Genomic DNA, 68216 nt, shown 5'->3' on the forward strand with positions numbered 1-68216 from the left:
GTGATGGAGAGGTCTGCTGTCTGCTGCTGCAGCTCATCCAGCACTGGCAAGGCGAGGCTTTCACGGGCAAAAAGCCCAACGCCTGTACTGCATCAGGGGCTCTGGTGCCACCAGCTGCTGCCTTGATTTATCCTCCAGTGCTGAAAGCCCCATGGCTCCATCCTCCACTACCTGCACTTGCTGGCAGGAAAGGTGTCCCTGCCCCAGAGCATCTGGGGATCTGCCTTGGCCCCAACAGCAGAAGAAAAAAAAAATAAAAAGCTTGCCGTTTCTTAGCTTTTAATCCAGATCTGGGGCATTTGTGGCTTCCAGCACCATGGCTTCCCCTCAGTGAGCCGACAGGAATATTTCTGATACGTGGAACTGGGATAAAACAGATCCCATGTGCTGCGAGCTCCTGTGGCTCAGACCTATGGCCGCATGGCTGCAGCGAGACCAAGGGGACTCAGGAGGCATAGCTCAGCAGAAGCAATGCATGGCCCAACTTGGCAGCTTCCTGATTTGCTGAGGCCAGAAAGCACTATCCAAAACAGCTTTCAAGAGCAGACAGGCCCATGGCCTCGCACGCACACACGGCCCTGCCTCGGTGGGCGGCTGGCTGCGTGCTGGAGGAGCCGCACTGTGCAGATCCCCATCGTCTCTGCATTGCTGCCCTCTGGCTGCCTCGGCACATCTATGGCGAGTCTCTCCTCCAGCTGGAGAGATGGAACCTGCCGCGACTGTCACGGGGCACTGGCTCTTGCAAGCTGCACCACAACTCAAGAACCTTCCTTTGGGAGCAGATCAACGCGTTTTAGTGCACCACCAGCCAGGCGTGGGTGCTGGCAGCCTCATGCCAAACTACAGGATCGAGGACTTGAATTTAGGGAATGTGTCTCATTTGCACCTGCAATGTACCTCACATGATCCTGGCTGCCCGGGTGCAGGTCCTGTCCGTAGGACATGCCCTGCTGTGCTAAGACAGGATTGTCTCGGTTAGGATTCAGGGTGAGGAGGCTGAATCTCTCCGTGCTGAAGGGGGATCTTGCAGGGTGCTGTATAATAGAGATACAGGAGCGGATTCACATTTGCAGGGAGTAGCAAAGCTTTTCTGTGGGTTCTCCCACCTTAAAAAGATACTTTAATAGAATGCAGAAAAAACAGCACGGAAAGCTCTGGAAAACACGGCTTTCATTAAAAGATCCAACAGGCCTCAGCTCTACAGTTTGCCCAAGAAAAGAGGAAGAGGCCATCGGGGTGAGTTATGCAAGTATCTGCATGGAGAAAAGATGCCTCCTGTCCAGCAGCAGCAGCTGACACGCCAGCAGCTGGGAACTGGAGGAGCCAAGCTCTTGGGTGGGCTTCACCCTGTACCACTGGGCTTTCAGACAACCCCAGATCATCCCCCCCTCCAAGGCTCCACGCAGAAGCTGCTGGCACATCCTCCCTGGCCTGTGCCATGCAGCAGCAAGGCCCTCTGGCCCCAGGTAGCTGCATCCACGGGTCCATCCTGTGCTGGGGCCAGATGGTACAGTCAGCATCACATGCATGGGCTGTTTTTAGCGAGGTTAAGAAACTTAGCCCCCGTGGAGTGACAAACTCAGCATCTGTTTGACTTGCTGCACCTATTTCTGCACCAGACGTTGGCTGAGAGTGGGCTATTTTTAACCATCTCTGGTTTACTATCTTCTTTCTAGCTGTTATCATGGGCTAGGAGAGGATCTGTGCACTCTTTGTGAAAAACTCACTGCCGATCCCAGACCAGATAAGCCTGCGAAAAGCCAGCACCGCTTCCCCTGAGCCCAGCAGCGTGTGGGCGCAGGCTCTCTCGCAGCAAAAATGGAAGTGACTACTTTCTAACCGCTTCCTTTCTTTCTGGGTCTCTCTCTCCCTCTTGCCCCTCCTGACAAGTTCATTTCCTGTTATTGATAACGGCCCCTGCACCCGGCGAGAGGTCACCACGCTCATTGCCCCCACGAGAAAACAGCCCAGGGGCTGGAGACAGCAGGGCTGTGCAAAGCAAACCCAACCGAGTTTTGCTGGGGCAGGGAACAAGGCTCAGCCCATGCCGCTGGTGCCAAGGTCCCTGCTGCTACAGGGTGCAGTGTGCCAAGGGACCCAGGATATGACTGACACAATGGGTCTTCAGGATTTTCAGGCCTTTTTGTGTCTTTTTCATAGGGAGCTGCTTTGTCCTGTATGATCTGGGGATGGAGAGTAGTTTCTTGTTCCTGGGAGCCTTCTTGCTGCCCACGCAGCTCGCAGTGCTTTGCAAGTAGGCGCTGTGGTCTAGAGCCTCCTGAGAAGACACGTGTGTGTCTCTTGGCCTGGGGCAAGCCACTGTTTGCTGCCACCCTGCCAGGCTTCCTGTGTGAGGCAGACAGATAGCTCCCCACGGGAAACTGAGGCACGCAAAGGTTTCCAGGCAGCCTTTCCAAAAGCACAGCGCTCTCAGAGGCAGCCAGGGAAGTGCAGAACAAGCCCAAGTGACACATGGATGAGCAAGACGCTGCCACCTGTGCTGGGGCTGTGTCCCCTTGTGGTGCAGCAGTGTGTCCTGGGTGACCAAGTAGCCCCATGGCTCTTGCTGTGCCTCTGTGGCTTCTCCTCTGGCGTTTGTTGGATAGAGAGTCCAAGTCTCAGCACCTTGGAGATCTGGCCCCATATGCTGGCTTAGATCGCCTCTACCCTCACCACTCGACTTAGGGGCAATCCTCCATGCATGAAGCGAAAATGAATGGGGAGAGCTTGTTCTCACATGGGGAGAGGAATAAACCATGCTGATATAAAGCACTTCCACGCTAGGAGAATACCTTTCCCAGGGGGGCTGTTCCTGTGTCCATGCACCCCTCTTTAGCCCACAGCGGCACCAACCCTGCATCATTGCTAGCCCCACACAGATGGGGCTGGTGGTTCACCTGCTTTCCTCTGCCTTTCTGTTTGCAGAGTTGGAGGAAAGCTCAGCTTGTTTGCAGGAGATGTGGGAGAATATTTAATTCCAGAAACCAAAAGTAGTTCTGCTCAGCAGTTATTTAAAGAAGAAGAAGAAAAAAAGTTAAGCAAGAAATTCAGGTAATAAACCATCGTTTTGGTTCTCCTTGAGGAGAAGGGCAGGAGTGCAGAGGCTGGCAAGATCAGTGGCAGATGCCTTGAAAAAATGAAACGGCAATTGCTTCATTGCTTCCAGCCAGAGCCAGGCAGCGGCAGGAGCAAACTCTGCACAGACCGTCCCTAGCAACGGGGGGAAGGTCACACGTCCGCTCCCTCCGGCTCTCCCTCTTCAGGATCAGCTCCATCCTAGCAGGATGCCCAAGGGTCCAGGCTCATGTGCAACGCTCCTCTGTGGGCTCTGTGCTCCCCGCAGCCCCGCCAACACGGGCTGCGCGTGGCAAACATTTGCACGCTGCAGCACAGAGTGCCGGGGCTGTCCTTGGGAATGCGCTCACGTGGAGGAAGCTGGAGTAGCGAAATGTTGTTCTCTGGGAAAAGCAATCTGCAGAGGTGCTTCGCTCAGCTCCCGGGTCCTGGCTGTCCCCAGGAGCACCCCGATGCCCTGCCGTAACTGTTTGCACCCCCCGCAGCCAGCTCTGCGGGATGCTCGGGCTAATTGCATCGTCCTTCTCACACCTGCCAGGAGCTGATCGGCTGGTTTTAACAGAGTCTGCTGAATCCCGGGGCAGCCGCTTCACCTTCAAGCCCATGAGCGATGTTTAGGCAGTGAAGGAGATGGGCTAATTTCCAAAACCCTGCAGGACGTCCTGAGCTCCCAGTCGTGTCAGCAGGAGCAATACCAGCCCTGTCTGAGTGCTGGACCCAAAGGTGACGGAGGCCCAGCGAGATGAGGCCATGGTGCGGTAGGCAATCCCAGGGGAGTGAGACCGTGGGGCACCATCTGCGTGTTGGGTGATAGTTCGGTGCTGCTCAGGTGACTTTGGGGCTACACTGCTGTTTGGAGAGGGTGAGGGGAGGTGCTGGGATCTGTGGATCAGGGCAGGGCAGCTGGGAGAGCAGGCTTGTACTCAGGAGGCTGGAGGGCAGAAATAGGAGTAAGGACTGGCTGGGCTTTAGTGGGGAGAACAACTCCCAGTCTGAAGCTGGGAGCTGCTCTTTGCACAAAGGGAACTGACTATGAGGATATGGCTGGAGGATGCTTGGGGTGCAAGATGACCCCCTGGAAGTGGAGTTGTAAAAAAGCGAGTGAACAACCCTCAAGTACCAGTCAGGGATAAATCCAGATCTCCCTCCCCGAAGCACCTGCTTTGTAGGGTCCCCATGTCCTGCTGGGCTTGCTGAAAATAAAACCACAACTCCATTGAAGACCCCTGAGGCTCTGCCACAAACCTCTCCAGTCCCCATATCCCAACTCATGACCCTAATGCAGAGGTGCCCACTGACAGGGGACACATGGGATCCCATGCCTGGCACATCTCTGCGCACCTCATGTTGGGCCAGGGTGGATGGCTGATGTGGTAACAGCTGGTGCCCTTCCCTCTGCATCTGCCCCTCCATCACCAGTCCTCTGCTGTCCCAGCACCTCTCTGGGCATCATCATCACCTCCCGAAACACAAACACCACACTCACGCGGATGAGTGTGCTCGCCGTGTTGGGCACTGGGGATGCTGCGAGGGTGGGATGCCTCTGGGGACAGGTCAAAGCTGGGGCTTCTGCAGCGAGGCAGGGGAGGGATCTGGCAGCGGGGAGGCTATTCTCCCTGCAGCAGTCCTGCTCTCCACATGGGCTGTGAGAGCATGAGGGTGAAGGCCACCCTTGAGGGATCAAGGCACTGACACCCCACTGCCACCATGGTCAGAGCAGAGAGGAGTGCTGGGGACAAGGGGTTTTCCTGTTCTGGGCCCTGACCCCTCCTGCCCCACCAGGGGAGGGAGGGGAGATGGTGGGGCACAGCTGTGGCCCTATGGGACCCACCCCAGAGCCGTTTCCTTCAGTGCTGCTTCCCCTCATCCCCTTCTGGGCTTTGCCCTCTGGGGTCTGCCCAGTTCCTCTTTGCCTGTGGCAGCTTGCAATGGAAGTGGCTGCCCTGGAGTCCTGGTCCTGCCCTGACAGCAAACCGTCCCTGGGTGGGGGTCTGCCCTCAGCCTGGACACCCTCTTCCCTCGAAGCCAGGCCCTACTGCAGATCCTCCATGGCCCCAGCAGCCCCTTCTTTCAGGACCTGGTGGCTGCCCCGTGCTCTGCACCCTGGGCCATCCTGATGTATCTGGTGCAGAGCTGGTGGTGCAACACGGGACGAGCATGGCTGAACAGCGATGCAGGGCCCCTTGCCTTGCACCACTGGCCAGAGCAGCTCCTGGCTTTTTGCTCACCGTTGCACCCTACTGCAGACCCAGCCTGTGTCCCTTAGGAGGAGCAGGGTGGCAGCATCATCTTCCAAGCTGGGGCGCAGAGGTGGCCAGAAGTAGTGTGCACAAAAGCGTGTGCGTGTGCACCTCTGGGACTTTGCTCTGCAGGGGCCAGTGAGGTATTTGCATGCCCTTTGCCTGCCTGGGTGGACACCGGTGTGTAAACAGGGACGTTCACTCTGCACGTGTGAGTATGCATCCCGCCTGTGTGCTCCTGCGGGCGGGCAGGCGGAGGTGCACGTGCCATTCCCAGGCGGGCAGCAGCCACGTGGGTGGGTGCAACAAGGCGTGGATGGAAGGTTTGAAAAGTGCCCTGGGACAAGTGGTGTGTTCCTGTTCCATCTGCTCCTGGTATCCCTCACATCCAGTCTATCTCCACCAGCTGATGCCTCATTTTCCACCAGCACCTTGTCTTTCATGCTCTGGGTCTCCACTGCCCTGTGGCCTCCCGTGCTTTGTCTTCCCCCAAATGCACCCCTGTTGTCATGTCTCAGCCTGCTGGTGCTTCATCAGAGGGGAGGAACAGGAGCCATGCTGGCCAGGTCGAAGTACGCTGAGGTCCATTCGTGCACCCTCAGATGCATGTAGGGGTCAGGAGGTCTCAGCAGTGCAGATTTTTCTGCCTGTGGGAGCCTGGGCCACGGCACATCCCTGCACCACATCTCTGCTTCCCTCCTGCATTCCCTCCATCCTGGATGAGTCCCCATGGCCAGGACAGTCCCTTCAGTCTCCATTAGTGCTTTCTGGATAAGGAAAAGCCAAAGGGGTCAGGTGTTGTTCCCAGGGACTCTGTCCCAGGTGTCCTTCTTGGTCCCAGCCAGCACAGGTACACGCGTGGCTGGTAGAGCCAAGCCAGTGGCATGGGGACATCCATGAGTGGCAGAGGGAAAGTGTTTCAGGGTTTTTGGGGTACTTCCCTGAGCATGAGTACCTTGACGTTGTGTTGCTTCAGAGGCAGAGGATACACCGTGTCTCAGTATCTGTTTCCTCCTTTTACCCCTGTGCATGGTCTCTCTGAGGCACAGGAGTGACCCAGGTCCCAGGGCAACCAAACAAGGTCATTTTGCAAAGGGAGTGCATCTGCATCCTTCGCTGCAGCTTTCAGGAGGGTTTCATGACCAAGGCAGAACCTGGCAGGAGAAGGAAGGGTCTTACTGCTGAGGGGGTCCCAAATCCTTTGAAATAACCATTAAATCTCTTAAATCACACTGGGCCACAGATCACTAAAACTGACAGCACACAGGGAGCTCTTGGCCTCCATAAAAGTTTTTTCCACACCACTTTTGCAGCTTGACCTTGTTTCTTGGATAAGCCATGTTTTGGTGAAAGGTTCCTATTCCCTTTGGGGAAAAAGGGCCAAAATCCAGCTCCCAAAGGCCAGTGCTGCCCTCTGGTCTCCTGGTCACTGTGCTCCATGCAGAGGAGCAGGACGTGCCTGTGGTGCTTCTCGGGTACAGTGGGGGCCTCTGAAGGAGGCTCTGGGGATCGGAGTCCTGTTTCTCTGCACCTTTGGGTGCTGCTAGGTTTTGTGGATGTTCCCTGGGCCCTACAAGGTCTGCAGGGGTCCAGCCGTCTCTGTCCTCCCCATCACAGGCACCTGGCATTTGGGCAGGTTGGGGGTGAGTGTGGGCACACGGATGTCACCGACACATGCCCGATGACTCACGTGTGCTGATGGCTCTGTGGTATCTGCCCTGATGCCATGCTGAGCTTGTCCCTTGCTTGTCCCAGTGCCGGAGGAACAGGCCAGCGAGGAGGCAGCAGGTCTGTGCAAGGTTGGGCCAGCAAAAGGCAGGAAGGGCAGCCCCAGGGGTTTGCATCTTGGCTGCATCCTCGGGGACCCCTTGATCTCAAAGCCACCCAGATGGGAGGGGTGCCCACTACACTAAGAGAGCACATACAGTCCCAGCCTCAGCCTTGCTGAGGAAGAGAGCTTCTGCATTGTCTGACAGGCTGACACTTCATGAAAGAACCCTCTTTGTTTACTCTGGTCCCTATTGAGGGCAAGTTTATGCGGCCACCTTGTTAAGTACTGCACTGCTGGTCGTCTTAGGAAGAATTCTCAGTCAGAAGATGGAGGGTGGGAGTGAAGGGCAGTGCTGGGGCTTGTTTGTCTGTGGTGAGGCTGTCTCTAGGCCCCTACAGCCAAGTTCTTACACCCCACATAGGACAGGGAACAATTCCTCAGGCCATCCTCAGGCCTGATATAGAGGCCAGTGCACATCTACAGAGGCTGCTGGCACCCTGGGATCTGCTCATAAGACACAGATGCTGATGGCCCTTGTCTCCAGGATAAGGTTGCTCTACTGCTGGCCAAGCCCAGCACTTTGCTCTGGAGCTTGGTCCCTCTGATCTCCCAGCTCTTGGGTAAAAGGCGGCACTGACAGGGTCTCCCATGGGCCACCAGCGATGTTGTTTTCAGGATGAAACTCTGGCAGCCCCTTGCACACACATTCCTGCAAACACACAGGCATGCACAGACACGCACCTCTCCAGCACCGTGACCGGCAGTGCCGGCACCACACATCCCAGGGATGGCCCGGTCACTGGAATGAGCTGGGCTGGAGGTGGCCTGGGCCAGGGGGCTCCCCAGGGAGGAGCCATCAGAGCGGCCTGGGGGGAGAAGCCTTTTGAGATGCGGGGTCTGCGGTGGCTGGTGGGGACGCAGAGGGAGCCGCTGCAGCGCAGCGGGGTGGGGGCAGAAGAGGAAGGAAGCGTGCAGTGTCTCTGCGCAGAGCCTGGGCAATAACAAACAGGAAGAGCAGCAGGGCTGCGGCAGCGGGCATCGGCAGGAAGGATGTGCAGTGCCCCAAGGGCAGACCTGTCCTACCTGAGCCAGACCCTCCAGGGACCTTCCTCCCCAAATACACCCCCTTCCCTGCCCTGCTGGGGAGGGGGAGCCTGTGTGTCTTCCTCCGAGGTGCCCAGGGATGGTCCTGGGTGCAGAGGGGTGGCGGGTGGCACCCCCAGAGAGATGGGTTCGTGGGATGGTGGGGTGGCATGAGGACCACACTGTGCACGGCCGGGCATGGAGGGTTGGAGGCGCAGAGCCCTGGCTCACCCCACAGTGGGATGGGGAATGGCTGGTGCACAGCCCGGGCAAGGGAATACGGCTAGGGTGGCAGGGACAGGAGAACTCATCCTGGCTCCCACTGGGGCAGGTGGGGTCTGGTGTCCCCAGAGCAGCACCACTGCACCACATGAAGCATCCCACCTCGACTTTTCTGCCAGTGGCCCCAGTCCCATGGCTGGGTCTCATCCATCCCTCCATCCCCCATGTGGCCATGGCCAGTTGCAGAGGGCACCAAGCACACCCCACCAGCCCTGCTGGAGATGCCTGTGGAGGCACCCCAGGATTCTGGGGGAGGCAGGGCTGCGCCCACAGGCACCCGATGGGGGTTTGCTGATGGGGAGCAGGACTGGGGCTGCAGGCGGCCCGGCGGAGCCGAGCGGCGGAGATGTGGCCGGTATGTGTGTGGGCGGCAGGCAGGGTGGGGGAGAAGGAGGGAGAGGAAGCGGCAGAGGCAGCAGCTCCTTTGATAAGCAGCTTCCTGAACACTTTCAAACCGTGGTGTTAGACCGTCACGCACAGCGCCTGTGGGCCTCTGCCGGGACCGACGGAGCCCACGACACAGGGCAGCAGGTAGGCAGCCCCCCAGCCCGCCCATGCCACCCGCTGGAGAGGGAACCCCCGCCAGGCAGTGCTGGGCCCTGGCACCCACGGGCGGTGGGCATGTGCTCGCTGCTGGGCAGCCCTGGGCAGGGCTGGGATGCTGGACAGGGTGATGGGGACATTCTCCCTGCAGGTGCCAGCAGCTGGGGCTCTTCTCAGGGCCCTCCTGCCTGCCAGGGGCTCGGCTGGGGCATCTCCCAGGTGCTTCCTGGCCAGAGTGTGAGGGACGGCTGCTGGGGTAGGAGCCTGCTGCTGTCTCTGGCCAGGATCTCCCCTGGTGCTGCAGCTCTTGCCCTGCCTGGCCTAGGGACAGGCCGTCCAGGGGACCCTGCGTGGGGCACAGGGTTGGTGCGTGTGGCAGTGGTGGTATTGCCGTCCCCAGAAATGCTGCCTGGCAGCAGGGACTCATGGGGAACGGCTCCTGCGCCAGCCACGTTCCCAAACAGCATGGCCACAGCCTGGTCCCGGTTCTCTGCAGGACCTCCCTGAGCTGATGAGGTGCCTGGGATCCCCTCTTTGCCCACCAAGAGCTCCGACTCTGCAGCATCCCCTGTCCCTTTGGGTCCATCTCCTCCTCATGAAGGGAGCTGGGGATGAGAAGGAGCCTCATGATCCCAGGGTGCTGCCTGCACCATGAGGAGCTCTGCCCAGAGGTGAACCACCATCACCTGCACCTCCCTGTCCCTGCCAGGGGCTGTCCCAGGGCTGGTGGCAGTGGAGCCCTGGCACCCTCCTCCAGCTGGGCTACCCCATCGCCTCTTGTGCAGCCACCCAGATAAAGCAGTTTCCTCTTGATCATTGCTGAGACCTGTGGGATGGAAGAGACTGTCCCAGGGTCGCACTTGCCAGAGCTGCGAGACTGTTCAGGGTGCTTGGCCCTGTGTCTCCGAACAGCAGGAGCTGGCCAGGCTCCTTGTGGTGCCTACAGCCCACCTCGTCTCACCTGCCGATGCTGCTGTGTTCATGTGGGTCCCAGCTCTCCCTCCTTCCCATCATGTCCCCAGGCTGAAGCAGGCATGCCGGGGAAGGGCTGGAAACACACGGCAGCGTGTGCTTCCCGTGGAGGTGGAGAGCATCTTGGGCTCCCCCAAAACTAGACCATGCTCTGCCAACACAGGGTGTGGGTGTCCTCTGCTCGGTGCAAGCAGACGGCCGTCAGTGCCATGCCCAGGGTCACCAGTGGGTGCCTGTGTGGGCGTCCCGGAGCGTGAACATGCTGGGAGCTCTCCCTATGCCACCTGCCTGGATGCAGGGGCTGGGGGCCCCAGTTCCAGGGCAGCTGAAGACCCAAAACCTGTCCCTTGCTCATGGACCATCCGTCAGGGGGTCCACCCAGCCTCATGGTATCTCTTAGATCTGCCTTTTCTTTTCCAGCCGCTTCTCCACCGATGGCTCCTTGATCCCCCGGGAGCTGAGGGCCCCACTATCCACTCCCTGTGCTTCAGGACAAGGGCTTTGTGGCTGCCGCAGCATGGTACAAGCCTGCTTGGTGTGCTCCAGAGTTCATAACGGCAGCCTGACAACCCAGGCAGCCAGGGCAGACATGGACAAGACGGACAAGCCCAGTCCCTCTGCCAAGAAGCACGTTCGTCTTCAGGAGAGGTGAGTGTGGCTGGATGGTGCCTGCAGCCCGAACCCTGCACTGCCCATCTCAGCCCAGGCAGTGGGTACCCACAGCACTGCTCATCCCCAGGGCTTGGGCTCCCCCAGACTTCCTTCCCACAGCCCAGCCCTGCCAGCCCGCTGCCTGCCAACTTGTGCAGATGCCAGGTCTGAGCGTGGAGGCAGCCCTGACCCACCCCCGCCCAGCCCGGGCCAAATCTAGACACTGTGCTTTGAGAGTTTTCCAGCAAAAAGGTGAAATTCTAGTTCCTTGTTCCTCAACCACCCCTGTCTTCTGGGGTCTCTACCTGGTGCCTTTCTTCATCCTCTGTTATTCTCTGCCTGGCTTTTGCTCAGTGTGGGGTGGTTTTAACTGGTGATATGGCAGGATGGGCTGCCTTCCTGTCCCAGGGTGGCAGAGGGTCAGCCAGGGACCCCTTTGCCTCACAGGAGGGGCTCCAACGTGTCGTTGATGTTGGACATGAGCTCGCTGGGGAGCGTGGAGCCCATCCAGCCTGTCTGCACACCGCGGGACATCACGCTGAAGTTCCTGAGGACATCCAGCCACGTGCTGAGGAGAGAGGAGCTCCAGCAACGTGCCCAGAGCCTGACACAGCTCCAGGAGGAGTTTTCGGTACAACACTCCCCTCTCCTCTCCCTTCTCACATGAAGGATGGCAGGGGCTGGCGGTGGGGGGGACTGGCAGCGGTGGGCGTCTCTGAGGGAGGCTCCGAGCCCAGCTGTGCCCACAGCACCAGTGGCAGTGAAGGCAATGTGGGCAAACAAGGGTGAGGGGTGCCCTGGGGGTCCCCTGGCTGCCTGCTCCCTGGTGCACACAAGTCCCTCTCGTGTCCCTGGAAAGCCTGTCCTGGCCTCCCGTGCCAAGCTCTTCTCCCAAGGTGGTCTCTCTGGAAGGTGTCCCACCACATCTGGACTAAAGACTGGTCTCATCCCAGGAGGTGACATCTCTGGTGATGCTGCTAGGTCCCTGGGTCAGCCTCTGTCGCCTGGGGGACCAGCTCTGCCACAATGAAGGGACACAAGCAGCAGCAATGGAGTTTTCCTCATAGTTGTCCTCTCCTCCTGCAGAAAATCCCACCCAACTTTGTCAGTCCGGAGGAGCTGGAGATCTCTGGACGTGCCTCCAAGGACAGATACAAAACCATCCTCCCCAGTATGTGCCACTGCATCCCTTTGCCTCACATTTGCCCAAGTGCCATGTGTGGGGCGCTGGGGGGGGTGGTGGTGCACTCGTGCACACGTGTGTGTGTGTGTGTGCACGAGTGTTTGTGAGGGGTGACTCAGAGCAGCCCGGGCACCAGGGTGGGCAGTCCTGGGTGCTCTTGGTGTTCCTGCTGTGCTTACTCCTGCTCCCCATGTTGCAGGAGCTGGGTGCTGTGTTGCAGGGGGTGTACACTGTGTTATGTGGGGTGGTATGTGGGGAGCTACTCCTTGGGGTGTATTCCCAGGGTGTGCAGCCCATGACAGCCCAGCCTGGGTTGCTCCCTATCACCATGTGGGCCTTACATGTCCCAAGGGCATGTTGCTGAGTGTGTAAAGGCTGAGAACAATATCGGAGGACTTGTTTGGGCTCTAGTCAGGCACTGTGGGAGGGCCCTGGGGGGTTATTGCCTGGCGGATGAGTTACCCCACATGCTCACACTGTGGTACAGGCAGGTCTGGGCATGGCTGGCTGTACCCTGCCATGGTAGTGAGGGTGAAGTGGGGCACGAAGGGGCCCAAGGGAAGGTGTAGACAGCTCCAAGCATGGCATGGAGCTGGGAGGACTCAGTCTCCAGCCTCTGGAGCTGAGGCAGGGAGGATGGGCAGGGTCAGGCTCTGAAAGACTTTCCCTGGGGTAATGCCTGCCATCTCTTTCAGATCCTGAGAGCCGGGTCTGTCTCAGGAGGGCAGGGAACCAGGAGGAAGGCAGCTACATAAATGCCAACTACATCACGGTGAGTGCCCTGCCTGGTTGGAGAGCGGATGGTCTCCCAGGTCCTGCAGCCCACGGCTCACAGGGCATCAGGCTGCAAACTCCTTGGTGCTGCAGGTGCCATGCTGGGACTGGAGCACTGACTGTCACCCACTATCCTGTGGCTGCCCTGGGGTAGCAGTCTGAACTTGCCACCCCTTTGTGAGCTGGAGAGATGCGGCTCCATCCGTGCGGGGGAGACACACTGTCCCTTTTGGTGGGAAAGCCTCACAAGGTGGCTGCTCTCGGCTCCCGCTGCTTGGGCAGGTTGAGCACCTGTATGGGCTCCCTCGCAGTGGCTTCTCCATCTCTTCCTCATGCACTACTCCATTGTTTGGTAAGGCCACAGGAGGCAAGCCGTGTCAACAGAGCATCGCAGCCCAGTGCTGTTCAACCCTTACACATCCAGGAATTTCCTCTCCACTCAGGGGGGCTGTTGCAATTTCCCAAGAAGAAAGCTAACGAAGGGGAGGGCATGGCTTATCTTCAGGCAGCCTGATTTATGATAATCATCCTCCTGTGCAAATGTCCCCTTCCAGGCTGCAGTCTCACTTGTTGGGCTGAACCATATGCCACCTTAAAACAGGCTCTTGTGTCAGCCAGGTACCAGCTTTGCCTGGTTGGTAGGCTTCTTCCTGAGCAATTAATCTCATTTCAGCATCCTTCCCCTTGGGACAGGCCAGGGGCGCTGGGAAGCAGAGGTGGGTCCACAGTCAGTCTGGGTGCGTGGCAGCAAGGAGAGCATGGGAATGTGGGACTCACTCAGAAAAGTAGCCCACAAAAGTGCCCTCTGGTATGACGGACAGACCCCTGGAAGGTGGCCTGAGGGCGCAGGTTGGAGCTAGAGGCATTTAGTAGCATTTATTTTCTGATGGTGCTCATGGGTGTGATCCAATGAGGCAGCAGTGGTGTGAGCTGCCAGCATCCTGCAGTGAGGGTCAAAGTCTGACTTTGGACACAGGAGCACCATGCCTAAAAGTGTTGGGAGGCTTGCTGGTCCAAATGAGGGTTTGAACACGGGCAGCAGAGGACTACTTTTAGAGTAGTCTTCCTGAAGCAGCCTGGCAGCATGCAGCTCACATCGGGTGACACCATCACCCTGTCCACATGCATCAGGGTGTATGTGAGCACGTGGCATCCTCTCCGTCTCACACGAGTGCTAAAAAAAATGCACAAACGCTGCCTGTCCCTATCTCGCACGTATGTGCCCACACATCCCTGTGTGGAGCTGGTATTTTCTGACCCCTTCCTTCCACTTACCTCTCCAAGGGTGTCATGGTGCAGGAATTTGTGGGCACATCAGCAAATTAGCAACCCAGCCTGCTTCTGGCATGCTTGGGAGGCACAGCGAGTCTGGAAGAGCTCTGCAGGTATTTGATCACATCAGCCCCCACCTGGGATTGAATGTTTTTCCTGCTGACCATATCCCGTTAAATGTTTTTGATCCTGAGGAGCAGGTGTGGGGAAATTCCCGGTGTTGACATTTCCAGGTCTTACTGCAAGTCTCCTGAATGGAAAATCATGTTTCCTAGGGAAAAGAAATAATCTTGAGGCGTGAGAAAAGGGCTATACAAAATGTTCCTGAAAATGTTCTTGCCCCTTGGCTGGGCCAGTGCAACTTCTTGTGGGATCAAACTGTTAACAGGATTGCTGGAAAGACCTGGATTAAATCACAGGGGTTTAGGAGCATTTTTAACGGAGATCTCTTTTGACAAAGACATAAAGCTCTGCCTGGAGCACTGTGCACTCACTTTTCCAAAAGCTGTGGGTGCTGTGGGTGCCTCCCCCAGCATCCCCAGGGCATCCTCATCCAGGTCTGTGACTCCTTGCTGTCTTGCCAAATTGCATCTCCAGCTGGGAGCTGGAGTAGCACGTTACTAACCCCGTTACTTTCCCACACGTCTGCCTGTGCCTGCCCTCCAGCTCCTGCCTGCTGCCGCTGCACGGGCACTGCCACGACCCCTCCTGAGCCTGGCGGGGAAGCAGCACTGGTGGGACCCAGCTGGGACTATCCGAGGTCCTAGCCAGAGCAGAGGCTGATGACTTCTGCTTGTCCTTGGGGAAATGCCTCTGGTGAGAAGCGCCCTCCCTGCGTGAGCTCTGCCTCACCAAGGTGTCCATCATGCTGGCTATCGTCACACCAATAACCTGGGGATGCTTGCAAGGAGCTTGGGTGCACATGGCTTGCTCCGTGAGCTTGCTCCTGGATTGTGGGACTGGGAGGATGGAGAGGATGTCTGGTAGTTCCTGATCAGGTCTATAAAAGAATTTCAAGGACAGGTTTAGTAGGAAATAGCCCATGTGGCTCAGCGTCTCACCTGTAGAGGAAGACAAGCACCACAAGAGCTGGGGTGGCCTGGAGACAGGCTCCCCTTGCACGTCAGGGTCCCCCCCACTGTCACTGATGGACCATGTGCTCGGCAGGGCTACGCGGGGCGGCCCCGGGAGTACATTGCCACCCAGGGACCCATGCTGAACACTGTGACCGACTTCTGGGAGATGGTGTGGCAGGAGGAGGCGCCCCTCATCGTCATGATAACCAAGCTCCAGGAGCGCAAAGAGGTACTGTTGTCCCTCCCCAGGCCCAGGGACAGCACCTCAGCCAGGAGCAAAGGGTGGGGTGGGGTAATAACAACAGTAAAGGGTTATGAGAGACCAAATGTGGGGTCTGAGCAACCCCTTGCTTTCTCTGCTTTGCTCTCAGAGGGTACCCCTGATCAACCACACATGGAGGAGTAGAGCCCCAGGGCTGCAGCCTTGGCCCCATCCAGCAAAGCCTCTCCTCCTCACGTGGCCTCTTGTGCTCTGGGCATGCTTTGCCAGCTGGATAATAGGATAAAGAGATTAGGGCAGCCCCTGGGAGAGGGAAAAGAAGCAGTCATCAGCAGTGTCCCTCCAGCCCGAGCAGCTCTCCTCCCAGGCTGGGACCTCTCAGCTGGTAGATCCAGGCTGGGATGGGAGCTGGCAGCACTATGCCTTGCATGGCGGCTGCCCTGTGCCTTGGCTGGGATCCCTGCCTCCCCATCGAAGCAGCACCTGCCTGGGGGAACTCACCCTCTCTTTCACGGCCATGTCCTTCCTCCCTTCTCTCCCTGGCTGGCGCAGCATCCCTGTGCCCTCCACTGGGCAGGCTGGGTCCTCCTGGGCCTGGCAGGACATGGACTGGCCCAGGCACAGCTCCCATGGGGCTGAGAGCCATGCAGCCCCAGGGTCTGAAAGCCATATGGCAGGGCATGGGAAAGGGTGCAGGGGGAGCAGATGTGGGGAGAGGGATCTATTCCTTCCTTAGCTTCCCCCACCTATCACTCCACATCCACCTTCCCCGCTCCCCCCCACCTCCCCAAGTGATGCCCCTGCCCAAGAGCACTGAGCAAAGCATAGCTCAAACATCCAGCGGGTGCCTTGAGCATCTCTACAGCCATGAACCCTGCCTTGTTCTTTCAGAAATGTGTCCACTACTGGCCGGAGAAGGAGGGCACCTATGGCCCCTTCACCATCCGCGTGCAGGGGGTGAGCGAGTGCGTGGAGTACGTGGTCCGGGATCTCTCCATCCAGGTGAGACACCCCCAGGCTCTGTAGCGGGGTGGCAATGCTGTGTGACAGGAGAGCAGAGGGTTCATGGCTTGGAGAGCAGGGTCTTATGAGCCCCCTGCCAGAGGAGGGGTCTGCAGAGCTCCTGCCTGTCCAAGGAGGCTGCAAGGGAGTAGGACCCAGCCCTGGAGGGGACAGGAGAAGAGGTCAGCCAGGGAGAGTTTCTCTATTAGCCCTTTGCTGTTTGCACTGTGCCATTGGGCTCTCCCCCATGGGCTCTCCATAGTCACCCTGGCCTGACACTAGCCAAAAGGATCTTGCTGGCTTTGCCTGGACTATGGGGACAGTATTGGGACACTCTGCATCTGTTCCCAGCTTCTGGAATAGGACACTTCCAAGTGTCCCTGGCCCAGGGGTCTCTCCTGGGTGTCTGGCAGAGGATCAAAGAGGGATTTGGGAGGAGAGCAGATGAGATGGACACAGGCTGCCCAGTCTCTGCTTGAGCTGGACTCCATGCCTTCATTTGGCCCAGCCCAGCAAGTTCGTGCTCCTGCGTCCTGATTTCTCTTTCTTCTGTGCTGGACAAGCTTGAAGGTGAATGCCGCCAGGTCAAACACATCCTCTTCCCTTCCTGGCCGGACCAGCAGACACCCGAGTCAGCCAAGCCCCTGCTGCACTTGGTGTCCAAGGTGGAGGAGAGTCTTCAGGCTCCAGCCAGCCCAGGGCCCATCATTGTGCACTGCAGGTAAGAGCTTTCCCCTCACCTGAGCCCCTGTGTGTCCTTCACCTTGGGGTCAGTCTGCAGATGCTGGAGGGGAAAACCGCACATGTGAATGCTCATGAGCTGCTCCTGCTGTGGTGCAGAAATCCCGGGGCGCAGCATCCCCATAGCGGAGTTATTCAGCCAGCAACTCCTGTTCTCAAATCAGGATGGTGGCATTAGCATGGTGCATACTGCCCTGTAAAGAAATATGATTTGTACCTGGATCTGCAGACAGTGAGGTGGGAGCAGGAGAGCTCTGCAGGGTTGGGACCCAGCCACCAGACCCACAGCAGATCCATGGCTCAGGCTCCTGCTTCGTCTGCCACTGAGCATGGCCTGCCCTCAGCTGTGAAGCTGTTTTTCAGGGCAGCCCTCCTGGAGGAGGTGGCCTCTGTGTATTTTCTCTCACTGCTAAGTGAATTTGGGGACAGTGGAGCAGAACGCCCGCTTGTCCCTATGCAACACACTCGGCATGTGATGCTGCAGGCTGGCCTGCCCCAGGGCAAACCACTCGGTGCCTGGGGTTAGAGCACAGCTGGGAGGGGAGGTGAAGGGGCTGCAGAGACCACTGCACTGCACAGGGATGGGGGGCACAGACTGGTTTGGGGCTTCCAGAATGGCCTCAGCTGGGCCGTGCAACATGGCAGGACCCCCTTGCCATGGCAGAGTGATGCCAGCCCATGTCTTCTGGTGTCTGGCTAGGAAAGTTGGTCTGGCAGCTGGGACCGGGACCCCAGCATCCCTCTAGGAAGAAATCATGGCAGCAAACCAATCCAGGAGTATGTCCAGCTCGGACAGACCAAGGTCCAGGCAGTGGATGTTGTTGGTGCTCAGCACAGCTGTGTCTGTCCCGCAGTGCAGGCATCGGCCGGACGGGCTGCTTTATTGCTACCAGGATCGGGTGCCAGCAGCTGAAGGACAAGGGGGAGGTGGATATCCTGGGAATCGTGTGCCGTCTCCGCATAGACAGGTGGGTGCTCAGAGCAGGCTGCTCCTCGGAGGGTCCTGCTGGGTGACCTGCCTGGGAGGAGGGATGCGGGGGGGACGTGGGGATAGGCATCGTGAGGGGCCACAGGGACAATTTTTGATGGAAACCAGAACTGTTGCTGAAAGATGCAGATGTGGTGACAGCAAATGATTGCCCAGTGCTGGGCTGGTTTTGTTGTCAGGAGGTGGTCTTCCCCTTCCAGCTCAGCCACTGAATTCAGAAACGTTTGATTTTTCCGCTTTTCAAGGAGAAGTACTGGTAAAAATTAGAGCCAAATCAGTTGCTGATCTGCATTTTGAACAGCCTGGCAATGGTTCTGAGCCCAAACATGCTTCGGGCAGCTCTGGCACCTGTTTCAGATGTACCTGGGTGTGGCGGGTGAAGCAGGAATATTTGTGCCCAGGAGCACAGAGCTGGGGATGAGGCTGTGGGCTTCGGTGAGGTGTCAGTGGGACCTGCTTTTCCCTTGCAGAGGCGGGATGATCCAGACGAGCGAGCAGTACCAGTTCCTCCATCACACACTAGCTCTCTATGCTTCCCAGCTGCCGGAGGCAGGAGGCCACTAGCACAGGGCTCCCACCAGGCTGCCAGCTCCCTGCTCCGACCTCTCCTGCACCAGCTTCGGGGACACCTCCATCAAAACCCCTTACTGCTGCCGCCGGGCCCCAGAGCAGCAGCATGAGCATCCCTCAGGATGAGCACAGCTGAGCAAACCCATGGGGATTGTGGTCTTGTGACAATGGGGACCAGCAGGATTTGGCAGGTTCATGTGAGGGATTCAGTGGGTGCTTGAGGTGGCCATCGCTGCTGGCTTGAGGCAGATTTCACCCCTGGAAAGAAGCTTTGGCTTTCAAAATGTGCAACATTTTATCCTCAACCAGAAGAGCAAGCTGTGAGGAGGAATTGAAGCTGGGTGAGCACTGGGAGCACAGTTTGCCTTTTAGCTGCACAGAAATGTTTAACCCGTTAGACGCGGAGCTGGTACAATTACCCTGCAAATAAACAGAGCCTCTCTCCTGACTGTGTATCGTCTGTGGGCAGAGGCTGCGCTGCATGCAGGTCTGGGCTTGCTCCGAACACGGGCCGTGATGCTCTTCTTGCTAAAGATACACCTTGATGATTTGGTACAAAAGGTCCACAGTTGGTTGCCTTCGTTACGTAGCTTGCTTTCCTCTCCACATTCGGCCAACACCTTCTCAACAGCCTTAAAGTAGGGGAGATTCCTAAGTGCGTCTGCAGTTTTTCAACCAACATGTTCCCAATTGCCTTTTGTTACATGAAGGTGGGGGTTTTGCATTCCTTTTTTTTTTTTTTCTGAAATCAGAACAAAATAATATTTAGGCTTTTTTCACTTTTTTCACATAAATTCAGGGGGGAAAAAAGGAAGAAGAAGGAGAAACATTTTGGCACAGAGCATAGAGATGGAAATATTCTGTAAAATCTTTCAAAGCTATTCAAAACTGGCCTTCAGCTGATGGGCACTGCACACCGTGTTGGGCAGTGAGAACTGACAAGGAGCTGAAGGCTGCCTAGCCTGTGCCTGCCCATGCCCACAAGCCCTGACGTGGCCTGCTCAACGGGTGAGATCCAGGGAAAAAAGGGTCAATCCTCTTGCTGAGAGATTCTGAGCTTGCCTCAGGTCCTGAAGCATCCCCAGATCAGGGCTGTGTGCATGGGCTCCCCTCCACCACTCTGAGGGTCCCCAAAATGCAGTTGAATGGCTGCCCAATGGTTTTGCCCTAGTACCCATTGTTCAGGCTCTGTGGCTCTTTCGGGAGGAGAAATGATTGAATAAAAAGAGAAGTTTCATCCTCAACTCTGCAGTTCTCCTGTCTTGTCATCAGTCCATCAGTCCAGGAGGGGGGTTCTCAGGCCTATGTCCCCCCTGCCAGTATCCCATCCTCACTGCTCCTCTCCAGCCCCTCTCCATTTACTCTCTATAAAAGCAGTAAGTGAGCAAGTGAATCAGCATTGTCCAAGGACGAGTACTGAGCCAAGTCAGTTTCTTCTCCCTAATCTCGCTGGGCATGAGTAGCAAACCCAGTGGCAGACCAGGCATGTCCCGCTGTGCAGAAATACCCAATATTACAGAAATTATCGTGCATTGCTGAGCCCTGGTAGTCCTTATTAGTCGTTCTCGTGTGTTTGCAGACTCTCCAGATAGAGTACTTGCCAGGGCACTTGGTATAGCATGATAAAGCCATGTTGAAGCATCTGCTCACTGCACGGAGCAAATCATTTTGGAGAAATGTCTCAGAGAGTGGATGGAAGAGTGACAGACAGTGAGAGACGCTCTGCTAGCACAGCCCCCTCCCACGGCACCAGGAACAAACCCATTCCCTGGCCCTGCAGCAGGAAAAAGCCCAGATCTGAAGTAACATCTTTCCACCTACAGTGACCGTATCGCCCTGGCAGAGCAATCTCCCTGTACCAGCTGCCAGGTTAACCCTTTGTTGTGCCACTGAGCGTGCCCAGCTGGGCACTGCTGTGGGGACCTTGGTCTCTGCAGGGCTCCTGCCTGGTGCCTGGGCTCTTGGAGAGACCACAGAGCCTCCACGAGCCCCCTGAAGGTCAAACCATGGCTCAGGACTTGGCCTTCTCAGTTAATTTTGTCACGCTGTTGCCTTTGATGGTGTCTCTGAAGCCACTGATGGAAGTTTTGAGCTCGTCTGAGACGGGCTTTATTCAGCTGGCCCATGGCATCCTCTTTCCCAAGTCTTTCCTCCCCATATTGCCATCAGGCAAGGGAACATGAAGAGCCTGTAAACTGCACCAAGGCATGGTCTTTCCCCGTGCTCCCTGGACAGCAGGACATGCACCATTTTTCTCATGCTTTCAGTTTATTATCAAGAGGAGAGTTGTTAGGGCAGGCTTGCAGTGAAAGCTGTGTTGAGGGTCTCCCAAGGCACGCAGGAGCAGTGCTGGAACCAACGGCCGGGCCAGGGGTGTTGTCACCCCCTCTCAGATTCCCCATTGGATGCTGGGACTTTTACCAGTTCAGCTGTCTGATACAGATTATGATCAGTTAAGCAGTTTTCTTGTCCCTCAATCTCTATTTCTACCAGCTCTATCTGTTCAAAACACTTATCAGGCCATTACCACAGCACTGAGTATCTCTCCATCCTCCCTGTATTTATTTCCCAAGCGCTCCTCGGGGCTATGCCTGCGTTATTGCAAAACACCATCCCAGGGCTCACCCAATGTCAGGGGTGAAGTAGGGTGTTTGATCTGGTCTGGCTGTGTCAGGCTTATACCTGTGTCCTGGGAAACTGCTTCACCCTGTCCATAGAGACCATGGGGTGCCCAGCAGGCAAAGGAAAGGAATCACTCCAAAATCTCACGGCTGAGATTAAGCTCCTGAGCTTGGCCAGGGGTTTCAGCAGGGCCGAGATTGCTCCTGTTCCTTGTTTCCCTCCCTTAAAACCCCAGCATGGACCCAGCTGCCTTTTTCCTTCTCATGGCGTTTCTGTGCTTTGCTGGAAGTGCAGCCCAGACAACCGGGCAGGGAGCTGGTGCTGGAGTCCCTGGGCTGCAGACTCCTGTGAACCAAGTCCCCAGCAGGCCAGGTGCTGCCCAGGGTTCAGGAAATGTCCTTTCTCCACGTAACTGTAATTTGGGCCTGGGGTTGCCCAGGCTGGTAATCCCTTTCCTACACTTGCGACAACTCACCAGGCTGGAGATTGCCTAGGATGGGAGAAAAAACCATGGTGACCATGTGGTGCACATCACCGTAGTGGCATACACAGGCATTGCTGGTGGCAAGGAGAGCCAAGGTGCTCCAGATTCACTGCAGCTGATGGAGAGTGCCAGTGCATTGCATGGGGTCCCCATCGAACATAGCACACCATTGCAGGCTGCAGCAGGGCACCGCTTCAGCCAGCTTCTTGGAAGAGCAGGGCATCGGGGTAGGATGTGCCAAAATCCAGCATTTTGCGTATTCGGTAACAGCTTTCCACACAGATGAGTCTCCAACAGCATTCTCAATGACCAAGCCATCACCCAGAGCCAAGCCATCACCAAGTAATCAATGACCAAGCCTTCACCCAGAAAGGCTAAATTTCAAGGCACGCTTTGACATTTCAAGGGCAGCACTGGGGTCGCAGGAGCTCATGGAGGCCCCGTAAGAGCACTGGCAGCAGGTGGGACCCCACAGAGGATGAGGTCCACCCAGCAGCACCCCACCCAGCACCAGAGGGACAGGTTGACCTGGTGGCTGGGAGCACTGGGGACACTGTGGGGCACGGGAGTGAAATCTGTTCGTGCTGGTCTTTGGTAACCCAGTGGTGAAACTGTGAGATGGGGGAACACGGAGAATAAGCCATCCGTTACCCCACATTAACATGGAGCACAGCCCTGACAATTCAGTTTCATTAAGGAACTTGGTTGAGCAACCACATCAAAACCTTCTGGGAATTTCAAATATGCTCTTGTCTGGAGAGGTCCTGGAGCGGTGCTGGCTCTTGCACAAGACGCTCTGCCCAGTCCCACACTCCTGGCATGGAGACCACGGGGTGACACAATGGGGGACAGTACTGCAGAGGTGCAGCCATGGGAACCGGATCCAGCTCGTGCATCCCTGCATGCGCCGCCACGGCTCCTCTGCAGGGAGCAGACCTTGGCACCCCCTGCTTCAAACAACCTGGAAACAGCCAGATGTCTTCAAACCTGTCAGGGCTGGTGTGAGACCCTTCCCTTGCTGGAGGTAAGGGAAATGGGGATGGGCAGAGAGGGGCCAGTACACGAAAAGGGTCTTTTTTATTCATTTGTTCTTGTCTCTCCCAGCATGGGGATAGACTCACCCAGGTCCTATCTCTGCTATGAGCAGTGTGTTTTGTTTGACCACTGGATGGACAGAGTTTCTTTATCAGGGACTACAGTAACACACGTGCTATCAGGAGGCAATCTCTGCTAAAAACTCAAGTGCCACAGGCATTTTGGGTGGGAAGCCCCAAACTGGTGTAGGGACATTCCCTGGGCTGGAATCTGTTTAAAAAAAACATCTTCAGGCAGAAATTACACACAAGAATTAGGGGATGATGAATTTTTCACTGTTTTGAGGAGCTACAATGGAGTAATTACAGAAAGCAACAATATTCCTGCTTCCTTAGGCCTCCCTTCAAGAGCACCGGGGATCTTCAGCAGGCTGCAGCATCTCTGAAAACAAAATGGTTTCTGTCTCCAAAAACAAAGGCAGCTTCCCAGTGACTTACAGCACATGATGGAAACTCTTTCCCACCATTAATTATCACGGGCTCCAAGGTACCCACTGTGAGGCAGATCCAACCACAGCTCAGTTTCTCTATTTTCTGTGCATACACGTTTGTCTCAAGCAGCCAGGTAGCCCCAGCAATGACTTCAGCATCCTCGTCTCTCATGGGAGCATGAGCAACCTCCTCTGCACGTGGGCTCTCCCCAACAACTGCTGCAATAAAGGTCCTGCCTCTTCACCCCGGTGTAGGGGAATTGCAAATGCCCCAGTGTGTCAGCTCTCGCTTTAGGACTGGCTCGAATCCAGCCTGGATGTAACCCAGCCTTGCTGGCATTGCACAGCTGGCCAGTGTGGCCAGCAGCGGACCGCCCTGAGCACTCAGCATTGATGTGGAATGGCAAAGCAGAGCAAAAGCATGGCCAACACAAGTACCTAGAGCACAGGAGCAGCTTAGCATCCCCTTGCAACCCAACAGAGCTTAGCTGGGTAAAAATGAGGGGGTTTCAAGGCTGCAAGGCCCAACCTGATCTCTAAAGGCTGGTTGTATAAACATCTTATAGAAACATCCCTTGAGAAAGTCGTGCCTTTGGATTGTGTCTTGTTCTGCATGTTGCAAATTGCTCATCAGTTCTTGTGATATTGCTCTGCGCTCCCGGCTCTGCAGAGGTCTTGTCTTGGGAAATCAAAGCACTGGGTCAAAATATGAAAGCATGTGCCGCCCATTACCTGGGGAAACTGAGGCCCAAGGCCAAAGTGCTGGGTCAAAGCCCAGCCTCCAAATCCACAAAACCAGTGACTGTCCCATGACTGAAAAGAAAACAGCAGGTGCATGAGGTCCCCTTCGTGCCCATGAAGTCCCCTCGCACCACGGTGCACCACCCACCGGGCTGGACCTCCAGGTCACCCTCACCTCACCTATTAGTGTCCGCCGAGTTTCAGGAGCTGTCACCCTTGCCAGTGCTGGTGTCACGCTGTCACATCGTCCTTTGGGAGTGTCCAGCACTTCTGCACAGCTGCTGTCACCAGCCCCAAGGAAGGGGCACCTGTGGCAGAGGAGTGGCTCCTGCTGCGCCACCCAAGCTGCCTTGGCCCCTGGCCAGGCACTTTTTTCCTGCCGTGGCCATATCTCAGGCAGGTGATAACAGGGGGACCGTGGAGTGGGCTGCAGGGGGTCTGGAGGGCAGGGGAGCAGCCCCACAGGCTGGCCCAGCCCTGCTGCGGGTGCCAGGGAGCCCTGTGGGACCCCCGGGTGCATGGGGGAGCTGGGGTCCAGGGGAGGAGACACGTAAGGGTGCAGGACTGGGGGTCTGCCCGGCTGGCATGGTTGGAGGGGGCAGGTGCCGGCTGCTGCAGAGGCTCTGTCCTAGGGTGCAGGATACAAGCCAGCCAGTGCAGGGTGCCAGACACGTGCTGCCGGTGCACGTTGCCAGGTGCAGGGGTCACTGGGTGCTAAAGGGCACAGGGGGTGATGGGGGGGTGGGGGGCGCTGGGTGCAGAAGGCGCAGGACTCAGGAAGGTGCAAGGGCTGCTGGGTGCAGGGGTGGCGCTGGGTGCAGGGTGCAGAGGTGCTGGGAGCGTTGGGTGCCGGGTGCGCTGGGGTGCCGGGTGCAGGGATGGTTTGGGTGCAGGCTGCAGGGGTACTGGGAGTGCAGGGTGTGCAGGCATGCCGGGTGTGCAGGAGGTGTTGGGGGTGCTGGGTGGGGGCTTGCAGGACAGAGGGGTCCAGGGGTGCATGGTGCAGGAGTCCAGGGTGCAGTGGTGCTGGGGTTGCAGAAGTCCCGGGGTACTGAAGGTGCAGGGGTGCAGGGTGTAGGGGGTGATCAGTGCAGGGGGTGCAAGGTGCAGGCGTCCTGGGGTGCAGGGGTGCTGGGTGCAAGGTGTATAGCGGTGCTGGGTGTCAGCATGCGGGGTGGAGGGGGAACAGGGGTGCTGGGTGCAGTGGGTGCTGGGGGCGCAGCATGCATGGATGCCAGGGGTGCAGGGGGTGCAGGGCGTAGGGGTGGGCAGGGTGCTGGGGTTGCTGGATGCAGGGGCGCCGGGGTGCGGAAGTGCTGGGTGCTGGGGGTGCAAGGTGCAGGGGTGCAGGGTGTCAGGCCGGGCCGGGCCGGGCCGTAGCGGAGGAACCGTGCCGGGTGCGGCGGGTCCTCCCATCCGCCAGGGGGCGGCAGCGGCGGCGGCAGCGGGCGGCGCGCAGGCCCCACCCGGCGCGCGCGGGGCGGCGCGCGGCGGTGCGGCAGGAGGGCGCGCGGCGCGCGGACAATACCGGGGCGGCGGCGGCGGCTCGGCCCGGCTCGGCCTCGATCGGCTCGGCCCGGACCCGCTCGGCCCGGCTCGGCTCTGCTCGGCCCCGCCCCGGCTGGCCCCGCTCGGCTCGGCTCGGCTCGGCCCCGCCCCGCCCCGGCTCGGCCCTCTCGGCTCGGCCCTGCTCGGCCCGGCCGGCACCATGCTGGCGCTCTTCAACAAGCTGCTGGACTGGTTCCGGGCGCTGTTCTGGAAGGAGGAGATGGAGCTGACCCTGGTGGGGCTGCAGTACTCGGGCAAGACCACCTTCGTCAACGTGATCGCGGTGAGCGCCGGCTGCCCCTCCCCCACCCCACCCCCCTCCGGGCAGCGCCCGGCACGGCCCGAGCGCGGCCCCGGGCCCAGCGCTGCCGCCGCGGGGGGCTGGGCTGTGCGCCCGCCCGCTGGGTTGCATCCGTGCGCCGTGCCCCCCCCCCCGCCCCCCCCGTTGCGCCCGCATCGCACCCCGCCTCGTGGCTCCCAAGTCTTGCACCCCCCCCATTGCACCCATCTTGCACCCCCCTCTTGCACGCCCCCGGTTGCTCCCCAGAATTGCTCCGCCCGGTTGCACCCCAGCCCGGAAATGCATTTGGGGAGTGGGGGGCGCGGGGTGCAGGCTGGGGGGCGCGGTGCGGGGTGCAGGCCCGGCAGCACCGGGAGGGCCCGGGCAAACCCCAGCGTTTGCTCCCCGCGGCCCCGCTGCCGAGCGCGACGGCTCGGGGGCCGCAGCCGGAGCAGGGCCCGGGCAGGATCCCGGCCCCCGCCTGCCCTTCCCGGCCGGGGCTCCGCCGCTGGGCAGCTGCCGGTTTCGGGGCAGTGGCCGGGTCCCCCTGGGCGGCTGCTGCTGCCCAGGATTGCGGGTGCCTCGGCCCTGGGAGCCGGGGGGAAGCTCCTGCCCTCGTCCCCTTCGCAGCAGGCGCTTTGTCATCACCGGGCCCTGCCGCCGCTGAGGGACGCGCAGGTGGGGCCTCGTGACGACCCTGCCGGGCTCGGTGCCACGAGGGTTTTTTGCTCGGTGGCTGGTGTAGGAGGTTATTTGCCTGCCGACCTCAGTCCCTTCCTCGGCCAGCGCCCACCGGCAGCGGCGTTCCATGGGCGCCAGGGTGCTGCTGCAGCGGCACAAGCTTTGCACCCGAACAGGGCACCGAAACCCGCCCCGGGGACCCTTCAACCCTGGCCTCTCCCTGGCTGCGCTGCCTCGTCCACGGGGTCCCTGGATCCAGCGGTGGAGCGGGAGCTGGGGGCCCTGGATCCCACCGCCCAGGGTGTGGTTTCACCCATGGGGATGCTCGGTGGAGTCTCCCCTCTTGCTTTTTGGGTTATTCTCACCCTCTCCAGATGCGATGCTGCGAGGCAGGAGCTGCTTCCGAGCGGATCCCGAAGGGGCAGGTTTGGGCTGTCACTCCCAGGGGTTTCATGGAGGGAGGTAGATGCGGATCCTCCGGCTGTCCCGGTTCCCCTGTGGCCCCCCTTGACCGTGCACGTTGCTTCGCTTGGTGCCTCGGCTCCAAAGCAGAGTGAGTTATTTCTGCTTGCTCGGGGCACTGGAAGCTGGTGGGCTGTCAAAGGTGATTTTGCAGCTAATTTGGAGGCTTCGTTGCACTGCAGCTGTGCTCCCTGGGAGGGTTTCCCTCAGTGCCGGGTGCTGCAGGGACAAAAACGTCCTTCCTGAAGTGCCGGGGGGCAGAGGGAGGACACCCTAAAATGCTTTTCACCCCGGAGATGACGGCGCTCCTGCTCTCAAGCCATTTTGCCTGCAGTCACCACTTGGTGCTCAGTCCTCGTGCTGGTTCTCCCAGCAGACCCACGCCAGCCTTGGGGGACAGGGACCTTTGTGGCTCTGGGACAGTGACCATGAGCACCAATCCTTTTTGGGGTGACTTCGTCCCCATTGTTTGCATGTTTAATGGCCCTTTTTTGCAGTCCCGTGTCCGGGTGCCACACGTGGGCTAGTCCTGCTCTGGACCCACCATGCGCTGCTAGCCTCTTAATAACAACACAGGCTGCATTAAAAATGGAAAAGTAATTTGGCACCTTTTAAAATAACCGGATAAGCTTTAAAGGGTGATGGAGCTTTATCCCAAACCTGCTGGGCTGTTTTGCCACTGCAGGGCTGGAAATCACTGGGGATGTCCTCATCCTCTTGCAACAGCTCTTGTGCCACCCCTTTCCCCACGTGCCTCCTCCTCTCCCAGCCGTGTCCGCAGCAGATGGGGCTCAGCGTGGGCTTCAGTGGGGTTCCTGCTTCTGCAAGTAAACGCTTCATACCTGGCAATTTTGCTGTGTGCAAGACCCTGCCTGCAAGACCCGTGCACCGAGACTCTTCCCACTTAGCCAGTATTGCTGGTGTAGGGAAGAGTGACATCCAGGAATTACAGCAGCTCTCGAGGGAAGCTCTCTGTGCGTGGGCTGAAGCTGGCTTCATGGTCTGCTGGTGCATCGGGAGGTGGTACTTCTGTGGTGGGGTGCTTAACACCCTTGCAGAGCAATCAGGCTCTGGGTCCTGAGCAAGGAGCCCAGTCTCTGCTGCAGTTTTGCCTCTGTGAAGTTATTTGGAAAGTTCAGATTTTGTGGCAGATGCACACAAAAAAGAAGCACTGACCTTCGAGAAAACGTCCTGTAAATAAGGACTTGTGGGGGACAGCTAAATAACAACATGACACACAGAAAATCCTAACTCAACAGGAACTGCATGAGAAGCATTTGAGCCGTCTGGCTTTAACATGATGTAACGGGAGTGTTAGAAGGGGAAATAGCTGTGATTTGGGCCTTGGGGAGGGGAAGAACCTGAACTGAAAAGTATTGGATTTTGGTGGTGTTGGAGAGATCTCCCAAGAAATCTCTGCGGGTGCAGGTGATGCTCCCCGAGCCTGCAGAGCAATGCGGGTGCTGGGGCTGGAGCTGCTTCAGGGGGCTTTGCTGGAAGACAAATCCTTGTCTTCCAGCAAAGCCCCCTGAAGCAGCTCCAGCTTGTCTCCAGCAGCTCCAGCAGCTCCAAATCCTTGTCTCCAGCAGCTCCAAATCCTTGTCTTCCAGGATTTTTAGCTGCACCTGGCTGAAAAATGGAATCCGGTTGTCTGGAAGATTGGGTAGTTTCCTACAGCAGCCCAGAGCTGTGGCTATGCCAGGCAAAGGCTTTGCTGAAGGCAGCCACGATGGGGGGATCACTCCTCCTGGGTCGCCTGGTTGGGGTTTTTATTTTTCAGGGCTCATTTTTTCTTTCCCTGGCTGTCAGGAGCTGAAGCTTGAAGTCCTGCCTGCAAGGAGGGGTGAAAGGCTGTAAAGCGCATCTGGTCTTGGTTTTAACCTGAAGCCAGTGGGCTTTTAGCTGCCTTTTCCCCAGTCTGGGGGTGACGAGGGTGAGACTTGAGGGCGTCAGGAGCCCCTCAATGGGTGCTGGGGCTCAAAACCCCTCAGTGCAGGACGTGTTTAGAAAAAGAGGATGTTTTGCTGCTTTTGGTTTAACATTGCACATCTTCCACCTGCGCTAGAGAGCCTTCCAAGGGAGCGGAGCCGCAGCGACTGGGTGTCGGCGTGTTGGACCTGCATGGTAGGGGGGGCCTGGGGCAGCATCCCACGCTTGAGCCCCGCTCAGAAAGTGTTTCCAATTAGTGCTGCAAGAGGAAACCACGTCAGCCTCATACGTGGCATCAGGTAGGATGATGGATGCTGTGGCAGCTGGCCAGCTCTCCGACTGCGCAACTGGTGGAGGCACATCCCGACAGCGGCTCAAGGACCGCGGAGCTCAGCGCCTGCTCCCACCCATCCCTGGGGAGCCACCATCCCCCTCCACTGGCCAGCTGACCCATCCCTACAGGATGTGTTTGGGTGCCCGAACCTGGGAGGGGAGTCGGCATTTCCAGGTCCTGCAAGGTCTCCAAGGATTTCTGGGGAGGTAGAGAAGAGAGATGCTGGTGGAGATGCTGAGAGAGAAGCAAGGAGATCTTGTTCTGATGCATTTTCCCTGGCACCTGCCTCTCCCAGTAACTCTGGATACGCCCCTTGTGTGGGGTCTGGCAGGGCCAGGATGGGGTGGGAGGGGGATGTGGGTCCTTGCGCTGGGTGGTCGTTCTGCCTCCAGATGCAGAGTCTGGGCCCTCGACAGCTGCTTCTGTTGCACCTGAGCTTCATAATGCAGAAGGCGGTAGGTTGTTTGGGGGGGTTTCTCCATGTTTCTGGTCGAGGAGAAGGAGCTGGCTGGGCCAAGGTCTTGCCTTGCTGCTGCAAGCTCTGTCAGCATGAGCCAAGAGAAAATAGACAGTGGGTTTTTTCCAGGATTATAGAATCATAGAGTGGTTTGGGTTGCAAGGAACCTTTAAGGGTCATCTAGTCCAACCCACCTGCAACGAGCAGGGACATCTACAACTAGACCAGAGCCCTGTCCAACCTGACCTTGAATGTTTCCAGGGATGGGGCATCTACTACTTCTCTGGGCAACCTGTGCCAGTGTTTCACCACCCTCAGTGTAAAACATTTCTTCCTTAGATCTAGTCTGAATCTACCCTCTTTTAGTTTAAAACTATTATGCTTTGTCCTATTGCTACAGACCCTACTAAGAAGTCTGTCCCCATCTTTCTTATAAGCTCCTTATAAGTATTGAAAGGCCACAGTAAGGTCTCCCCAGAGCCTTCTCCTCTCCAGGCTGAACAACCCCAACTCTCTCAGCCTTCCATCACAGGAGAGGTGTTCCATTCCTCTGATCATTTTTGTGGCCCTCCTCTGGACCCGCTCCAACAGGTCCATGTCTTTCCTGTGCTGTGGACTCCAGAGCTGGATGCAGTACTGCAGGGGGGGTCTCACCAGAGTAGAGGGGCAGAACCACTTCCCTCGACCTGCTGGCCACGCTGCTTGTGATGCAGCCCAGGAGATGGTTGGCTTTCTGGGCTGTGAGCACACGTGATCGGCTCATGTCCAGTTTTTCACCCATGAGTACCCCCAAGTCCTTTTCCGCAGGGCTGCCCTCAATCCCTTCATCCCCCAGCCTGTATTGATACTGGGAGTTGCCCCGACCCATGTGTAGGACCTTGCACTTGGCCTTGTTGAGCTTCATGAGGTTCACATGGGCCCACTTCTCCAGCTTGTCCAGGTCCCTCTGGATGACATCCCGTCCCTCAGGCGTGTCAGCTGCACCACTCAGCTTGGTGTTGTCTGCAAATGTGCTGAGAGTGCACTCAATCCCACTGTCTGTGTCATTGGTGAAGATGTTAAACAGTAACATCTGGTCGCAATACGGACACTGGTCCCGATACAGACAAGTGATGCCTGAGTGTGAGTTGCATTGTCCAGAGCAGAAACGTAAGCAGGTCTGAAGGGCTTGACCAGGGTCATCCAGGCGAGCAATGGCACCATCTCCCTTCCGCTTGGCAAGAAATCCCAAACAAGCCCATCTGCTTGCCCTGAAGAGCAGTGTGTTGCAGAGCCATCAGCTGGCCCCCTCGGGTGCTCCAGGATCCGGCCTGGGGCTGGATGTACGCACTAGGGCTGGATGTACCCAGCCCGGCATCCTCAGCACCAGCCCCCATCTTGCTGTGGTGCTGTTCAATCCAGAGATGCTCCGTGCAGCCCACGTGGGTAAAGCCACTTGGCTTGCTCCAAGCGTCGTCCCTGTGTATTGGGGGCAGCGGGGTCTTGCCTGCACTCTGGGTTTTGCCAGAAGAGCTGTGGCTGCGTTGCTGCCCAGCTTGGGACAGGGGTTTGCAGGACCTGCTGTGCACCGTGAGGGGCTCTGGGGATGCTGGGAGAGGGACCGAGCCTGGTGGGATACTCCGTGCTGTGCTCAGTCTGCCTTAACCCCCACCATCATGGCATGCCTCTGAGCCATTCCTGCCCCGGCTCAGAGGCATGGTGGGCAACCCAAAGTACGGCAGGGGGGAAGCACCTTGGCATTGCACAAGACTTCTGGGATGCTTATGGGAGCAAATATGGGAAAATAGAGGGATAAGGGAATAAAAAGGGTTTGTTGCTTGTCAACAGGTTGCTGGTCAGTACATTTGTCTGGCCATGCCCTGTGCTCAACCAGCACAGTCTGTCCTGTCTTCTTATCAAACTGCATTTCTAACTGTTTCCCTGGGTAAGGACCTCTGTCTTCTGCATGCATGTGTGTGTTTGGGGGTCTGAGCACCAGCAACTGGTTTCCAAACCAGGGTTCAGAGGACACTTGTCCCTGGTGCAGGGGACACCCATGCTTACGGCTCGCTGGAGTGTCCTTGCCAGGGCTGTTGCTGGCACAGCTGAGAAGAGTGACTGTCCCATCCTGGGGCTGATGTGTGCTGGCATCACGCTGCACCCACGTGATGGGTTTTGGGACTGGTGTGCCCCCAGCTGGGGCCTTCCTGGGCACAGGCGTGGGCAGGTGCCGGGGTTGAGCCGGGCATGGAACTGTCTGCCCAACCACACGTGTCCTACGGTGTGGGTGCTGTCCACCAGGCAAGAGCACTGGCACATCCTGAAAAACCCAAGCGTAGTCCTTGAATCCCCCCCCAGCGTAACCTGAGGTCTGGACGTAGCAAAGACCTGCTAGTTAAGGAGTGTTGTAATTATTATTTTTTTTTTTAATTAAAGAGCGCAGAGTTAAAAGGCAGCCCCAGAAGAATGTAAACATCAGTAAGACTGTGAAGTTAAAGGGTAGCATGAGCCTCAAGCAGCCTGGGTTGGAGATCTCTGGTCTTTCAAAGCAGGGCAGCCTTGGAGATTGATCCAGCTTTGAAGAACCAGGGACTGCCAGGCTGTGGCGAGCTCAGCGGGGGCTTTATTTCTCTGCCTGGTCCTTATAGCAACTGCTGGTCTCTGCTTTGGTGCCCCTCACCTGAGAGGTCCCGTATGGATGTATCACCACTTTTTTACCTCTTCAGTGATCAGCCTTTACCTCTGCGGTGAATCCGGGTGCATCTTGAGAAGATGTGGTGGGACTCTATGTCCTTGTGTGCTTTGCAGAGGTCTGAGAGAGGAGCCAGTGCCTGAGGGCCTGGTGGGAATGGGCAGAGTCCATCCAAGTATGAGCTCAAAACTTGGTGCCTGTGTCTGATGGATCTGGTGGTGGGTGCTCACTGCCTTAGAGGGACGAGCAACACATGCATTGGAAGCCAATGGCTGTGCAGGTTGGAGCCATGGATGGGTGGCCAAGGAGCAACCTCCTGTATTTTCTGTCCTGGTAGCAAAAGTCCACCAGCTACAGCCTCATGAGAGGTTTGTCCTTGTCCCCAGCTTTCTCCTCTGTTTCGACAGCCTGCACCCACTGCTGGTTCTCCATTTTTCTTGTTCTGTTTTTTTTTTTTCAATGGAAAAAACAAATGCAGTCCTCATTTCCTCTAAAAGTGGAGCATGTGTCAACATTGGTCTAGCTCCGGGCTTCATTACACCTGCTTTTTAATTATTGCCATTATGCAGATTGTCTCTCCTAGTTAACTCTACTTCTCTGGAGCAACAGCTTCAGCAGGTGGAAGAGTTGGTTTCTATGCGCACTGCTAAAATATTTACTTTGGTCTTGTCTTTACAGCCTTGGAGAAAGTAAGTGTTTCACTGAAATTCAGTTTTACTGGTGGCCGCCAGCTCTGCCTGCCGTGGACGTGGCGTTCCCCAGCTATAACACACACACAGATCTCTGAGTTGACCCTCAGACCCCACGGTTGCTCTGGCAGTTGTCCTGGACCTCCTAGTCCCTCCAGCAGCCACCTTCTCCCACAGTCTCGCCCCTGGGGATGCCCACCCTCTGGCTCCATGGCCACTCCACCTGCTCAGCAGTGGCTGCACGCTCATCCGCACTCACTCTGGCTGCTGCACCAGGGACAAGTGTCCTCTGAACCCTGGTTTGGAGACCAGTTGCTGGTGCTCAGACCCCCAAACACACACATGCATGCAGAAGATAGAGGTCCTTACCCAGGGAAATAGTTAGAAATGCAGTTTGATAAGAAGACAGGACAGACTGTGCTGGTTGAGCACAGGGCATGGCCAGACAAGTGTACTAACCAGCAACCTGTTGACCCTTTTTATTCCCTTATCCCTCTATTTTCCCATGTTTGTTCCCACAGACATCCCAGAAGAAGTCTTGTGCAATGCCAAGGTGCTTCCCCCCTGCTGTACTTTGGGTTCCCCACCTGCTGTTGTGTCTGTGCGTAGAGGAACCTGCTCTGGCTCTCCTGCCCTGGGAGTAGCTGGACCAGGGGTTTTTCTGGGTGTCTCCACCTCCTCTTGCCTCTCTGTGCTCCTTTGTGCGTGTGCAGATGAGTTTTTTATCACAGAACTTAATAATTACCTCTGCCTAGCTCATCCAGGAGATTCCCTGCAGCTTCCCCTTGGTTAGACCCAGCCCAGCAAGGAGAGCAAAAGGCTTCATCTTCACGGGGTGCCACCTGTGTCCTGGCTGGGCTGCAGCACAGTGGCTGGTAGCACTGTGCCCTCAGGGACTGCAAGTATCCTGCAAGGTGCGAGCACCCTTAGCCCTGCTGCTGGCTGCCCCTGCCTTGGCTGGGGTGTCACAGCTGGTTTGGGGCGCTGTGGGAAAGGAAGGAATGGGAAGGGAGAAGGTCTGGCTGAGAGCAGGGCAATGGCTAGAGGTCTCCGAGAAGCCAGAGCGATGATTGAAGAGGGGACAACCTGAGCGTTTTAGTTCAGTAGAAGACCAAGGGAGACCGAGTAGCCTCAGAAAGAAGAGTTGGCCAAGCTGCTCCAGTGCTGAGTTTGTATGAGCTGGGTTGGACCGTGGGGAGGAGGCAGATGGATGCTGGCAGTGACAGAGCAGGGGCATGGAGGTGTTACAGGTTGGGGATGAATTAAACACCATGTCTTCAGGGTTCCATTGCTGGGGCCATCCATTGGGCTGGGTAGCCAGAACCAAGGGTGCAGGTACCATGTAGCCAGCTTGAGTGGGTCCACCATGTTTGGAGACGTGCACTGAATAGCAGAGAGGCCGATTCTGTTTCCTTCAAGAGGGCAATGCTAAGGGCAGAGCTGCTAAGCTGCGGCCTTTGCTTTGTCCCAAAGGATCTGGAGTCCTCCAAAGGTGTTGCCTGCTGCCCCTGCATTGCAGGGTTGGCTTGGGATGTGCAGTGCAGACGGCTCTGCTTCGGTCCTGTCCCGCATCGTTCCCCAAGCTCGCAGGAGAGGACCTTCTCTGTGCCTTGCTTGGATTCAGAGGTTCTTTTCTCCAGAGTTTCTATAACAAACTCTGTGCTGCCATCAAGTAGTGCTGATGCTGGTGGGGGCTGCACATGTCCAGCACCCCAAAGCCTGGGCCAGCAGCAAGCGGTCACTCTAGAGCCACCAGTGCTTTGTGTGGCCACTACCTCTGTCCCTCCGTCCAGATGCTTCCTCATTACGGGGACATCCTGAACGAGAGCAACCACTAATAAATTTGTAGGCAGTTGCAGGGTCTGTCTGGATGGAGGTGGGAGCAAACTGCAGCTCTTGTACAGAGATGCCTTCTCCACCTCAGAGTCGAGAGCTGCGCTGTGCTTCCCTGGGGAGCTGCTGGGAGCATCTCCTATGTGTCTGTGTGTCTCTGCCTCAATGGGGTGTTGGGTTAGCGCAGCCTCAGCGCCGCCGTCCAGGGTGTTTCAGGCTGTGGTGCAGTGCTGAAGAAGCAAAAGCAGCCCAAGGATTTTCCCTTTTATCTGAGAAACCTAATTGTTATAAAAGAAACTGAGCTTCAGTGATACCATGCTCTAAAAAAAAGATCCACTAGCTGCATTGCAGGGAGTGGGATGAATCTGTCCTGGAGAGCATCGTCTTGCCTGGCTCCTGTGGGTTTACTGGTGGGGTTGATCATGCCAGCATCACCTGGGCTCCAGGGTCAGCTGGCATATGGCCTGGCTGCTGTCCGCAGGCTTGTCCTCAGATCCCATTTTTGCTCTCGAGATACAGAGTGCCCTGGAGATAGGGCCCATGAGTCAGGGAGGGCAGCACAGCCCGTTTCAGCTGCGGTACCATCACTGGGGCCACAGCCAGGAGGGGCCCGTGGGTTTTCCACCATGCTGAAAGCCTGCGATGTTGAATTTCCAAGCTGAGGGGTGCTGCAGAGCCAGACCGTGTATGTTAATTGCAGGTGTTGGTGGTGAGACCATCTGCTTTGGCGTGTAGGGGGACTGGGGTGCCCATCCCTCTCCCACAGCACCGTGGTTGCCCAGCTCAGGCTGCTGGCCTGCCTGCGGCGGTGGCATCTGGCTGACATGGGTCCCTTCAGCGCAGTCCCTCTGCACGGAGGTTTTGAAACCAAAGCATCCTGAGGATTTGGGGCAAAAGTTGGGATTATCTCATTCTCGGACCTGTGTGGCTCTTCCTCCTTGCTGCCAGCCCTGGGGTGGCTCCATCCCACCTGGCTCCAAGTGGCAGCTTCCCTTCCCAGGTCTCTGGGTTCCCTGGGAGGGCTGTGCTGTGCTCTGGGACAGCCCTGTCCCCTCCAGTGCCTTCTGCAGGGGGACATGGGGCTCCATGCCGTAGATGCCCTGTGATGCTCAGAGCCCCAAAGAGCTGTAAGACCTGCTGTCAAAGGGAGTTGTAAAGGCTTGGCTTGAATTTGGCTTTTTCCCATCCAAATGGGGTACTCAGAGTCAAGCATCCATCTGTGGGACTGCCATGGCTGGTCTTGGTGATGCGAGACATGCTGGGGGGCCGGAGTGAGCCTGTGCAGCGGGGCTGGTCTTTTTTAGCTGTTTCGGAGAAGAGCTCCTGGAAGAGCAGTGGCTTTGCAAGCGAAGCTCCTGGCTACGAGGCGCTCCCATCCTGCGCTGTGCACAGAGCCAGTCGGGGAGGCTGAATGGGCAGGTTACAGGTGAGAAATTAAACTCCCTGTATTTCTTTCCAGGTTGGAGCTTGGATGGGGTTCGGTAGGGACTCGGTGTTGTGCCACATGGCGGGAGACACCTGCAGGAGTGCAAGGCTGGGTGGTTTTGGGAATGGTCCAGGCGCTGGTGGGAGCCATCCAACCTAGGGCGCTTTGGGCCTGTGCTTCTGCCCCATGGAGGACCATGTTCTGGTGGAGACATGACTTCAGATGACCAGGGGCCAGGCTTACGGTGCTGCCCGCTCCGGTTCCCGGAGAATGGCTTGTTTGTGAGCACCTGGGGACATGGGGCTGCAAACCAGCCAGCAGCGATTTATCGAGAGCAGGTTGCATCAAAGCAGTGTCACCCTGTTCTAGGACAGGGTGACGGCTGCCTGGCCATGGCGAGGAGCAGGGCCTGGCCACCTCGGCTCTGCATGCTGCTCACCGGAGCTGGTGGATGCGGCCTGGAGGCTGAGGTTGTTTCTTTGTGTATGCCAGCGAACCGAGGTCCCTGGTGCTGGCCAAGCAGGGGACAATGGTTGAAGTGGCAGGTGACGTGGTGTCCACGTGCATGTGGCAGATGATGGGACTCAGAGTGAGCTGGGGGCACCGCTCACCCCCGCAAAAGCTGGATCCTGGCTGCCTCTCCCAGTAACCCAACTGGAAAATGGTGGGTCTGAGCAGAAGGGTCATTTGTCTTCCAGCCAGGGCACCAAGGCAGGTGGTTTGGCCAGGGTGCTGAGGGGACCCTGGCAAAACGAGCAATGAATTAGAGCCTGCAAAGACCTGATCTGTCCGTTGTAGCCATAAAATCTATCTTGCCTGCAAGGATTTTTGTGCCTCCCTTAGGAATCCCATTCCCAAGTGATCGGTGTGGCTCGGCATGATCTCTGGGGTCAGTGCAGATGCTGTGTCCATTGCATAACCAAAATTTGGGGGAAAGATGTGTCCAGCGAAGCATTTCCCTCCTGCATGCCTGCAGCTGGGCTGGTCTCCACTCTCCCTGGCAGCAGAGCTGCGGATGGCTGGACACTACAGGTAGTTGAAGATGTGCCGGAGGCGTCGGCATCTAGGACAGTTGGACAGGGAAGAGGGGACATCTTGTTTCTACTGTTCAAAGTTGCTTTCAGAGAGCAGCTGATGCAGAAGGAGCTGAGCACATTGCAGTGCATTGAAGATGCTGCCGCGGGAGCCAGGACAGCAGGGACCACGTGCAGGCCATCATGGACCACAATGTGTCACATTCCCAGATCGGCCTTTTTTGGACAGCACGAGTGGTTTTGTGTTGGCCCTTTGACTGTGGGCAGCCTGGAGGCAGGCGCCGTGGGGGGGAAGGATTTGGGGCAGGGAGCAAGGCTGTGCTTGGCTCATGGAGACGTGCTCACTCCCATCTCTTGTGAGAGAAAGCGGAGGTGACTCCTGGCTCCTGCAGCCCATCCATTCCTGGAAGGAGAGCTACTATCACACGTGAACCATGTCTCAGCTGGCTTTTGCACAGCCAGCAGTTCCCATGATGTGGTCCAGGATCCCTGACGGAGGTGCCTGCAGCTTCCGAGAGCTCTTCAGCAATTGCTCTCCACGTCTTTTGATCAAAGCCTGATAATTCCTTAAAACCTGGTCCATAAAGCCAAATTGTGTGTCGAATCTTAGTCCGCAGGAGACATCCCCTGTGTCAGCCGGTGGTAGAGAGATTCCTGTCTGCTTCCCTTCCTCCCACCTCACGCACTTCCCCGCCAGTCCCTGGTGTGGTTTCTGAGTGCACCGTGGCTCAGAGACCCCTTGGCTGTTGGGCTTTGCTGATGAACGCAAAAGGGAAATGAAAAAGGGAAGCAGCATGTATTGCAGAACCATTGGAAGAGGTCAGGAAAACCCTGGGGACTCGCTGACGTGGTGTGTCTGGAGGAGCCGTTGTGCTCAACCAGGCACAAAATTCTGCTTATCAGAAAATGGCATAAATTGCCTTCCCTTTTTGAGGTTTGTGTTAACTGAAAGAAAACCCAGAAAAGCCCTAGAAAAACCAAGATTTTAAGCCAGTAAAGAGCTGCTGGGATGAGTTCAGCCACGGTTGGTGGTTCCTGCCGGTTTCTGGCACTGATGGCCAAAAGCCCCAGTGCCCTGTTATACTGGTTATAAAACCCTCTTCCCCATCGGCTTCCTCGGCATCTCACAGCAGGGCCTTCCACAAGGACGCATTTAAAAAGCAAAGAAGATAAACCTGTTTTGAGTCCCAGCGAGGCTGCCTGCCGGGCAGGAGGCTGCAAGAGGCAGAGGGTGAAGGGCTGCCCCAGGGATGCTGCTGGGGCCGCCCAGAGCATCCCTCTGTGCTGCTCAGCCCAGGACCATCTCACAGCGTTGGGATTTGAGCAGCAAACTGGAAGGTGGGGTGGGCTTTAACAGACCAGCGCCATCCTGTCCCTCCAGTGTGGTGCTGGGCACATGGGCTGGCAAGCCGGCATCTTCCCGTGGCAGCAGAGGGACTACTCCTGCTCACTGCTCTGACAAGACTAAGCTAGTTTCTCAGCGGCACTGGGATGCTGCAAATCTGCGGCGATTTCATGCTTCTCCTGCCTGATGTGGCTCAGAGCTGTGCTGCTGGAGGACACGTGGTGGCAGCTCCTGGGGAGGGAGAGAGGGGACCCTTTGCATCCCTGCTGTCACCCAGCACGAGCACCCGGCTGTCATGCATGGGCAGGGTGCAGGGGCTGGAGGACCCGTGCAGGCAGGCTGCAGGCAGGCAGCAGACCTGCAGGAAAGCAGAAGTCAGTCTGGTTTGGGCTGGGCCGTAAATGATCTGAAGCAGAAAACATGCTGGAGCCCCCAGGACTCATGGCCGAAAAGGAGCTGATGCAGGAGGTAGTGCCCCTGGGCAGGAAGCCCGTCTGCCTGCCTGCGCCCTGGGTCTTTGTGGGGCTGCCAACGGGGTTTGCAGGAGAGGTTTGGGCCTGGCACGGCTGCCCTGAGGTCACTGCAGCGGGTGAAGGTCTCTGCCTCCTGCCGCAAAGGGCTTGGGAATCCCACCTGGAAAGGGCTGGGTTGGGTAAGCCTCCGCCACCCCACTGAGAAGGCAGCGTGTCTGGGGCTGGGGGCGGCAGCTCGCTGTGGGGCTGGGGGCTTCACCGGGGCACCCAGGGCACCCTGCACCCCATACAGCAGCAGCGCCCTGAACCCCATACAGCATTTCCCTCCTGCAGGTGTTTTATCTCCTTGGCTCTAATTTTGCTCCTGGTGTGGACCGGGAGGAGGGTCATGCTGTACCCGCCGCAGGGCTGGCAGACCGTTTGGGGTTATTTCTGGGCAGGCTGTCAGCCTCGCTGCCCTGCTCGGGGCAGGCTGGTGGGGTTTCCATGCCTCCTAACACTGTTCCACCTTGTTCCTTGCAGTCAGGACAGTTCAACGAAGACATGATCCCGACAGTGGGCTTTAACATGAGGAAGATCACCAAGGGGAATGTTACCATAAAGGTAAGGTGCAGATGTTATCATCGGAGTGGGCTCTTGGGATGAAAGGTGGGGTGAAGGGAGACTGGTGGGACTTCTGCTGGAGGTTGAAAGATGCCAGCAGCCCCAGCTGCAGTTGGGAAGATCTGCCCTGTTAGGTTTCTGCAGGTACTCACCAGAGAAGATGGTGGGAAGGGATGTAGGAGATCCAGACCTCTGCAATAAGAGCCAGCCCGGGCTGCAAAGCTGGAGGTTTTCTTATACCTCTGGCTTGCTAGTGGGAACTCGTGGGTGTGGTCACCTTTCCTGAGCGCCAGGAAAAACAGGTCATGGCTTGCAGTGGTGGTCTCTGCCTCAGGAGCCAAGGGGGAGGAGGTTTCTACCCCTTCTGGATCTTTCAAGGGCCCTGGGTTGGACTGGGAAATAACGGTGGGACAGGCTTGAAAAGCTGATTGGGGATTTCTGCCTGCTGCAGAAGTTTCTGAGAGCGTGCTGAGTGTTTTCAAATGGCAAATGCATCAGAGAAAGGCCGGGAGGGGTGGTGGGCATGGGGAAGAGCATCCCAGCTTGGGCCAGGGGATGCCGTGCCAGCAGCGGCACATTGCAGGAGGTGTTCAACACCCTCCAGCTGCCCTTCCTGAGATGTCTCCTTTCTTTATCGAGCTGGGAGTCAGGTTTGAGACGAAGAGGAGGGGATGGGGGTGGGTTTGGTGCATGCTGGGTGCTCTGGCCAGGTGGCTGTGTGGGGAAGGGTCATGGGCAGGATGGTGGGATAACGGGCAGGACGGTAGGGTAATGCCGCCTTCTCCCTGCCACAGCTCTGGGACATCGGTGGCCAGCCGCGGTTTCGCAGTATGTGGGAGCGGTATTGCCGCGGAGTGAGTGCCATCGTGTGAGTATCCCTGGAAGCTGAGAGCCCCGTCACCCACACGCCGATGCTGAGCCCCGCCAAGGGTGCTGGGCAGGGCTGAGCGGGGGGAGCTGCGGTGCCTTTGCTGCCAGAGACAGATGCCCGTGTTGGGAGTTGAGATGCTTCCCCCTGGGACTGGTGCCCCCTCAGGCTTTGAGCACAGGGCAGCCAGGTCCCTGCCAGCTGTGGCAGACCCTTCCTTTCCAGCATCACTTGGCTCCGCTCTGTTCCTCGGATCTTGCCCTTCCTGGCTCCCGTGCTTCCCCTGCACTGCCTGTTCGTCGCAGGGGCTGAGCAAAGGCCATCGGTGTGGCTCAGCCCTTTCCAAGAGGCTGGTTTTAAGGGCGGCCGCCAGCAGCATGTTTCCAGGTCATGGTGTTTATGTGCTGCCGGATGAATCTTGTGCTGAGAGAAGAAGTCTCCCTGCAACGCCCACTGCTGACTGTCAGCAAGTGTCTGAGTGTCCCCACATGTCCCCTGCTTGCAAACATTGCAGTAAGCACAGTCCCAGGGAGTCCAGGCTGGGGATGAGCCTGGCAAGATGCTCATGGGAAGCAGGCTGCCTGCTCCTATGGACAAGAATTTACCTAGAAGACCACATCGGTGTTGCTTAAACCCAATTAGAAAATCAGATTTACGTGATCTTCAACAATTGACAATGCCCTGAGATTTTGGAGGGCTGGGTTTCTGTACTGCCCTTCCCAACTGTAGGTCTGGCAGGTGAGGAGGAGTGAGGGACCGCTTGTCCTGCTTGTTGGGACAGCAGTGTCTGGTCCTGCCCTTGTTGATTGTCACCATGTTGGGACCTGTCCTTGACACTTTTTATTGCAGTGAGCTTTGCTGGAAATGACAAAATCCCTTTTTTTTCACTTCTTTTACTGCCTCCTTCCATAATTCCGTAATTTTTCCAAAGTGGCCTGTCTGGTTGAGAAGAAACAAAAGGACCTGTGGCCATCCAGGTCATGCTCCAGTCTACCTTCCTGGCTTCAAGCTGTGTTGTGTCCCTTTTCTCTTGCCTTCAGCCCTCCTGCCCCGTCCGGCGTGCCGAAGGCTCGTGGCAGTGCCTGGGTGGTGTTTTTCCCTCTCCCTCTCGGTACAGCCATACACATTTTCCTGTGTTCAGCGCTTCAGTAGCTAAAGGCTCTTTTCCTATTTTTAATAAACCCCACAAGGCCTGATGAAGCTTGATGGTGTTTCTCACTTCTCTCCCAGCTTCTTGATCTTTAAAATAAAGGCTGCTTTGATCAGTTCCTGTCCCCAGTTTTGGCTTCACTTATGTCCTTTGCAGGATGGGTGTCTGTCTGTAAGAGCTAAATCCTTCCCTAAATCTCCCCCATCTGCTCAGAGCAAGCATTGCTGACTGCTGGCTTCACGTGCCCTTTGCTCTGTGCCCCATGCCCAAGATTGCTCCCAAGAAGAAGAGCAGCTGCTTCTCCCTGCCAGGATCTTGAGTCAATGTCTTCTGCTTTTCTCCATCATCAGCCCCTCTTGTCTTCTCCACTTGTTGTCCTCTATTCTGGGTGTCTCCATAAGGAGCTGCCATGTGCAGACGAGCTTTGCTTGGGCGCTTGGGGACGTGTGTTTTGCAGCTTCTTCTGCCCAGGCAGTGCCTGGACTCCCCTCACCCACTGTGTCCCTGCTGTCAACGGGGTGGGCCCCTGCAGGAACGGGAACAGGGAGGTACCCCACTCCCCTGGGAGACATGAGAGGCTCTCAGCCCCACAGCCTTCCTTGGAAGAGGGGTCCTGGGGGAAGGATCCTGTTATCCATCACCTCCACGCACTGTGGGAGTGATGCAGCTGCCATGGGAGCAAGGTTTGGTGGTGGCACAAACCTCAGCACAGCAGCAGGGCGCAGGGACCTCAGTGCCTGCGCTCAGGGGTGTCCTTTCCCTTGCAGGTACATGGTGGATGCCGCCGACCAGGAGAAGATAGAGGCCTCCAAGAATGAACTGCACAACCTGCTTGACAAGCCGCAGCTCCAGGGCATCCCGGTGAGCTGTTGCATCGATAGGTTCCCCCCAGCTGCTCCTGGTCCCCAGGCTGGTGGCTGCCAGGGTTTGCCGCAAGAGGCTTGCATCTTTCAGAGAAGATTCGGGGGGCAGATCCCCTTCCTTGGCGGGGTCCCCTTCCCCGCTGCACTCCTGTGGGAGCTGGGGAAGTGAAGCTTTCTAGCCCAGAGCCAGGCCAATCTGCAGGGAAGGGAGCTTTAAAAGAGACCAAAGAAAACCCCCGATATGTGAGATCTGTCCTCTCGCATGAATTTGCACCTTATTTATGGTGGGACATTAAGGTCTCGTCTCCTAGGAGAGTGGCTGCTGGGCTGTGACATTTGCAGGAGGTGGGCTCTGGTGGCGGCCCCGGGCACACTGCGCGTGCCGGGGTGGGATGCTTACGGAGCATCCAAAATCGCTTCCTTTGAAAGGAGCTAATCAAGGACCTTACTCAGATCCCAAACGTTCACTGCCAGCTAAATTAAGCTCCCGACATAACACACTGCATTTGCAGCCCTTCTGAGTGCTCTTTTTTGAGAACAAGTCTCCAAATTTAAATTGGGGGATGCTGCGTTACCGTGCTGCTGCAGAGGCCCCGGCTCACCCTGGGAAGGCGGCCACAGCTTCAGTGCTGTCCTTGTCAGATGACAGTCGCGTGGCACGCTCCAGAGGGATGAACGAGTCCTGCTGGGTGATTATTTTCCTTGCATAGTCTGAGGATGCCTTTGTGGATGTGAAAAGCCTTGAAGTAAGGAGAGATCAGTGGATGGGGCAAACAGCCATTGCTTTTTTGGGCTGGCTGCCCGCAGAGAGCAGGTTCTGCACGGCATCTGTGTCTCACTCCTTCCTGATAACATCAGTTTTAGCCATTTCACTTGATTTTTTGCTCAAAGACAGCAAGAGGCTCCTGGGAGAACGTCCTACATCGCATGACAGATGCTGGTGCCCTGCAGGGAGGATGTGCTGTGGGGCCAGCTTCTCACTGGGACTAGAGAGTACACAGGAGATGCTATGTACGGGCTAATTAAGGCTGTTAATTGAAGTGCTCTGCCTTCTGATTGCCCACTGAAGGGGTTTTCTTTGTCATGGCACACCCTGGTGAAGTGGCCAGGGCTGTCTTGCATCTCAAGCAGGGTCCACTTCTGGGTGGCAGGAGCAGGTTCCCACCTGGTCTGGTGGCCAGGAGCTTCAGGTGTCCCCTCTGCCCTCCTGCAGGTCCTAGTCCTGGGGAACAAGCGAGACCTGCCCGGTGCCTTGGATGAGAAGGAGCTCATTGAGAAGATGTAAGTGTGCCGGTGGCCCGGGCGGCTGCGGTGGGGCTGTGACACAGAGTGACCCCCCTGTTCTAGCTGTGTCCCCACTGGCACGGTCACCCTGCCATGCTCTGCCAGTACTCCTTCCCCAGCCGGAGTGGGATCGCAGTGCCTGGGGTGGGCAGGCAGACGGGTAGATGGGGACGTCCTGAGGCAGCGGCCAGCGGAGGTGACGTCTCTGCGCTTGTGGGGTTGGGGAGGAGTTGGGAGCCACGGCCGCCAGTGCCAGGGCTGGGTCCACCGTGCCACACGGTGGCGTTGGGGCCCGGCACAGCACGGCACAGTGCTCGGTGGTGGAGCTGGGCTCCCGCGTGGGTGCTGCTCCCATCACCCTCTCGTGGCTCTGCCCCGCTGCCTGGTGTGGGTGCTGTGTCCCTGGCAGCGGGCAGCCCTCAGTGCTTGGAGGTCAGATCCTGCTCCGGTGTGTGACACCATCCACGTACCTCTCCCTTATTTCACCACCTTTTGCTGAGCCAGCGCGTGGCCTCCTCGCAGCCGATGCTGCCTCCTGCCCACCTCCACCCCTCCACTGCAGCTGGGGGACTGGGACGCTGCGCTGACTCGCAGCATCTGTGCTCCCCCCCCCAGCCACCCCCCAGAGATCTCCCCTGTCCCGCAGGCACCTACGCAGCTCCCGTGCTGCCAGCCCTGTGCCGCTCCCCAACCCTCCCTGCCCCGTCTCGCTGCAGGGCTGTGCAACCAAGGTTTAGGGAGGGAAGCTGTGTGATTTCATGGCCAGGCTCTCCTTGAGGTCGGGTCCCTCCTGCCCCATCACGTAGCCCCTGCAGACTGCGCCTGGCCATCAGTCATGGGCACGGTGTGCGGGTATGCTCGCCCAGCCCGCATGCAGGTCCCTGGGAGCCTGGGGAGGCGCTGCCCCTGCAAAGTGTCCCCCATCTTTGAGCTGGGTTCCAAAGGGACCCTTCAAAAGGCTGCCCAGAGGCGTCTCCCATCACTGCTGACATGCAGCCCCAGGGGTCGCAGCCAGAGCTTGCTCCTCTCCCATAGGAACCTCTCTGCCATCCAGGACCGAGAGATTTGTTGCTACTCCATCTCCTGCAAAGAAAAGGATAACATTGGTGAGTATGGGCAGCTCCAGTGCGGGGCTCGGGGTGCAGTGGGGGGGGGGCAGCCCATGCCCACAGGACCAGTGTGCCCAGGCTGTTTCCCAAGTACAAGAGGGGGTGAACAGCTGGAGGGAGAGGCTGTAAGTGTACCCTTGCCTTCGCAGACATCACCCTACAGTGGCTTATCCAGCACTCGAAGTCTAGGAGAAGCTGAGATCCCGCGGACTGTGGCTTGGATCGGGAAGATGCCATTGTACAAGCCCATGCCCCTTCTCTCTCCTGCTCTGTCCCTCCAGCTCTCTCTCTAGATGGGTATTTTTAGGGGACCCGACTCCGCTCGCATTGTGGTGGAGCCCTTGTTTTTATTGTAAAGAAACTGTCCAACTCTGCCCTCCTCTCCTCTCTCTGTCTCTTCCTCCCATTTTGGCACTGTTCTGTTGTTGTCTGTGTATACAGTATATATATATGTATATATATTTTAATTTTTTAATTTAAGCGATAGCGCTGTTACTAAACTGGGCCCTGCAAGTGGTAGGAAGGCTGTGGTGTCCCCGAGGCCGGCCGAGGGTCAGCGCTGGGAGGAAGATGAGGGTGGTGGCAGAAGGCAGCCCCTTGGGGATGGGGCTGTGCCAGGCTGCGGGCAGGTCCCTTGGGGCTCCCTCATCCCTTCCCCGGGTGTCCTGCCTGTACCCCCAGGCAGGGGGCATCCTGGGGGTGTCAGGAGTATGCCCACTTTGCCCTTCCCCAGGCTTCAGCCCCATAGGCAGGGTTCGGGGGGGGAGGCAATGACAGGGATTAGTCACAAGATGCTGCGATCAGCCTCCCCCACACCATCGCCTCTGTCTGCTGTGCCACTGCCCCAACCCCTCCTCGCTGCCCTGGGCTGCTCGTCCCGCTGCCCCATGTTCCCCCCCCCCAGCCCCCCTGCCTGGGCTGAATCCCGCCCCGCTGCCCAGTCCTGCTGCTCCGCTGCGCTGGGGTGGCGATCTGAGGGGCTGGTGCCAGGGCAGGGGGGCCCAGCGATGCGAGCAGCCCCCGCGGGGAGCGGGGGGCCAGCTCCTGCCCCCTCCCTGCCCCAGCTGCCCCCGAGGTGGCTCGGCCCCGTGTAGCCTCTCGGGGCATGGCCACGCTGGCTCCCCACGTGCCAAAAGGCATTGCCTGCCCCTGGCTGGGGGCTGCTGGCTCTGCCCCGGCCGAGGACATCGCGCAGGGACGCTGGGGAGGGGGACACATATGGAGACCCCTTTCCCCAGGGGCGCAGGGCTGTGAGAGCCCCTGTGTGCCCGCAGTGCTGCCTGCCAGAGCCATGGGGTGCTCCAGGACGTGCCCTGCTCCCCACGCTGGCCCCCAGCTCTGCTGCCCTAGCTGGGGGGGACATGGGGGCAGTGGGGCAGGGGGCGGCGGGGCTGGGAGGGGCACGGTTGGGTCGTTGTCTGCAGGTGCGAGAGGGCAAGAGGAGATTTTGGGGGGGTCAGGAATGCTTTGCCCATCTGTGCTGTGTGATGAGTTGCTGGGTCTCTGCAGGTGCAGCCTGGGGGCCTGGCCAGGTTGTTTGAGGCCAGTTTGGGGGGACTTAGCTGGGATGAGGGGGATGCGCTGGCATTGGGAGGGTGGGTGCATGGTGGGGTCAGGTCAGCGGCACAGCAGGGAGGCAGCTGCCTGTCCCCAGCTCAGGGCTGGGGGAGGGGGTGGCGGTGGCCCAGGGGTGGGGGCTGCAGGGCCCCTCTCACTGCCCCTTCCCCTCCTCCGCTCTGGGGCACTGAGGCTGGGGGTTTCTCTTCTGTTCTCGTTTTTGCAGAATTGCACAAAGAGAGGTTTCCTTTTTCTTTTTTTTTTTTTTTAATTTAATGGATTGTAAAGTGTTGTCACCCCCCACCCCCCCTTTTTTTTTTAAGAAATATTTTGGCTCAGATTTGACCTCTGTTGGGAAATGATTCTTGTAACTGTACAATTTTTTTGCCTCCTAATAATAAATTAACAATTTTGCGTTGTGGGGTCTGGTTGCAGTCACGTTGCTTTCTCGCCGTTGCTGCCACCCGACCCTCCACGGTGCTGTGCCTGAGCCTTGGACCACAGGACAGGGGTCCCTGCCCCCAGGCAGCACCGGACACCCACGTAGTCATGCTCACCCAAGAGGTGCCGGAGCCAACTCTGATGGCTCCAGGTGCCTCATTTTCTTGGCCTGGGTGCGAAGACGAGCTCGGAGACCTCTGGCTGTGGCCATCGCTGCTGCCGGACCTTCCTCTGCCCCACATCATGTCCCAGGACTGCTGCAGGGCCCTGCTTCGATGCTGGGCTTGGAGCGGGGTTGCTGAAGGGTTCCTGCTCCGTCTGCCTGCCCCCTTGCCCGCACCAGCCCCCTTCTGGGGGCCATGGCCATTGCTGGTGGGGGCACAGCTGCCCCGTGTCCTCTGGGGGCTGGCCCCTGCACTGACGCCCAGAGCTGTGCTTTGTGCCTTATGGCAGCCTGCCTGGGTACCCGGGCACCGGGGCTGGGACCAGGGCTGGTGTTCAGCCCAGCCCAGGGTGTGCTCTGCCTGCTATGGGGCCATGTGTTGCTCGCAGCCCATGATGATGGTGCTGCCTGCAATGGTGCTGCCTGTGCCTTCCCTGCCCCCTGCCCAGCTCTCCTCCTCCCCACGCATCCAGCCCCGTGGGGCCGCAGCAACAAGCCCGGCTTTGTTCGCCCTTGGCCTGGGCTCAGGACGGAGCGGCACGGACCAAGCGCATAAGAGCTGCCCCGCTCCATTCCTTCCACCGCCACCAAACCCCCACAGGGACTCGCTCGCCCGCGGGGATGTGAAGGGGTGAGGGCACGGCAGTCTGGGCTCTGCTCCCACCCTTCCATCCCCACACCAGGATGAGACCCCTCTTCTCCCTGGCTGCTCCCAAACTGCAGGGCCCAGCACTGGTGGGGCAGGGAGGAAAGGAAAAACCCAGTTTTGTGCTCTCGGAAGAAAACTGGGGCTTTTGTTTCCCTGGAAACAGGGCTGCAAAAGCAAAGCCCAGTGGGTGTCGATGCCGCACAAAGCCCGCAGTGAGCCCCTCGCATTCATCCGGCCATAGCAACCGTCTCCCTCGCCCCGGCATTTCGCGGGCTGGGGCGGGTGCCAGCGGCAGGACAAGGAGCTTTAACAGCTCCGGCAGATGGGGCCAGCATGGCCAGCCTGTCCTCGGCCCGATCCCACTGCCCGGGCTGTTCCCTGAAGCCCCCCCCAGGTGCAGGAGCCTTGGGCAGGGGGTGGATGTGGGGCTTGGAAACCCTGATGCCCTCAAACCATCATTCTGGGATGATTTTGTCCCTGCAATGGGCAGGTGGATGAAGGCCAGGAGCCCTGCACAGGGCAGTTTGGATGAGATGCACTCACCCCCTCGGCTCCACAAGAGGTGCCAGGGGTGGTGGTCCCGCATGGACCCCTGCCCAGCACAGCACGGCAGCACCAAGCAGCAGCAGCAGCACCTTGGTCCTGCATGGTGCAGATGAGGAACCGGCTGCCTTGCAGGCTGCGGAGCACCTCAACCCAGTCCTGGGCTGGCTGGGCCTTACTGGGAGCAGTTTGAGTCCTACGAACCACCCCCCAAGCCCAGTGCTTTGGAGGGGACCCTCCCAGGGGCTGGCCTGGCACCGGCTTGGTCAGCATCACGCCAGAGGGAGGGGGGCTGAGGGGCCTTTCCCCATCACCCTTAGGTGCTGCCTGACCTGGTGCTCTCCTGCCCTTGTGCCCCCCCCCAGGCTATGCATGACCACCCCAGGGCCCCCAGGTTTTAGGGAAGAGCCATCCACGCTCCAAGAACTGGCTTCCTGGGGCTCTGCTCGGCGGTGCTGGACAGCTGCACGCGCGATGTGCTCTAGGTTACTGGTTTATTGAGCTCTTACAGGGCACTGCTTGGATCTGGTGGGATAGAGTCACTGGGACCTTCTCCTACTGTGGAGGGGGCTGGCAGGAGGGGACGGGACAGGACAAGGGCAGTTTGTTTGCTATGTCCTCTGCAAGCCACCATGGAAACCCTCCATAGTTTCAGATGGGACCTTTCTGGCTCAACTCCATCACCAGAGCAGCAACCCCTCTGAGTCTGGCCAGGCAGCCAGGACGGGAGGGTGCTGATGTCCTTGCTGGCCTTTGGACAGAGACAAGAAGGCCGCCAATGTAGCCACAGGGACTGGGGTTTCAAGCCCCACTTGCCCAACATGGGGTTTCAACCCCATGGCACAGCCCCCCTCTTCTGCTTGCTTCGCGTTCAGACATGGGCACTAATGGCAAAACAACATTTGGTCTTGGGAGGAGGTGGTGGATCGATCTCTACAGCTCCCTGGTGGCACTTAGCAAGGTGTGCCAAGGGCCAGGAGGGGTGGAGGGGACTCCCGGGGCTTGTCGAAGAAGATTGAGGAGGACATCTCCGTTTTGAGCTTGCTGTCGGCGCTGCCCTCGCTAGAGGCAGTGTCGGGGCTGCAGCCCTCGCAGCAGCAGCAGCAGCAGTCCATGAAGGCCTGGCCCAGGGGTCTGCAGAGGCACAGGAGCAGGATGGGCGTTACTGAGCACTTGAAGAATAGGAAGAACTGGTTGATGAGGTTGAGCAGGTCCAAGGTCTGCTTGGACATGTCAGGGGACATGTAGGCCACCACGATGTTGCAGACGTTCTCAGGGGTGGTGCAGAGCCCATAGATGATGGTCAGCCCGATGATGGTGCAGTTCAAGTGACTCTCACACTGGCTGTGCTTGGTCCCTCGGCACTCGGTCTTCTTCTCAGTGCCGCTGATCCTCCGGGTCACCAGCTGGCAGCTTACAGTGAAGAGGATGGGCAAGCAGAAGTAGCAACCGAAGTACCACCACATCCGAGCATTTTGGTAGGTGAGCACCAGCGAGTAGACAGACTCAGGCAGGTTGGACGAGGGCTTCATGGTGCAATACTCCGTCACCACGCCAGACACGGGTGATGTGTCCTGTGCCAGCTGCCAGAGCAAGATCTCTGGCACCGACAGCGTCATGGAGCCCACCCAGATGACAGCCAGCTTGGCGATGATAGACTGGCACTGCTCAATGGGCCGGGCACTGGCCTGGGGGCTGGTGGCCGCATGGAACCTGTCAATGCCCAGGGCGCAGAGGCTGAAGGTGGTGACTCCGAGCGATGACACCTGGTGAGGGGGGAGGCAGAACAAGTGGGCCTTACTGCAGGGACATCACGGGGAGCTTGGCTTTACCAGGCTGGTGGCAAACCCCCAGCTACCCAAGACCACAGCCCAAGAGCCTTCCTCCAAGTTTTTAGAGGGGTCACAGCCTCTGGCTGCATCCCAGGGTTGGAGGCACTTTTCTGTGACTCCTGAAAGGGCAGTGGCTAAAAATGTCCCTTGATCTGTTTGTCCCTGCCCAGCTCCCTTTTCTGCAGAAGGGAGAGGCTTTGCTGGATGTCTGTCTGTCCATCCAGCCAGGGTGGGAATAGCAGGATTGTCCCTCAGGCTCTTCCTCTATTCTGGATGGCTCTTGGAGAGGAAAAGCAGGGACCATCACAGCCACCAGCACTTTCCTAGGGTCCTCAAGGCCCCCCAGCTGCCCCAGGCTGGCTCGTCCCTGCCCTGCTCTGCAGAGCCGCTGCCTGCTTCCAGACAGGCCAAACGAGTTGAACGCGCCATTGTTACAGATCAGCTTGGGGCAATTTCCGCTGCATTGAGAATGGCAGGAAAAACATCCCATTTGCCAAAGGGAAGAGGCCAAAGGAGGCAGAGGAATCGTGGTGGCTCTGGGAGGGCTGGCAAGGCACTGAGGGTCACAGTCAGCATTCACGGTCCCAGCCCCAGAGCTTCAGCTTTGCTTGGAGCCTAGTCCCAGAGCCTTGGCCAGGAAAATGGCAGAGTCATGTGCAGGTGCCCCCCAGCCCCATGGCCATTCCAGGCCTCACGAAGCCATCAAACATCACCCTGTACTGAAGGACCTTCCCAGCACTCAGGAAACCTCTCAGGGCTCTGCATGATGCCTGGGCAGCAGCCCTAAACAGATCTGGCACCGTGCCCCTGCCCCCAGCCTTTTCTAGTGGCCCTGGGTTGGCCCCTTCAGTGTTGCAGAGCACAAGAGCTCATGACCAGCACTGACGCCAAGCACCCAGCATCACCATTCAGTTGTGCACAGCAGCATCTCCCCAGACACAGCATCAGGGCACTAGCCCAGCATCACCATCCTGCACCCAGCCCCACCAACAATGCTGCCCATGTCCCAGCTCCTCTGCCCAATGCCCAGAGCCACCTCGAGCACCCGGTACCGTTGCTCTGCCCCACAACCAGCACCCAGCGCACTTGCCCAGCTCCCTGGCTGGCACCTGCAGCCCTCCCAGCGATGCTGTGCTGCTGCCTCTCCTCTCCCCCTACACCATCCCACAGGGTCTTCTGTCTCTCGTGGTCCCCTTGGTCCTGGCATGTAATTCAGACAGGGAATCCTTCCCCAGTGCCCTGGCAGGGATGTAGCTGGTGCCACTGGTCACCCCAGGCACATCCCTGCACACCGCCTGTCACCAGGAGCCTATGTAGCCCGCTCTGCTCCAAAAACCTGGCTTTGTGCCCCCCCTGCCCCAAGCACTTGAGTAGCCACAAATCGAAGAGGCGAAAGCCACCAAGGACAGATTTGCTCCTTACAGAGTTCATCCAGCAACCTGAAATGCTTGCACAGTCCCATACAGAAAGGCTGGACGTTAACTACTGGGCTGCAGGCTGATTCCCCTCTTGTGGCTGACTCTTTGCTGGGGATGTAGCTCTAGCCTGGCCATGCCCTCCCACCCAGGCTGAAGGGTCCCTGGTGCTGGGTCCCAGGTGAACAGAGAAGCCCTGAAGCCCCTTTCTGCCCTTGCTCTGAGGCCCAGAGGCAGGAGGGCAGGGCAGGATTGGCAGCTGGGGTGGAAGAGCGGGAGTAGCCTCCTGGGTGGACCACATCAGGACCATGCCTCCCCAGGGCTGTGCCATGCCCGTCCTTCAGCAGCCCCAACACCCCATCGTCCTTTCTGCCTCCTTTGGGGACCAAGCTGAGGGGTACCCTGGTGCTGCTGGATCACTGCACCTGGAGGTGTCACCCCCAGGGATCCCCCACAGGGACATGGCCAGGGAGCCCATGGGCAGCTCAGAGACAGGCCATGGCAGACCCTCCTCAGGAAGCGGTCTGGTTTGGGGACATCACCCTTTCCTTCTCGTCCTCAGCCAGGGCGCTTGAGCCTGCCTGGGCAAATGGGGGTCCATATTCCTGCCCCTTTCCGAGTCCTCCTTCCACCTGGCTGTGATGTCAGGGGCCTGAGGTGGAGGATAGGGATGGGGCAAACAGTTCATTTAGTAAGAGGCTGGGGTGAAAGACCTCCAGAAATGAGCAGCTCCTGCTGGCTGAGCAGGAGAGACAGTGCAGAGAGGCGGGGGCTGCCCATCTCCTCTAGCAAACACTGCTTCGTCGTGCTGGGCTGTCACTTGCAGGTTTAGGGCTGTGCCTCGCAGGACACCCAGGGTGCAGGTTCATCACCCCAGGCCTGCGTCCAAAGGACCCAGTGGCATCACTGAGGTCCCCTGCTGGGGGTGTGCACAGCCAAGCCATCCATGAATGTCCAGGGACCCCTGTGCCTCTGCAGACCCTGCGCAAAGGCGCTGACAACCTGGGAGCTGACTGTCATGGTGCTAGCGGGGGACAGAGCAGCAGGACAGAGCAGGACTGCTTGTGGCAGCAGTGGCCTCAGACCTGCTCACCTCACAGCCCTGGCAGTGGGGGCTGTGCTAGCCCATCCAGGCCCACGTCTACCCCCCAGCCCACGCTGGAGTCACTCCAACCTGCAGCTGCTGTCGGGTGAAGCAGGAGGGGACAATCCAGCCACCCAGGGAGTGGGATGCAGCCAGGTCCTGTGGGTCCCAGCAGAAGCTGGACCAGGGAGGGGGATGTTGGGGAGGGGATTGTGATGGGACTTGTCAATATCTTGGGGTCATTTCTTTGCCTGTAATGACTGAGCTCCCTACAGCCTTGAGCTTTCCCTGAGTGCCAAGGCCTGCTCTCTGTCCCCTCCAGCTGTTATTTCTCTGAGCAGGCTTGAGTCCTAGTGATGTGCACAGACAGGTCTGGTGATGACAGATCCCAACTCAGCATGATGACAGCCCTGGGAAGGGCAGGGCTGGCCTGGGCATGGGTGCCAAGGGGTGTCAGTGGTCCCACACAACCTCATCAGGTTTGGGGAGAGTGAGGGCAGCAGCCCCCGGGCCCTCAAGCACAAGCCATGCCCTCAGCTTGCAGCTGGTTTTCATATGTTGTGTCAGGGGCACTGACCATGGGAGTAGGCACTCGGTGGGACGGGCAGGTTTTGAACCCCGTCTGGCCTGACTAAGCCTGAGAGGGTCTTCAGGGACCTGACACTGTCTCTGATCCCTTTCAACCTTGTGTTTGCACGCTTCTTTGATAAACTGGGCTTTGGAGCCCCAGACAACACATACAGACAGGCTGGGTCTGTCTGTTGTACATGGGCATGAAGGGGAGCAGCCTGATCCCAGCCATCCCTGCAGGATGGGAGATGCCCCACAGCGTGGGTTTGTTTTCAACACAAGAGCAGGACCATGCAAAACCATGCCATCTGCGGAATTTTTGCTCATTCTGTTTTCCCCTGTCACCACAGTCCCTGTAGCCTTCTCAGTGGCTCCCCAGCTCATCCTGAAGGTGGCCAACTCATCATGCATGAGGCTTGAGGGCAAGCAAAAATCTCAGGTTCCCAAACGTAATCCCTGGGCTCTCCCACCCCAGTGCTACTCAGCGATGCCCCACCTGCAGCCCCCTGCCCTGGGGCCATCCTCAGCAGCCCACCATGACCAGTTCTGGGCCAGCACACTGTGGGGCTGAGCCCACAGGCTGGGGGTCTCGGGCTGGGATACGCACAGACAGATGGAGGGACCCCATGGACAGAAGACCCCATGCTGGCTGGACAAAGGAGGGTTTCATGGGCTCTTCCTGGCCCTGGCAGCGTTGTTGCTGGTTGCAGAGCCTGAGGAATGACCCAGGGCAGAGGCAAAGGGAAGGTCAATATTGGGACTGTCCCTCAGCTTCTTGCTGTGACCCTCAATGGGGGTCTCTGGGGCACAGAGCCCTTGTGCAAGGCCACAGGCAGCATGGACAGCCCCCAAAGCAAGAAAGCAGAGAGGAGACGAGTCCTTGAGCCCTCCAGGGCCCTGTGCAGCCCCTTACCTCCATGAAGGGCACGATGCGACAGGACACGTCCCCCAGCAGCCTCTTCTTGGTGATCTCGTTGAAGATGACCACAGGTAGGCAGAAGAAGAGGATGAGGAAGTCCCAGAAAGCCAGGCTGGCCAGGATGGAGTTCCACGCACTCTTCATGTAGTAGTTGTGCCACACGATGCACATCACAGAGAGGTTTCCAATGATGCCCACTGCAAAGACAATGAGGGACAGGAACATCACGGCATAGGCGCTGTAGGAGTTCTCTGTCACTGGGTACAAGGGGTTCTGGATTTGCAACCGTTTGTCGGATGCGGTGGTGAGGTTGGCTCGGGGCTCTGCCTCCTCTCCGTCCGTGGGGACCCCTTGCTGCTGCTCAGATGGGTCCGTGCTGGATGGCAGCAGGGCCTTGGTTGGGTGCAGGCTGGCGGCGTTGAGGGGCCGCGGGAACTCCACCCGCACCCCCGGCACATACTGCTGCACTGACTTGGAGTCCTCTTCCGTTCCCCGGCGCAGCCTCTCCTTCATCACCTGGACCTCTGGACTGACCTGGGAAATCATCGGCAGAGTCCTACCTCCGTCTGCACCCTGGCCATGGTGGGTGCTGCCTTCCCCAGGCTGCCCAGCCCTGCCTTGCATCGCTGCAGCCCCCGGCGCCAGCAGCATCAGCAGCAGGAGGACAAGTGGCGGTGGAGAAGGCATGGTCCCCTCCGCACCCTCCGGAGAAAGCGTGTGGCAGGAGACAGAGCAGCCCCGAGCGCAGGGACCCCAGGGCTGCGGGCAGCGAGGGAGCCGTCCGGAGGAGCCGCCGGTCTGTCCAGCTCCGGCCGCTGCTCTGGGCTCTCCGGAGAGCTCTGGGCAGAATAAAAGCCGCGCTGGGGAGCGGCAGAGCCAGGCCCTCTGCTGGTCGCCCTCCCGCTCCCGGGGAGGCTGCCAAGCTCTGCCGAGATGCGCCAGCGCCCAGGCCGGGCCGCTCGGCATCCCCCAGTCAACCCCCAACATCCCCCCCGGCGTCCCCCAACAACATCCCTCACCATCCCCCCAACATCTCCCCAGCATGCCCCTGGAACACGCCAGATGAAGGATGCCCGCTGCTTGGCACTGGGGATGGGCTGCCGAGCTCGGCTCTTCCCACTCGAATCTCCCCCCGCCCCTGAGCAGGCGGCACTGAGGATGCCCAAGGTCCGGCACTGGGAACTGTGTGCCCTGTCCCCTGCCACGCTCAGCCTGCACTCAGGACGCCCTCAAAAGGCCAGACCACCTCCCCGGGGCTGGAGGGGTGACAGGGCTGCCCTCCTTGGGAGGGCAAGGGGAAGGACTGGCTGGCCTCAGGCAAAGCTGCTTGCCACACCAGGGTGTCAGATCTGCTGGCCCAGTTCTCCCAAGGTTTGTTGCTGCTTTTCCTACTGACTTTCCGCCCTGGGACAAGGGTTTGAACAGAACTGAGGTCCCTGATCCCCTGTACCTATGACTTCTCCCCATACCCATCATCTCTCCCTCACACACATCATCTTTCCCCATTTCCATTGCCTCTCCCTATACCCATCACCTCTCCTCTGTCCAGTCTCCTGTTCCCCTACCTGTTATTTCTCCTTGCACTGTTACCTCTTCCCCACGACTGTGGGACTGGAGGGACCATGGTCCCCTTTGAGACATGCCCTCTGGCATGTAGGCAGCCCATGGGGATGCACGCCAGGCTTGAAGCAGCAGGGCTACCCCAGACCTGGGGGGCTCAAGGAGTCTGTCCCTCTCCTGCATGGGGAAGTGGCAGGGGCTGGGACACCTCACCCCATTGCAGCCAGCAAACACCAGCTTCCCCCTATCTGGGACCCCACTGCTGTCTTCATCTAGCACCGTGCCCACTCCTCCCCGAGCCAGAAGGGTCTCTGGGCTGATGTCCTGGAGCACTGAGGGGGATGTGGGCCTCTTGCTGTGTCACTGGGAGCTGGGAGAGCCGATGCCACTGGAGCCAGAGCAGGGAAACTGAGTCCCAGAGCTCAGAGGCTGCCCCTTCCAGGTGAGCGTGTGACCACAGCTAGCAGGACTTGCTGATGTGGGTTTCAGTGGTGGGATGCTCCTGCTCCACTCAAAATCACGTTGTCCTCAGCTGGCCCTTGGTGCTTGGCCACTACAGCTGGGCTGGCGGAGACTACTGTTGTCCCACACCCCTCCAGGATGAGTCAGGAGGAGTCTCTGCCCCCAAATCATTTGGCTTAGCCAAGTGCAAGCCCTTCATCCCTCCTGCGCTGACGCCATTCCTCCACTGTGTGTGACAGTGCTGGTCAGCAAAGGCCACAGAAATCGGAGGCACACCAGCAGCCCGGTGCTTTTGCTTAAGTCCCAGCCTCCTGCCGGCAGCACTTTGCCCAGGGCCCCGCAGGCAGGAGCTGGTAGCTGTGCCTGGCTGCTCTCCTTTCTCACACTGCTTCTCCCACAGCCATGTGCTGCTCTTTGACTCTCCATAATGGTATGATTTTTGAGCATTGTTTGGATATTTCCAAAGGGGAAAGGACGATTTCAGCACTTGCTGGGTTCTACAGGAGCAGATAGTGGCAATGCCTGAGGTCTGCGCTGGGTGCAGAGGGACCGGCGCCTTGAAGTGATCACTGGCCTGATGCTAGCGGAGCCCACCTACTGCACAGGAAGAATGGCTCAGCCTGAGCTCAGTGACCGCCCAAGGATCACGCAGGACTGCTGTGGGCTGACAATTGCTTCAGGTGCTCTGGCTGCAAGGACACAAGGGAATCTGTGAAAGATCAGGGGACCAACCCCAGGGTTCATGACTGCTCTGGCCTTGGCCCACCATCCCATATAAAAATGAACCAAGTGTTCTCCTTAGTGGATTACAAACCCCCAAAAGAGCTGAGATGTGAAAGAGGAAAGTTAGACACCATTTGCACGGGGGCACAGCGCTGTGCTCAGATGTGGGGATGCCAGGTCATGGGCAACCTGGCCAGCCAAGCACTGTCAGCATTTTAATTACTTCTGCTTAACTGAAGAACAGGTAACATGAACTTGCTCCCCAGGGAACCCCCAGTGCTGATCCCAGCTCCCTCTGCAAAAGCCGGGTCGGAGAGATGGTGGTATCAGTCCACACACGAGGCTCAGTGAGTTGCACCTTGCACCTTGGCGGCTCGGAGGAAAACCGTGCTGCTTGGTGATGGAGCTGAGTGAGGGACGAACAGAGGCAAGGCAGGGCTTGGGGCAGAAGTGCAGAGAAGGAGGATGAGGTCTTTCCTCAGTGCCCACATCAGCTCAGAGGAGGGAGCCCTCGGTGTGCTCCTCCCCTGCCAGGAGGGATGCGGATCCTGGCAGGGTGCTGACACCCAGCACCCTCCCAGCCCCGACGCAAGGCAGCCAGGTGTTTTTCTGTAAGGAGAGGGAGCTATTTTTAGTTTCATTTCATGGCCGTTGCACAACGGATGGGTGTGTCATGGAGCTGCCTGAAGACAACAGCAGAGTTCAGTGGGGCAAGGTGACACTTCAGTGGCATGGGAATGACCTTGGGCAGGCTCTGTCACCCAGGGAATCACTGCCCAAGCAGCCTCTCTGAGATCCTCCTCTTCCTTCCCCTCTCCGTCCAGGAGCTCCCAGCCAGCATAGGTCCCTGGCTGTCCCCAAACTGGGGCCCAGACAACAGCCCCAGAGACTATTTGGGAACCTCACATTTATCTTCTCCAGCTCAGATTCACAGACGGGTTGAGACTGTTTCTCGGGAGATGAGTGTGTGTCTGGGTTTTGCAGACGTCTCCTTGGAGGTGCTTTATCAGAGTCAGAGCTTTCCACCGTGACCCAGGAGAGGTTTCTTCCTAAATCCCCTCTTCCACATATTTCATTCAACCCTCCAGGTTTTGGACAAGTCTGCATAAAAATCACATCCCATCTAAGACCTGTGGCTCCCCACCCCAGGACCCATGGGGATAGCCCCCCCAGCAACAAGTTCGAAATCATCTGATAGAAAAGGGGCAAAAGTCAGAAGTGTTTCTGAGCCTGCATTGCACCACACCAAATGTCTTCCCCATTTTTGGCCTTTTTAAAGCTGTTTCTTTGGAGCATGACAGCTTTATTGCAGCCCCCTGGGGGGGGGCGGGGGGGGAGGGGGCTGCAGTTATGAAGCAGTTACGGAGCCACCTGGTAACTGGTTCACCTTCCATCCACTGTGTCCATCTACCCACCACAGCTCTCCAAATGCTGGGGATGGTTCAGGAGGGACACAGAGGGATGTGAGGGAGAGGAGGGAGATGCTGTGTCTGATCCCTTTGCTGGACTGTCTCTCCCTGGCTGGAGGGTATAGCAGGGGTACCAGCACCAAGACACCAGGGTATGTGAGTGGGCAGTGTCTGTGCCAACTGGAACCCCTCCACGTCAGTTGATGAGTTTCTCCAACTCCTTTCTTGCCTCTTCAGGAAGCCTCAGTGTTCTCCCACTTGTGCTCCAGCATCACCCTCAAGAAGGAGCCCAGCGGGGTGAGCTGTGTCCAGTCCCAGTCTATATGACATTGTTCACTGGCCTTGTGATTTCTGGGGAGGAGAATTGCTCTGTGCAATTTGCTGTAATTCAAGCACAGCGGCATGGCTGAGGTGGAGGAAGCTTGAAAGTCTGGGCAGCAATAAGATAGCTGTGCCAGCAGGCTTAATGCCATGTGCTGAAATGGACAGCTGGATGGGTGGTCATCTGAGGGGACAAGGGACTGTCTGTATGTGGGAAGATGAGCATTTTTGCTAGGAGGTGACAGCACCAATGAGCTGAGTTTGCAGGCAGGGCGGCAGGGACGAGCTGCCCTATTCCCAGTGGTGTGCACTGCCCCGACACCTTGGCACTGAGGCCAAGGTCCGTGACCTCCAGCAGCCCCGCTCCTCTCCACATGGCCCCATTCCTGCTGCTCTGCACCTCCAGCTCGGTGGGTCTGTGCACTGCTCTGCCAAGTCATCATGTTACAGAGCATCCTCACCAAGGGCTCTGGGAGATGTCAGAGCCATCCATCTCATCCTCTGCTCTTGGCAGAAGCATGTCCCTCATCAGACCCCAACAGCAAGTTGAGACCCAGCGTAGCTCAGCTCTTCCAGAGCCCTGCAAGTGAGCAAGAGCCCCCTGTAACTACAAACAGCCTGAAGTGACTGAAGAGCAGGCATGCTCAGACTCAATTTCACCCCTGATTTATCTCTGTTGATGAAAACACTCTTTTTCTTAAATCAGTATAAATGTCAGAAACCCCCCTGAGGCTTCAGCCTGCCTTCTGGCGAGCTTTGATGAGCTCCTCAGGGCTACCACAAGCTATCTCTGACAGCGCATAGCAGAAGTGGATCTGCCCTGGCTGCCTTGCAGATATGGTAGGGAGAGCTGCTCCGGACCCCCTTGGGGCAGATGAGGCCCAACGAGAGGAGGAATACGGTTTCCTCCAAACAGTCCGGGCTCCGCGGGAACAAAGTGGTGACAGGGCTGGTAGACACCTGTTTGCCCTGTGCTGTTAGAGTGATCTGCGGGTTCCTTGGAAAGGGGGGAGAGGGCAGGGAGGGGACATGGGAAATACAGACGGCCAGCGCAGGCAAAGCTGGTGCTCAGGTAGCTGCTGCTCTGAAGGCAGGGCTGTGGGAGGTGGGCCCGGGCGAGGAGCTCCCCACCACTGCTCTGACCCCTCCTGCATCCTGAATGAAGATGCTCCGGTGTGATTTTCATGCCCTGGGACGGGATGATGAAACTCCCCGCTGACAACCCTCTTTCTCCCCTCTGCCCTGCCTTCCCGATGGCGGCTGAGACCAGCCCAGCATGTGTGCCCACCCCAGCTCCTGTGTCTCAAAATTAACTCCCGGTGTGCTGGGCTGACCCTGCCTCAGTGCTTTACGGTGATGCTTGGAGCTCCCATCAGTGTCTCGATGGCATGGATCCTGCAAGCTGCTGTCTCCTGCAGGGATGCAATGGTTCAGCCCAGAAGTTGTGGGTTTTTGGGGTGAAGCAGCCTGCGATGTTTGACCAGCTGTTCCCAGCACACCACAGTGCCGGCCAGCTGTATGCAGGAGTCATGAAAGGCTTTGGAGCGTGCGGCTCCCACTCCCCTGCTCCCGCGCCTCCTCTCCAGAGCTTGTGAAAAGCCTCTCCCATCCGACCACAGCCACGTTGCACTCAGCTCACTGCAGCCAGCACTGCTGGAGCAAACCCGCACCCTGTGGCCTTCCCGGCTGCCTGAGGGATGCTGGCTCTACTGCCCACGGGCAGGCTTCCCAGTAGTCACTGGTTTAAAGCACGGCATGAACACTTAACCCCATTTTGCAGCTGGGAAACCAAAATGACTGTGGGATTTTCCTTGAGCCACCGCAGGAGGCAAGTTCCTGGGGCTTCCTCGCAGGGGCCACCGCGGGGATGTTGGGGCTCTCCATGGGTTGGTGCAGTGGCACTGGACACAGCCTTGTCTGCGTGGGGAAGCGTTATCAGCTCATGTGAGCAGGGGCTGCATTTCTGTTTGCAAGGGGGCGGTCACGTTGTGTTCAGGGGAGGAACTGAGAACCCAAGGCAAGTTCAGCTTAGGGCAAAGGCAGTATTTTCCCATGGAATAAAATAAGTGATGGTCTGGAAGCAGTGAGAGGCCATATGTGGAGGTCCTGAGCTTGGCCCCTTTGTTGGAGCCCACTTGGTGATTCACCCCCAAGTTCCCTGTGAGTGCACAATGACTCACAAATGCAAAAATGCAACTTGGAGGAAAAACACTCATAAGTTTAGTGTAGAAAATAAACCATCTTCAAGTCTGCCACCTTCTTTTTTTTGGGGACGAGGTATTCGGTTTCTCCATTTGCCTCAATTCAGTCCCTCAGCTCTAGTAATGAGTCTCCCATTTTTCTCTGCTTTGGGGAAACCTCATGCTCCCTCACTGCTGTGTGCCCCTGCTCTGGCTGTCACGTGCTGTGGCTGGGGGCTACAGAGCTGTGCAGAGTTTGGGTTTGGGGTGACAGTTGCACGGGGATTATTGCAGCATCCCCTCTAAGGCCTGGGGGATGTCAGCGGGAGCGCTGATGAAAACCACCATGCTGCAGGGTTATCTGCTTGTCACCCCCTGTTTCTTAGTACCACTTTCAGGGTGCTTCACATCCCTGACTGCTCTCAGTGGATTCCAACTCCTCCTGCAGCTGTGCAGGTTAAAACCCAGCTGCAAGTAGAGCACAGCTGGGGCTTCAGGTGAGCAAGAGAAAGGTCTGGGGGAGCTATGAGGGCAGAGCCTGTGCTGGGTGACTCGTGTCGGGGCTGCCATCCCCGCTTGTGTCAGCAGAGGGAGAGGCAGATTGTGTGGGTTGTACCTGTGACTGCAACCCACCTGCCTGCCAAAACATGGGCGCTGGGGAAACACTGGTGGAAAATAACCCGCCTGCAGAAAGGCGGATGCCGAGCAGTCCTGAGCGAGGCACAGCGCTGGCCTCTGTCCATGTTCTGCCCGAACCTTGACGGTCTCAGAGCAAAAGTCGGGGTGATTTGCGCTTACCAGGAATATAATGGTTTTTCTCTCCTTGGAAAGCAGCGAGGAAGGAGCTGGCACGTGGGCACTCTGTGCTCAGGTGCACTGCTCGGGACGATGGGCCCCTCTGGGCAGGGGCAATGGACCCCCCCGAGGGCTGCCGGGCTTCAAGGCTGGCAGCAGGGTGGTCCGGCATCACAGCCCCTGTGGAAGGGGGTCTGTGCACAGATGGGCACAGATGGGCCAGGAGCTTTGTGAGAGGCTGTGGTGCATCCAGGAGGACCTCGCGCAGGTGCTGCCTCCTCTAGGCAGCCTGGCAGGGCTGTGAACTCCTGGGGGGAATGGACACAGGTTTCCACACTGCAGGGTGCCATTCAGAGACCTCCGCCCCAGCCCATCCACACTTGGTCTCCTGAGTGGACTCTCCTGGTTGTCCCCCCCCGCTTGCCTTCAAACCAGACAGCTCGTCCTCACTATCCTGACCAGGTGCTGCCCTTTCTGCATCCATGGGCAGCACCTGGCCACAGCAGCCGGGGCCTGATGCTGTGAGGTGCTGAGCACCCCCAGAACTGCCAACACCTGCCATCAGACACGACAGAGCCAGCGTCACCACTTGCCCCTTCCTGCGGGATGAGGTGTCAGTGCCTGGGGCTGGCAGCAGGGTGGGCAGAGGGGACTGCCTGGGCACCGACCCCACCAATGCCCGGGGATGGCTGGGGACTGGGGACCCTGCCCACCGTGGGGGACAGGCTGGGGGCTGGCAGGGGCGGTTTGCCTGCTTGTTGTGCACCAAGCCGGCAGTGTGCAGGGTGCTGGGGGCAGGGTCCAGACCCCTCGCCTTTGCCTGCCCACAGCCCAGGCAGCACTGCTGTCCCCCCACACAGAGGACTGGTCCCCAGCCCGCCAGTGGAGAGCGGGGCACCAAGGTGACATTTGGCAGCTGCCGTGTGTGCCCCACCCTGGGTGGGGACGAAGGTCACCATGCAGAAAGTTCGGCTGCTTGCTGATGGAAAAAATGGGGAAATTCCCCGCTCTGCACACATGCAAATGAGGGCCGGGGACCCTGTGCCCAAGCCCCCTGCAACTGCCCTCCCTTCTCCAAGCAGGGCCAGGGGCTCTCTGTGCTGCCCCCGCCCAGGCCACCATCATGGCAGACTGGTCCCCCTGAAACCTGTCCTCCACCCTGGAGATATCCTGGTCATGGGGCACGGCTGTGTCCCCAGGGCAGCTCTCACTGCCCACAGCCTGTCCATACATCTGGATGGGCTGTGCCCATGCCCTACCAGACGCTCCCTCCTGACAGACTCACTCTCTGAAGCCAGAGGACCCTTTGCTGGAGCCACATATGGGCAGGGCCACACCAAGACCCCAAGGACCAGGGGCGTCCTGTGGAACTGGTCACATCCTCATTGCTGTGGCCAAGGAAGTGGGGGAGAAAATTGTGCGCAGGGTCTTGGGAGGTAGGAGCTCGTTGGGGGAGACAGGCATCTGTCTGTGCTCTGCCGTGCAGGATTGGTACCTGTGCCCACTGCAGAGTGCTGGGCACCATGGTGCTGGGATTGTGCTGATGTTGTGTGGCCAGGCCTGGCCTGACGATGAGGTGGGCAGGACCCCTCTTGAGGTCCCAGAGATGCACACAATCAGTACCACATGCTCTGAAGGTATCTACAGACCAGGCTCAGGAGGGGGCAGAGGACAGGAAGGGAATCTCCTAAGCCTTTGCCTTACAAGTCCTGTTTTGCAGGGCTGTGGTACTGCCTGGGATGCTTGGAGGATGATGAATGATGCACGGAGGGAAAAACCTCCCTACCAAGCTTGTTACCCTGCAGAGGAGGGACTGGACTCCCTGCATCTTGGGATGCCCATGTTACAGCCATGAGGCACAACCACAAGTGGGTGAGATGGGCTCCATCGATGTCAGAGCTGCTCTACCCCAACACCCGCAGCATCAGCAAGGCCAGCCACGAGCACAGAGGTGCAAGCGGGATTCCTGAGGCCACTGGCACCGTCCATCCCAGGCTCCAAGCCCTGCCACCTGTGGGTCAGAGGTGTCAGCCACGGCTGTGGCCGCTGGCCAGCAAGAGGGAGAGGTTGTCCTCTCCCCACCAATGGAGAAAACCCCAGGCTCCCTGTGCAGTTTTCCCTGCTCGCCTTGTGACTCAGTCCCATGTGGTGAGTTGCTCAGCATTGAGACACTGACCCACACGGCCACCAGCCAGCAGCCCACAAAGGGCTGGAGCTTCTCCACGCTGCAATAAGGCAGGAGCCAGTAGCTTGCAAGATGTTCTCCCCTAGATTCAGGTCAGTAGCTCCAGCTTCAGACCGAAGCCAGTGGCCCTGAGTCACTGGGTGACAGCCATATCCTGCTGGTATCTCCCAGGTGTGGCAGCTCGACCGGTGATGTGAGGCCAGCTGGCTCATGAGCTCTAAGGAGGTGGTGATGCAGCAGTAATTGCAGCCTGGTGCCGATGGCACTCGTGACTGTAGGTGGGGGACATCTTTCTGCTACTCACAGCTTTGGGCAATTGCTGAGAAGCTGGTAAGACAGACTGCTTGGATGGCAGATGTCACAAGTCTGCCAGGATTTCAGCCATTGCCTCCTGGGAGAAGCTATCGAGCTCCAAGGAACCCTTTTGAGGCTGTCTGGGGCTCGTGCCTGAGGCGCCCTCTGTTGCTCACCCCTCTGTTGCTGTCCTCACCCCTCTGTTGCTGTCCGTGTCCCTGACAGCATGGTCACGGTCATGGTCTGCTGCCTGCCATATCCTGATCATCATGCTGGGAGCTTCCCTGCCTGCTCCACTGAGTCAGATGCACACCTGGTAACAGAGCCAGGCCTGTACCCCGCATCCTTGTGAGCAGCGGAGAGCCGGGATCCCCAAGGCCGCAGCACCAGGCCATGGGATCCAGGAGCCCCCAGGCTGGGGATACACCAAATGCAGCAGTAGGATGCTGCAAGCACATCAGGACAGGGGGAGGAAGAGTCCCTGGGACACGGTTTGACTTCTACTGCCTGCTGGGGAGCACTTACAGGGTGGTTCCTGCTAGGTGCTGTACAGGCAGAGAGGGCAGGTTCAGGCTGAAGGGCAGCGTGCCACAGGCATGTCTCCCATAGGGATCCCGGCCACTGGTGCTGGGCAGCTTTAGGCCCATTGGCCTAAAAGTAGAGGTGCTGTTTCTTTTCCCTAAAACACCTGACATCTCCATCTTCAAACTGCAGGAGAAGAGTTACAGATCGTGGTCCGGAGGAGGAGGACGTTGGTGTTTTGTGTCACCAGCCACCTGGGCTGCAATTACCCCAGCGCGGGAGACGTGAAAGGCTGATGAAGAGCAGAGGTCCAGGACTGGCCACAGTCCCATTCCTGGCCCACCTCACTGGCCACAGCACACTCCTGAGGACTGTTCGTACTTGGGGCAGATGGTCCCTTGGTCCTACAAGGGTGTCTTAATTCTCTTGTCCTAATCATGGCCATGCAGGTGAGCTCAGCGGGGCAGGACAAGGTCCTGCCCAGCCTGGCAGGTCTCTCCCTCCTTGCTGGGACACTCAGAAAATAAAACATTTTCTCTGATCTCACTGTATGGGAGCAATCCTGGGGCTGCCAGCAGAGAGCAAAGGCAGAGGGGGACAGAGAGAGAGTGGGATGCAAATGGCGATACCCCATGAGCATCATATATGGCAAAGCACTGGAGGGTTTCCAGCACCTCAGGACCTGACATCCCTTTATCTGCAGGGTGCTGAGTGAGCCCACAAAGAAGGGAGGGGGAAGCAGAGAGCCAGCGCTGACCAGAGCCGGCCAGGCGCAACCAGGGTGTTCCTGCCCTGCGTGCCTGGGCTCCTGCAAGCTCATGGTTGTGGGTGTAAAAAACCCATGAAACATGGGAATATCTGGGGCCATCTCCCCACTCCCAGCACTTGCTGCAGACTGGCAGATAAGCTGACGCAGGCTGGTATTTGAGCTAGCGCCGTGCCAGGCTCTGGGGCCAGTGGAGGGGCAGGCTGCGAGGCAGGTGGTAACGCTGCCAGGCGGTGCAAGGACACTCCTGCCAGCGGAGAGTGGCGTCAACTGGTCTGACACTTGTGGGAAAAGCTGCATGAGAGGATGTCCTTTCCCTTTACATGGGGCACATGGGGTTCTGTCTTCACTGGGACAGGGCAGCAGCAGATTGCACCAAGTGTGCTGGATTTAGAAATAACATGTTGAGGAAAGCAGTTGGAAGATTTTAATAGGACATTTTTCCAAAAGAAGCAAGGAGGGACATTGTTCAAAATACCTTTTAACCTAGAATTGCACTGGAAAAGGTCTTAAAATCCCACCTGATCAAACCAGCTCCCATCTTCTCCAACTAAAACTACCAAACCTCACTTGAAGATTTTTTTGCTAATTTGCTGGGCACTCATCAAACTCCTGGACCAGATCTAGCCCTCTTAAATGTGCCACTTTTTGTGCAGAGTGGGCTTCTTTAGCCTTGCAGGGATGCAAATGCTGCTTTATTGAACGGCAAGACTACTCAGATGGTTTTCAATGGATTCCAGCTTGAACCCAGAACTGCTGAGCACAAAGCAAGGATCTTGGCAGGATCGTAGTGTAGACTGTAACCAAAATTATAAAATTGGCTAAGGCATGGAAGGAAACATCCCAATGTGAAAGAACCCAAAAAACCACCAGGGATTATGCGAATGGCCTGTATCAATAACCAGCAGTAGAAGTGACCACAGGCAAATTGATAAGCACTGAGAAATGCAGTGTTCATTCTGAGCCCAGAAGGCCTGCACTCTTGTAACAGGAGGATGATGCCAGCAGATATCCTGTGTCTTCCTCCTATCCCAACACTTCGACAGACAGCAGCCAAAAAGACACCCAAAATGAGGATGAACAGACAAAAAGCAGCAGCTCTGCCTGAGTCTCATGGAGGGTGAAGTGAACAAGGTTTGGAGGTGAAAGATCCTGCCATAATAACTGTTGATGCCTGTCCAAAACCTGCCCAAAAACTAGTTTGTCATTGCCAGTTGAGAGGATCCCAGGCAGAGAGGACTTGACTTGGCACCCGTCCTCTGTATCTCAGCCTGAAGACCTGGCCATACCTCTTCTGCAAACACATCAGGGTGGGGGCGGCTGTGAGGGTGAGAGAGACCAGCAAGAAGTGTGAGAGACTGAGTCAGTTTTGTTTAAAATAGAAATCCCCTGTCACCAAGGTCTGGCACTGAGTTTTGTCACATGCTTGGAAGGAAGTCATTGTTTCTGTGTTTCTGCTCTGATCTCCACCAGCCCAGTCTGCTCAGTGCTGCGGCCCTTGTTAGGAGGTCAGTAGTTCATTGGAGACAATTCCTGCTTCGAGGCAGAGTTTCAGTCCCAAATGGTTCCTGGCACTTGGAGACAGATCTGCTATATACACTCTCCGACATGTTTTTTTGTCTATGATGCCTTTCTCTGCCCATCTCATCTCCTCTGCCACTGGCAGAGATACCTCTGGGCCCTATCCCAAACACACCTCTGGCATCTCTTTTTATTAACTTTGTTTAAATGGCTCTCTATTTGCTGAAAGGACTTTTGTCTTTTCCTTATCACAATTTTCTCACTTTTCTTCCTGTCCTTTATTTGAGGATGCTGAAGTTTTCTGACCTCAGCCTGGAGAATGGATGGACCCTTCTACACCCACTGGTCTTTTCCCACTCCATGACTGAAAAGTGACAAGGAGCATTAGCTGCTGGGTGTCAGCCACTCGGTGTTTCTGCGGTTTCCTTGGAGTCTGCTTTGGAGGGATGCTGAGCCTGGGACATCTAGATGGGATCATGCTGACTAGTCACTGCAGTGGGACCAGGTCTCAATAGCCATGTGCCCAGCCAGCCCAAGGTAAGCACAGTGGCACAACACCCAGAGGGTCCACATGGCAGCAGCCTGGTGGCAGATAAATCCTGGGCAAGCTGTGAGTGGGAAGAGCAGTGCCCAGACACAGACGGGGAACCTTCTCCTCCCAGAGGAGCAAGGAGCCCTGCAAGATGCATCTACTGTAGCTCCAAGCCTGAGACCATGATGGTACCCACTCTTCTCCCTGCCCTTTTCCCCAATCCCAAACATCTTTCTGACCTTGAGTGGCAGAGTCCTGCCAACCTGCTGTGCCAGGAGGAGGAGCTGAGCCCTCCCTGATTGCTGGGCAGGCGTAGGTGGTATCTGCAAACCCATGAGTCAGCTTGCAGGAATGCAGTCAGGATGGGGTGGGAGGGGAAAGACAACTACGTGACCCATGGTGTCAGGGGACCCCTGAGTCTGTGGGTGAACTCTTTCCCTGCAGGGTGAGATGGTCACAAGCCCTTATGCCCATACCTGCACCTTGCTTTGGACACACATCCCACCTCTGCTGGGGCAGTGGTGCCCTTTGTGCAACCCCTTTCCCTACCGACCACAGTTCCCTGCATTGGGGATGACACAGCAGGGACGTTCTCCTGGGTGAGCCTGTCCAGCCACAGATGTGCTGGGTTTCAGCAGAGTTAGGGTGTTCGGCAGCACGGATCCTCTCTCAAGCATTATCCTCTTCTTCCAGTGTTGGAGACAGGATAAGGAGAGCAATCCTGGGCTCCAGGATGCAGAAGTAATGCTGCCTGCCAGGGAGGAACCACGGCAGAGGCGGCTGTGCTGCCCTCAGGAGACCCCCTCTCCGTGGACCTCCATGTGTCTGGGCACGTTTGAGCACTGCACATCACCAGCCATTGCCTTCTGCAGTACAATTTCCAGCTGGCAGCCACTGTGGTGGCTCTTTGCAACTCTCC

General features: G+C 57.9%; 3 protein-coding genes across 4 annotated transcripts; 2 read left to right on the top strand and 1 right to left on the bottom strand.

Annotated features, from left to right (window-relative positions):
• Positions 1-8850: 8850 nt before the first annotated feature.
• PTPN7 (protein tyrosine phosphatase non-receptor type 7) lies at positions 8851-19658 on the top strand. Its single transcript, XM_072844617.1, has 10 exons — positions 8851-8982; positions 10387-10614; positions 11065-11248; positions 11704-11788; positions 12496-12572; positions 15014-15151; positions 16034-16144; positions 16708-16865; positions 17740-17853; positions 18344-19658. The coding sequence occupies exons 2-10, from the start codon at positions 10484-10486 to the stop codon at positions 18435-18437; spliced, it is 1092 nt and encodes a 363-aa protein (XP_072700718.1). The 5' UTR covers positions 8851-8982; positions 10387-10483; the 3' UTR covers positions 18438-19658.
• A 5615-nt stretch (positions 19659-25273) lies between these two features.
• Positions 25274-46833, top strand: ARL8A (ARF like GTPase 8A). 2 transcript variants are annotated; one of them, XM_072844599.1, is made up of 7 exons: positions 25278-25646; positions 39500-39580; positions 40375-40448; positions 42366-42459; positions 43675-43742; positions 44781-44851; positions 45004-46833. In XM_072844599.1, exons 1-7 carry the CDS (start codon positions 25524-25526, stop codon positions 45051-45053), a joined length of 561 nt encoding a protein of 186 aa, XP_072700700.1. In that variant the 5' UTR covers positions 25278-25523; the 3' UTR covers positions 45054-46833. The 2 variants fall into 2 exon arrangements, with proteins under 2 accessions (XP_072700701.1, XP_072700700.1); XM_072844600.1 differs by lacking the exons at positions 43675-43742; positions 45004-46833 and having other exon boundaries at positions 25274-25646; positions 44781-44846.
• Positions 46834-49160: 2327 nt separating this feature from the next.
• Positions 49161-54714, bottom strand: GPR37L1 (G protein-coupled receptor 37 like 1). Its single transcript, XM_072844796.1, has 2 exons — positions 54022-54714; positions 49161-49973 (listed from the first exon to the last, which is right to left on the bottom strand). The coding sequence occupies exons 1-2, from the start codon at positions 54712-54714 to the stop codon at positions 49161-49163; spliced, it is 1506 nt and encodes a 501-aa protein (XP_072700897.1).
• Between the last annotated feature and the right edge of the window lie 13502 nt (positions 54715-68216).

The sequence above is a fragment of the Ciconia boyciana genome, chromosome 23 (genome assembly GCF_034638445.1).
Source record: "Ciconia boyciana chromosome 23, ASM3463844v1, whole genome shotgun sequence".
NCBI lineage: Eukaryota > Metazoa > Chordata > Aves > Ciconiiformes > Ciconiidae > Ciconia > Ciconia boyciana.

What these genes read in the sequence shown, in the direction of transcription:
- PTPN7 (XM_072844617.1), top strand. Translation starts at nt 10,484, where the DNA reads ATGGTACAAGCCTGCTTGGTGTGCTCCAGAGTTCATAACGGCAGCCTG. An exon ending in ATACAAAACCATCCTCCCCA is followed by an intron (nt 11,789 to 12,495) that starts GTATGTGCCACT and finishes CATCTCTTTCAG; the next exon opens with ATCCTGAGAGCCGGGTCTGT. An exon ending in TAAATGCCAACTACATCACG is followed by an intron (nt 12,573 to 15,013) that starts GTGAGTGCCCTG and finishes TGTGCTCGGCAG; the next exon opens with GGCTACGCGGGGCGGCCCCG.
- ARL8A (XM_072844599.1), top strand. Translation starts at nt 25,524, where the DNA reads ATGCTGGCGCTCTTCAACAAGCTGCTGGACTGGTTCCGGGCGCTGTTC. An exon ending in CGCGGAGTGAGTGCCATCGT is followed by an intron (nt 40,449 to 42,365) that starts GTGAGTATCCCT and finishes TTTCCCTTGCAG; the next exon opens with GTACATGGTGGATGCCGCCG. An exon ending in CAAAGAAAAGGATAACATTG is followed by an intron (nt 44,852 to 45,003) that starts GTGAGTATGGGC and finishes TTGCCTTCGCAG; the next exon opens with ACATCACCCTACAGTGGCTT.
- GPR37L1 (XM_072844796.1), bottom strand. Translation starts at nt 54,714, where the DNA reads ATGCCTTCTCCACCGCCACTTGTCCTCCTGCTGCTGATGCTGCTGGCG. An exon ending in GCATCGTGCCCTTCATGGAG is followed by an intron (nt 49,974 to 54,021) that starts GTAAGGGGCTGC and finishes CCCCCTCACCAG; the next exon opens with GTGTCATCGCTCGGAGTCAC.